Genomic DNA, 55,140 nt, shown 5'->3' with positions numbered 1-55,140 from the left:
CTGAAGGCGGGTGTTGTTGTCCTTGATTGACTTGTTTAGATTGTTTTTAGTTAGTTCGTCGGATGTCTTTCTGGCTGATTTTGCGATGATCGAGTAGGCAGCTGCGATAACCATAAAACAAGACAGATTAACAGATATGATGAAAAGGGAGAAGTTCCGTTGAGGATCATCCGGTTTCACAAAGTACTTAAATAAACACACTGCGTCATTACCATAGAAAGTGAGAGTCTTATGTCTGATACCACCATAGTCCTTGGAAAACATATTTCTCACCAGGAGTCTAATCTTTGACCAGTTCAACATTTCATTCGACATTCTACCATAGTATTGTTCGAGAATGGCCATGTGTCCCTTCTTGTCTAGGCTACCCAAAAACAAGGTATTCGAATTTTCGTAAATGAAGCCATTTACAAATGAGTCCTCCAAAATATGTAAGGTGGGAAGAATCGAAATAAGCAAGGATGCGCCTACTATACAAAAGGTTATACAAGTCATCCATATGATACTTTTTCTATTCGATTCTTTTGGAATTGACAAGCCATTTTTGATGCCAAAGACCCTTATCAGACTCAATGCTGTCATCGAAAATAATGAAATATGACAGCCCAATGTACTCATAATCCCTAGATACTGACAAGTGTTGCTTGTGAGCCATTCTAATTGCACTTTACAGTACAGTGATTTGTAGAAGCTGTCAAAGAATGAGAGTAAGGTCAGGTAAATGCCAATTTGGAAATCACCAAAACTGACCAGAAAGATTAAAGAGGTTGTAAAATATGCGGCTTCAGTTTTACAGGTTCGAAGGGCCAGTCCTTCTTTGATTAGAGATTTACAGTTCAGAATGACTGCACAAATTCCAATCATCCAAGCGGAGGTTTTAAGGAAGAGGTTATCAACAATTTGGCTGCCACAAGTTGCATTACATTCGTCTGACATATCTGAACAGTTGATGTCCTTGTCACATACCTGGGACACTCGAAGGTACTCTTTTGATTGTTCACATTGGAAATGATTACTGCACACCATTTCATCGGACTCATCTCCGCAATCATCCACTAAATTGCATACTTTATCATAGGTCAAGCACTTGTTGTTTGGACACACAAACAGCTCATTGCCGAATAATCCTGTCTTTTCATTTTTAACCAAAAAAGTAATGTGCCCGTAAGTGTCAACGGTAACAACTCTGCTTTTTGCAAATTGTTCTGGACAAGAATCAAACTTTAACTGTTCTGCTACGATTAAAGGACAGGTTGAGTTAAAACAGAACTCGAGACAGCTAGTGAATACATACAGTTCTCCGAATAGATGGCTGCAATCAGTTTTAGCGTCTGGTAGCTGGATTGATGTAGAAGAGTTCTTTCCAAATATGTTCCTCATTCTTGGCAGAATGAATTCATACCGGCGACAAAAATGACCAGTAAGATGTCCAATATCCCGAAGTCCCTTCAAACAATATGATGTTACCATACTATCTTCACTGTCTCTGAGAGCGTTTGAAAAGGTTGATGTTTGGGTTCGAGATACACTGCACATTCTATTCTCATTCTCGCATGAGTCGACTCGATCACAAAGTCTGGAGAATTCGACAAACTTATTTTCAGCTTCATGGCACAGGAATACTTCCGAGCAGGATTCGTTTTGTCTCTTGAAGCGAAAAGTTCGTCCTGATCCACAGTTTGGCCAGCCCTCAGTCTCGTCCTCACCATTCAAGCAATCTTGCACCCCATCATTAATCCACTTCATTGGAAATGACATGACTTGTCCAAAAGTTTCAGACACATATCTTCGTTTACATTTTAGGACTGTCATTTGTTGACATAATTCGCCCAGATCGTCTATTCTGTCCCTACAATGAGTCTCTCCGTCACAGAGCTGGTGTTTGTGCACCAGACAAGACATTCCAACCTTGACACAAGCCTTATCCAAACCATTATCACACAATTGAGGGATGACGAAGCTGATCCCAAATTCAATGTCCTGGAGACAAATGAACTGTTTAGCGACAGTAGACATGTAACCGTTTATTGGACAATGGAGGGCCACTCGTGAGTAGTCCGAACAGTTTGTTTGATCAAAAAAGTCTAAACAAAAATCATCAACGTAGTGAATGGAGGTAAATATGAGATTTCCCGTTGATTTTCTGACTCGAGCGCCGCTGCAACGTGTTCCATTTCGAAGAGGAATTATAGTCCCATCATTTATCATGCAGGACGCAATTGTGTTATTGATATTCACTTCACAGTCCTTCTCATCTGACTTGTCATCTGGACAGTCCACATGTGTGTCGCATATATACTGCGGCTGTACATACTTGCCACCATCACACCACATGCCATAACTAAAGCCATTGCAGATGCTTTCGTCTTCACAAGGGAAGTCTTCAATACAAATCATATCGCATAACGTGCTGTTCTGACTATCACAAAATATTTCATCGAAATCTGTATTAGCCCAGTCATTACGACCGTCACATTGCTCTCCAAAACTCGATAGTTTTCCTCTCACGAGGTAATATTCATAGTCAAACTGGCGCATTGTGGTCTCGCAAAAATATCCGCATGGGTATTCACCTGAGATAGAAAACTATTTCTTTTATCCGGAATTAGAATCCGCATGTTCCGTCGCCATCCCCTCTCCCCTCCCCCTCTCCCCTCCCCTTGTTTCTTGAATTGGTCTAAGGAGCGCAACTGTCCGGCTTTGGCAGAAAGACGGGCATTTTGATTAGGAGCAATTTGACGGAATTTTCATACAGACGATTGCAATAATAAATCAAAATTTTAATCATTCAATATCACTACCGTACCCGACAAAAGCAGATCCGGCGAAGGGCCTAACCCAAGGTTCAATCCAGAAGAACAGGCCTGGTAGAAGTACGGATCATCTTTACAAGTCTCGTTCACAGCTACAAACTGGAACCTGTAAAGTTTAAATAAGTTAATGTTGTTTATATATGCTGAGAAGTAGATAACATATATATTAATAAGTTCGAATGATTAGATAAATGGGCAATAAAACGATGATGGAAGTCTGGAAAAGTAGTTATTCGTCTGGTAAGAAACATAATTCCATAAAACTAACCTTCCGGCTAAAAGTAGGTCAACTTTGTAAAACTGGTTCGAATTGATACATTTGAAGGTTTTAGAATTCCAACGATCTTGAGTTTCTTCACCATGGTGTGTGCAGACATTTTTGAGGAATCCGTCGACATCCTCTATCTCACAACTCACTAATAAATGAAAACTTGCTATCAATCCAGCATATCGCCAATAACGGTGTAGGCAAGTACGACCGGAGTAAAAAATATTTACACTCACCTTAAATATAAAATGCTATCAATTTTGCACCATATTCAGACTTCATGTGCCTAAATTTAAAAAACGTTTAAAGATTGAGTAAAAATTAAATATCTGAGAATTTGCTTATTGAATGACCGTTTGAAAATATGACAACGAAAATGAAATCGGTCGTTATAGCTTACTTATCGAAAAATTATTAAAAGCTCAATGATTTTTGAGGAACGTTACCGTGTGATTTTTCAAGACCGCACTGAGCTGGAGTACCGTCAGGTTCACATCTCCACTTCTTTTCTTCTTCCTCTGTAAATATTACAGTTACATCTTTCGGTGAGAGCTGAATATTTTACCGATACCAAATCCCAAAATTGAGTGTCTCAATCTTTCAACAAACGACCTATCACATTTCGCGGAGAACGGCATTCAATTTTCTGCTGTACGCAGAACGTACAGCAGAACTTACTGTTTTGCAAAAAGAAAAAATAGCTTCTCATTTCATTAGCGGAATTACAGGGTGGCCAAGATGTAACTGCCTAGTGAACATTGCAGAACATGGTCGATTTCGATAACAATTAAAATGTGTTTATCGCTTAATTTGCGAGCTGCAGTTGTTGGTTGAAATAATCTTTCAATGGAAAATCAAATATTACCTAGCGATAAGAGAACTGTTCGGCAGTAAACAGTGGTATCTGCGGCACTATCAGTCCAGATGGTTTTTCTATTTGCTGACATTGAGCTCCATGGTTCTGCAGAGAGGTTGTAGCTAGGGTAGTTGTAGTAAGATGCTGCATTCCAGTTTTCTCCTTCGACAAAGTCCTCCTTCTCCCACCCATCATCAGCTGTATTTGAGCAACTCCAAGAGTCGTCAGTCACTAGAACATCGTCTCCTCTCGTATCCTCGACGGCAGCCATGATCCCATAATGCCCTCCTATGTTTACACATTTAATCCCTAGCACCTGAGTGATCGAAGGAATGTTAAGAGAAGACACCTGGTCGTAGACCCCTTGCCCATCTACGTCTGTCTGAACTCCATCAACCCACAGTGTCATCTCATCGTCACAAACCATCTTCATTGTGTAATCTGAAATTAAATTCAGGGATAAGATTAGCTGGTTATTGGTTAGTATTGAGATTCGATTACATTTACGAGCAAATGTTTATTGCTCAATGTGCGAGCAATTGCTAGGAAAGTTGATTGTTTAATATTTAGCCGAGTTACGACCATTTTAAAATCTGGCGGATACGTGATCTCGGCACTTAATCAGTGATCTCGTCACTCAATCAATGGCCTTTTTGGCTCACATGCATAATTATAATCAATGAAATTTTACGAAATTTTCAGAAAAATCTAAGATTGGCCGCTCATAGTCATATCTATGATCTATATTTTCAGAATTTGTGCGCAATTCTGACACGAATTACGTGAGTTAATAAAGGGTTGCCCGATTTCGTGTGGGCAGTTACGTCTAGGCCACCCTATATATTAATTTATTAAGAAAAATGCGATCATTATAAAACATTTACTAGCATACCAGTTAGTAAGGTTTTGATAAAAAGGAGGAAGGCAAAGGACCATAAACAACCATATGCAGCTGATTTCATAACGTGCGTTGTGGCAGGAGTCGACTCTTCAAGAAAGCCAACAAATCGTCAATGATAAAGTAGAAGATTGATTTCTTTTGTACTAAAATGTCTTGCGTCACAGTTCAACTTCAATTGTAATGATAGAACCAAAAGCTTCACACCTATTGCTTACAAAATATCATAAACAATAAACATGTCTCTGTTGAACTCAAAGTCAAACTTGAACTTTTCTCCAACGTAGTGGGTTCGTGTTGATCTACTTTCTCTTCGACTGTCGAACGCAAAGTTAATACAATTGCGTTTGCAATTTGATTCCATTGCATCCATTCTCAATTTGATGAAAAAAGCTTTTTGTACAGATTTTCATGCACCCCTCCGCCAGTCCAAGCAACACTCGACAAAAAGCATTCATGTTAATGAATCTTTTTGCGCGTACTTCGCAATAGTACCAAAGAAGTTAAAAAGTATATGGCTATAAAATAACTTTAAGAAAAGCTGGTGAGATCTCAACTGACAATTATTCCGATTTAGGTCATTCATTCATCCACAGTTTCACTTCACTCAATCAGTCAATTGGTTTTGCATCTGTTTCTATATAATATTCTAAGTTGTCCAAATTTCTGATCTTATTAATATTTTATCACGTCATATCAAATCTTTTGTTGTCCTGGCTGCTACCGTTTAGGACGGTAACTGCAAGATGTAAGGATATTGTTGAGCATTAATCAGAAATCACACACAGTCGTTAGGGGGGGGGGGGGGGGGGGTTCACCCTGATTTTTTGTGACACTTGGTTCCGAGATAAAAGTTGACCAACAAACTAGGACCGGTGACCGAATTTTTTAGGGGGTCCTGGACCCCAACCGCTCAACTGTGCCTGCGGGGCAGCCACGCCCATATTTGGTCCAAATTAGGCCCAATTTAACCAAATACCCTGAACATGCCCAAAACCCAGATTTTAGGTGCTCTACTTGTAGCTAGTGATCCCCTGAACTCGTATATGAAATTTCATCAAGATTGGACAAAAATGACTGAGTTATGAGCCAAAAACCATATGACCATATTTGGGCATACGCACCTAATTTGATCGATTTTGGCCCATAAATTGGTCAAATATCAATATTTTTGAATGAAACTTTATATGAAAGGTAAGCCTAAACTACACATTCTCTATGATTTTCAGCTGAATATCTACCTAAGTGTGGATTCTGTGTTCAAATAATCGCAAAAAATGAACAAAATCGCCCATATCTTAGTTCGCGATATTTGCGAAACTGACTTCGCTCAAAACAATAAAACTCAATAATAGGGTTTCAATATTTTTTCATGAAATTTTCAGAATCAACGTAGAATTGTCTCACGACCTTAATTTTTGGGACAGAATTTTGAGTTGGGCCTTTAAAAAAATTTGGCGGCCAAATTCTGAAATTTGTATAAACAGGATTAAACACTAACAGGATTAAACATAAATTCGTTGATGGGAGCACTAACACTCACGTCTTGACTACTTATCGGACATTCACATAAATATTATATCACGGACATTACTTTCACGCTGAAGCTGAAGACCTTAGCGTGAATAATGAATAATCATGTCCGTGAAAGTAAATATGTCTGTGGCATTAAGGTTCGTGAATAATAAAGTCCGGTAATTATTTCCATTAATTTTTGTGCGTGTGTGTCCCTACATATGTGTATTCAGTATTGTGTAGATATATGTGACATTGCCGATTACTATATCACAGTGCTGGCAAGCACGACCGTTGCCTTTATTGTGGGTATACTATGTAGCCCCTTTACTATTATACCCCTTTTACTATTATACCCCCTATACTATATTACTATTATACCCCCTTTGGCTTTACTATTATACCCCCTTAGGTACACGTAACATTTTCACCTTAGATAAATATTGTTTCAGCATTCCGAAAATCTACCGGAAAGTTTCCTTACCTTGCTCCTTCATAAAGATATTTGCCATTGAAGTTAGTGCTTTTTTGAAGAATTATTTTATGAAAACGTCAATTTTGCGATTTAGTATTCTCTGGTGTTGGGCTATCCCTTGGGGTGTGAAGCTCAGTTCTGCTTCCTATAAGTATAAATTGTGCATTAGGCTAGTTTTAAAGTTAAAAATCAAAAAGTTGCACACGTGGGGACACGCCCAAGTTAATTAAAAATTGCTAAAATCACTGAAAATTGCTGTTTTTACCATTTTCTGTAAACTTTGGTGTGCCGTTGTGAAACTTTGCATGCTCATCAAACTATATATAAAACACCAATATGCAAAAATTTACGGCGATTCAATATTGGATGCGCACGCAACGTCCGCTCATAGTTTGCACGTGCGAAAGGTGATCATTTTGCTCATTCGTGATTTCGAACAAATTCTGCTTTACCACGACAGTTCAATGTCATTATATATGAATTTAATGCCAACTTGAATGAGTATAAAGTGGCAAATTCAGTCAGTGATCGACCGATATGCTTACCAAAACACAAGGAAATGTTTTCAAAGGAAAAATTTCGAAATCGTTGAAACTTCCTCCTTATTAATGAAGATATCAGTTTATATTTCGTACTTTATACATTATAAAGACATTATAATCAAAAAGAGATGATATTTGACCAAAACCCATAATCATGGGTAGAGTGGACCGCTGCGATCTCTCTTTCCCAAACAAAAGGAAATGGTAGGTATTAATTTGATTGACCGTTTTCAAATGCAAAATGATACCGAGAATGAAATCGGTCGCTCGCTTTTCTCATTCATTCACGGCTTACGAATTGTAATAGGTTTCGATAAATTACATCGATCACATGCTGTAATAATCTCTTTGGGTTGCGTTTGGGTCGATACCTAGTATTTCGGGATAAGGGTGGTAGTTAGTGAATTACCTGAAGTTTATTGAATCTTTATTGCCGAGTACAGCTGTCTTCGGGTATGGTAGTTCTTCTTAATCTATTAGTATATTTGGACAAATATGATCAAGCTCCTCAGTCACATTCTAAAGTTCAGACAAAGAGTAATAAACTAATTAAAAAATTACCAAAAATGTTCACAGCTTTGAAAATTTTTGGGCGGTCAAGAGCGTAAATAATTATGTTCGTGAAAAATTTGGGCCGTGAAAAACTTTTCCGCGACAATCATGTCCATTTGTCCAATATGAATAAAGTATACATCAATAAAGAAATAAATAAAAACAATCCGTGCAAGTTTGTAAATTTTATCGTGCACCTCCCGGCTGAGCGTGCTTGGTGCTAAATCACTTTTGTATCACATCATGACCCCTATTGCACATTGTCACATTTCATTTCACTCGTACTCTGATTCCCTAGTATCGTGGTGAAAGTCACGAAACAGCCGGGCCGCGCACTCGTGCGCGGCGGGCCTACAACGTGAAGCAAAATTACTTTACATGCGACAGTCAACCTTCAAAATGTTTTTGAATTACTAAAAGAGTCCCGACAGTTGAAACTTGTCATACGTTGTATGACCCGCCGCGCACGAAGTGCGCGGCTCCCCCTGTAGCGTCGAAGACGCTATAGTGAAGCGACCGTGGGGGTCACCGCGTGATACAAGTTGAAACCAAATCGAATCCGGAATCGATGTATTTTCAAACGCCGATTCCGAATCACCCCCATGACTTGTTCTATAACCAGAGCCCTCTCGCTTGCAGTAGCGCGCGACCGAAAGTATATATTCTACTTGTGAAACAAGCGCGTCAAGCAGTATGCGTATACACATGGCTTTGTGAACCCCATGACATTAACGGGTGATATAGCTAGATACTCGTAAAATATTTGTTTCAAAAATTACTTGTCATATATTATACGTTGTATGACCCGCCGCGCATGAGTGCGCGCCTCCCATGTATCGTATAGAAACTTTATAGTGAAACAACCGTGGGGGTCACGACGTGATACAAAATATTACCGAGTCCAATTGGGCGTGCGTCTTGGTAGGTTATAAACCTACAAACATAACATAGGGTTAGGCCGTGTCGTGCGCCATCGACCGTAGGACGGGCGCGCTGACCATTTAATGATTTTTTAGCTCGTATTTCGCCAGCACACTATTTTTTACCTGGGGACCTCAAGCTATCATGTTCATAAACATAAAATAGAGATTAGGCGGAATGACAGGCTGAGCGCGGCCCAGTAAATTATTTCGGAAACAATTAAAAAGGTTGACGGATGTTACTCGTTTAAATTTCTTCGAAGTAGCGCGCGCCGCTTTCTTCTCGAAATATGGCCCGATGGCAAGTGCTACAAAGTAGCGCGCGCCGGGCCAGGCCATTAACAATGGTCAATTAAAACGTTATAATACTTTGACCATAAAACAATTTTGTTGAAATTTGGTCAGCGTACGCAAAAACTTATGTTTTACTGAACCTATAAATTAGTTTGAGCAATTTCGATGGTCAGAATTTGAGTTATCAACGAATTTATACTTATTTTGTCATATTTAGAACTTTTATTCAAGGTAGGGGGTGCACTTGAACAAGCGCCGGCCTCTCGCTTGCAGTAGCACGCGACCGCCGAAGGCGGCAAATATTTTACCTGAGGACCCAGGCTATTATGTTCATTAACATATAATAATAAAGATTAAAGATTTGGCGGAATGACAGGCTGAGCGCGGCCCAGTAACAAATATTCTACTTGTGAAACAAGCGCGTCACGCAGTACGCGTATATTATCAATTATACACATGGCTATGTGAAGGGGTGCGCGATAAAAATAAACTTGCTCGGATAGTTTACAAAATTTGTGTACCATTGTTTTCTAAAGTTGCCATACGTTGTTTGACCCGCCGCGCACGAGTGCGCGGCTCCCGGCCCTGTATCGTCGAAACTCTACAGGTTCACTATAGTGAAGCGACCGTGGGGGTCACCACGTGATACAATTCTAAAGACTGTGAGAACTTTCACAGTACCAAATTTGTTATACCTTTTTTGGAATAGTCAGGATACAAGGATACAAGGATACAAAAATACAAAAGTGATAATTATTTTATTGAATTCACAATAGTTATAATTCTGAAATAATTTAAGGTTACACAATTCTAGTTATTTACAAATGTGTAGGGATAAAATAGAAATGTTTTATAATACTATTTTTGAGGTCCTATAGCATTATGCATTGGCCAGTATTTGAGTGGAAATCTGGGCTCTTATAGTAGGCTGTAAAATTTTCGTTCACAGAGTCAGTGAGTTTCATTTAGGTGCCATATTTGATGGTGCGCGGCTTTTGGAGCAAAGGTAGCTGTAAAAGTCGCGTAATTTGACAAAATTTGTTGATTTTTGTCGTATTATTGTGTCATATCTTCGGTTCCTTGAATGAGATCATGCTGAACACGTTGTATAGATAAACAAATCCTAGGAAGGGAATTCTTTGAAAAAGAGCTTACAAAGCCGTTGTCTAACAAGAACGGCCTTCTTACCGTCCACAACCTGTACAAATACACATGTCTATTAGAACTGTTCTAAATTGTCAGATTAGAATCTCCAATCTCACTCCTATCTTTACTCCACAGATCACCATCACAAAGACGTTCAGACCAGTTCATCACCCCGAACCCATCCTCCTCTTTCATTTGTCAATCAACAAAAATGTGGAATGACCATTTGATAAGCTTTACTAAGTCATCGAACTTAGTTAAAGTAACACTGAAAAGTGAGCTACTCAAGATACAGTCCAGGTACGAAGAATTACAATGGACAGAATTAAACTTCGATAAGAGTCCTTTGACTTTATTATTTTGAAATTGAAGAATCGTTTGGCCATAACTCATTTCGTTCGCATTATAGATTCACATTCACTTTCATTTTCACTATCACGCACAGTACAGGGTCATACCTCGCTCAATACCATTAGAAAGCCATGCGTGCACTTTATGGCATGAAAAGCTCAGTAAACAAATCCAAATTATCATTCCGTTCTCTAACAACACTCTTTGACGCTCTTATTAAACCTATCGTTCTTTACGGAGCGCCTATTTACACACCTAATATGGCTATCATAAAACACATAACAAAACAAGTCGATCTCAATATGGATCCCGACACAAAAACAAAATTTCAAACTAGTATCCTCAAGAAAATTAGTCTTCTGAACAGCGAAAAAGTTCACCTTCACTTTCTTAAATGGTCACTGGGTGTAAATCGTAAAACCAGCAACGCAGGCGTCTGGGGTGAGTCAGGCCGCTACCCATTAATCTATGAATGTATTAACCTCACTCTCAAATATACCCAACGCTTGAAAAATCTCAAAGATAACTCCCTTGTATCCTTAGCTTTCAAAGAACAGATGAACATGAAATTGGACTGGTACAGGGGTTTGGAGCCTGTCCTCGCGCTAGACCCATGTTTCTCTACCGATCATGTCACAGCCTACCGCACACTCAAAAACAATCACTCCAAGTCAATTTTCGAAAGAAACCCGAGTATCGCAAAACCACCAAAAGAGGACTTTCTTATTCACAACGGTTTCAAGAAACGAATTCCTCCGCAATCAACACAACCCATCGGGAGTAAAATATTCACACCACACGTCATTACTAAAACTTTGAAAAGTAGCTTTAGAGAATATTGGGGGTCCTGTATCAACACTTCTCGGAAATTAGAATTCTATCGTGACCTAAAATCCAAATTTAACAAAGAGTATTACCTAGACAGTGTCATTAAATATGCAGACCGTGCTAATATCACAAGACTGCGGATCAGTGCACATCGACTCGAAATTGAACTTGGCCGATACAATCAAACTCCTCGCGATGAGCGAATATGCTCCTGGTGCAATATAGTCTTAGGTTCTGGTATTATTGAGAATGAAGATCACTTCCTTAACCATTGTGATCTTAACGCTGCATCAAGGCGAAAAGTCCTAGACAAGATCCAATCAATCATATCAAATTCAATCAAGCCATCTGCGTCATCTTGTTCTGTTTACACTGTCATCCCTGGAGCAAACGTCCTCAAATTCATCAGCAGCAACAGTGAAATCATTGAATTAATCACGAATGAAAGTCAAGTCCACCTCACGAGAGTCGTTGCTAGATTTGCCACTACTTGTTTTAACAACCGCAAGAAATTCGTCGACTCTCTGGCCAGTACATGAACACTGAAAATCACTGTACCAGCGCTTTTTTTCTTTTCGCGCAACAAAGAGTGCAAAGTGGCCTGGCTCAAGCATTAGAGCATTACCAAGGCGATTGTAAACAAAATATTTTTTGTCAAAATATTTATGTTTCACTTTAGTCTAAGTTATATTAATATAATAAATTCAAATCTTATGATATTGTTATTATCTTAACAGTTACTATTGTAGCTTAAGATTTTAAATTTGTATTCCTTGTATTCCTGTATTCCTTGTATACCAAATTATTATAGGGCACAAGAACAAATTTGTTTACAATTATCAAAATTTGTTGAGCCCAGCAGCTTACTTCCTTTCCTCTCTTCCCCCGTCGTCTGGAGTGTGTGATTTTTGTTGATATCCAAGAAAACAACAAATTTTTTTCAAGAAAACAACAAATTTTTATTTAAATCAATTATAGCAACAATTTGAAAAACTTTAAAGCTCTTCTATTACCATGGAATATACTACGGGTATGGTGACTTGGGCTATTGAGTTGTTAAGTAGATTAAGATTAGTAAACCTGCACTTGCATTGTATATTTTATAAAAACTAGAAATTAGGCTTCACGGTAAAATGGAGAAGCAGGCTGATCTTGGAGAGAGCAGACCGTAAAGTTTACGCACCCACCAGGGCTACCTACCTACCCCAGTTGTTCTTTATGGTTTATCAGCTTGTATTGTTATATTTATGGACCCCAAGTCACCACACTAAGAAGGAGTATGTAAAAAAAAATAATAATAATAAATTAAGTTAATATCATCATATCTGTTTAAAACAGTAAAAGTCAAGTTGAGGATTGACTTTCCTAGTTAATTTGAAGGTTCAAACGTTTGGGAATATAATAATGTTGGTATTTGTATCTGCTGCAGCAATAATATCGAAATATCATTTGTCTAGAAAATTTTCGCCACTTCAATAGATATTGGGTCGGCAATTTGGTGAGTGAGTGATGAGATGGTTTGGTCTGTGATTGAGTGAGGGGCGATGTGAAAGTTGTGGTAAGTCCAGGTGTTATTATTGTTGATGGATTGAGATCCCAGGATGATACTTTTACAGCATAATTTAACCAAAGATACAGAAGTAGTGAGGATTTCCCCATTCTCATTTAGAATCCGTTTATGTATGCTATTCCACAATTTGGAGGCTATATAAATAAAAGTGTTGGTTTTTCTTGGGAGGATTATGACATTGCTTGTATCACGTTTTGATGAGTCTATAGAACAATACAACGAGTATGGAGTGCGAAATTTCATAATTCGAAATATCTCAGATATACAGTGGTATTTGTACAAGTTTTGAACAGTAAGCAATTTTAGTCGATTAAAAATGGGCTTGGTGTGCTCTTTTTCGAAAAAAGCAGCTCCTAACCTCTGTTTTGTATAAGGTCTGGCTCGTGCACAAGTGGCATGTTTGTCGAGGTTTGCATTTAGGTCTCCAAAAAGGATTCTTATACAACGTTTCTGAGTTATGAACAGCTTATCGTTTGGTTGGTCTTTGAGAGCTGAGCCCCAAACACTTATTCCGTGAAAGCAAGATGTGATTCCAATAATGCAGAGTATATTTTTTGGTAGTGTTCCCCTGGAACTGAATGTTTAATCCTGTTAAGTGCTCCTGTAGTGGATCTAATTTTTTTTCTTAGATATTCTATATGTGGGCCCCAGCTAAGTTTTTCATCAATTACTACACCAAGAAATTTGGTGTTGCTAACCTTGACAATTTTGTGTCCATTTATAAATATTCCTTGTGATTTGTCATGTTCATTGGCATACGGCCTAACCCTGGCGCAGGTTTCATCAGATTCGTATGCAGGTAGAAAATGTATGTAGCAGCATTTAGACATATTTATATGTAAGAGATTACTTCTCATGAATTTGCATACGAAATCAAGAACTTTATTGGCCTTCAAGTATGTTGCTTCTTTGGACGGTCCAGTGATAAATATATTTGTGTCATCAGCATAGAGCACAAATTTGCATTCATCGCCTTTGTAACAGTTTATTATGTCGTTCATATATAATAAGAAAAGTAGAGGGCCTAGTATGGAACCTTGGGGAACTCCATATTTTACATTCATAGTCTCTGATGTAGTGTTGAGAAATGAAACATACTGTGATCTATCGGATAAATAGCTTTTTAGAAGTCCTAGAGCTAGACCTCTTACCCCATAATTTTCCAGTTTCCTCAGGAGAATGCCATGGTCAAGAGTATCAAAAGCTTTGCTTAGGTCAATAAAGATTCCTAGAACATGATTACCACTGGATGTTGATGTTGTGATTGAATGAACTGATTTGTGGAGTGCATGTGAGGTTGAGTGGCCTTTTCGAAAACCAAATTGTTCATTACTGAGAATGTCATTAGCAGTGAAAAAGGTATAAAGCCGTTTGTATATTATTTTTTCAAATATTTTACCAAAGATTGGCAATATTGACACAGGTCTATAATTTTCAATATTTTCTTTATTATCTTTTTTATGGATAGGAGTTACTTTGCCTATTTTGAATATGGATGGGAACGTGCCTTTTTGAATACATGTATTATACAAATTTGCTAATATGTTGGATAAGAGATGAGCCGGTTTCTTGATAACTGCTATTGGTATATCACTGGCTTTTCCGTTAACGAATTCTTGAATTATTTCAAGAATCTCCTCAGGATGAGTTTCTTCTAGATGTATTGAACTGTTGACTGATTTCGACATAAACTCAACAAATGATTGCATTGGTTGGATAGACAGTTGGTTCTCGGACAAAACCTTCTCATTTAAATTACTAGCTAAAGATGTAAAGTAACTATTGAATTTGTTTGCAATAGTCCGCCTACAAATTACTCTAGTTCCATCTATAATGAAGTCATCTTTTAGCTGATTCTTCTTTTTGCCACGAAGCTCGTTAATTATTTGCCAGGTTTTTTTGGAGTTATGGCTATTTTTCTCAAACTTTTCAGCATAATACCTGGTTTTGGCAGTTTTTATGGCAATTTTAAGATATTTTGAGTAGTCCTTGTAAACATTATGTCTTTCCAGATCCCCATCTGGAATTAACAATGTTTTTGTTTTTTTTCCATTCAAAATAAAGTCTGGCTTTTTTCTCCACAGAGTTGATAAGGCCGTTTGTGATCCATGGATTTGTTATATTATTTCGTTTGGTGGTTTTTGGTGAAGCCAATTTGCAAGATATATCTATCTTTTCTTGAAACAGATCCATGAAGGATTCAAAAGAGTCACATCTGTGGTAAAATGTATCTATGTCGTTTTCAATTTCTTCACAGAGCTTATCAAGGTTTGCATTACTATAGTTATAATAAATGCTTGTTTTTTCAGGTGATTTATTCTGTTCCGAACTAGTATCAGAATTCATTACTTGAAGGCAGAAAATGGGCTGGTGATGTGAAGCACTATCCTGAATTACTCCAGATTATAGTTGATGAGTGAATGTCATTAGTGTGTATGTTATCAATGCACGTTTTTGAGCAGTGGGGCATTTGGTGTGTGGGAATGGATATTGTGGGCGTGAACCCGTGACTATAAATAACTTCTTCGAATATATCTTCATCTGGGCCTGATAAATTGGTTATGTTAACATTGAAGTCCCCTAATATGTATGCTTTATGTCCTTTCAGTGCAGTAAGAACTTCTTTATACTGTGCATTGAAGTTAGCAAGTGGATTGCTTGGTGAGCGGTATACAACTCCAACTGTTACTGGTTCTGGAGCATTACTTATTGTTATGAATAGGGACTCAAATTGCTCTGTACAAACAGATAACTTTTCAATCACACTAAAGTTAAAGGAGTTGTGAATGTAGAGAGAAACTCCACTTCCTTTACTTTTTACCTGTTGTGTCTTATTAGAAACGAAGCGTTTTTGGTAACATGAAGTATAGTCTTTAATTTGGTACAGCTGACTATTACAGGGATCAATGTTTGTTTCTGCTAAACCTATCACAGAAAATTTGTGGTCTATGCAGGCTAATTCTAAGGCCAATTTGTCAAAGTTAGTACCATTTCCATCAATATTTCGAAAGTAGTGTGAGAATATGCGCTTTGATGTTGTTTGAGGAATCTGCTTTATGAGGTTGTTGAAGTTTTTAGTAGAATATGATTGACAGTTCTCAAGAGTTTTTGAGATTGTACTTATTGAGTCTATATAGTCGTGAGGTTCATTGTCAAGTAGTTCGTTGTTTGAAAAGTGAGGTGCTTGATAGAATGGATTATAACGAATTATATCATGATTTTGAATACAATTTGAGCAGTAAGTTTTTTCTCTAAAAGTGGCAATGTTTTCCTGTGTTTTACATCTCTTGTGAATGATGCAATCACACTTATTGCAATTTATAAATGGGTGTCCAGCACGAATAGGTTTGCTGCAGCAGATACAGTTCTCACATATATTTGTTCTATTCATGGTTTCGGAGCTCTTTGAACACGTGAATTGAACATCCCAACTTTACTCCTAGCAATATCACTAAATTGGCGCCCATCTATTGGATTGCGCTGTATTTTATCCACTATTAGCCTAGACAACTTAAAGATACCAGTAGACCCAAGATGGATGGCATCACTTTTATCCTTGAAACGACCGAACTGGTCAGCTAGTTTACCATCTTCACCAACAAATTCATTAAAATCTAGAGTTCCCACCCTTGGGTTCATGTCAACATATTGAAATATAAGTTTGTTAAAATATAATGCTTTCTCGTTCAACCAGCCAAACTTAGTGGGTAGTACTGGCGAAACGGTAACCTTGGAGTATGGACATTTACGACATATATCATCAAGTTTTACCTTGAGATCACTGGCACACTGCTCGATATTTGAGCTCCGTTTCTTAATATCATTTACTCCACAATGAATAAAAATATTTCTGTAACCTTCACACAAACTTGGGTTAATCATATCAATAGTAAAACATTCTACCTTTTCCCTGGCATTCTATGACCAAAACGTCCTTTCCCACTACCGAATTTCAAGAATCTAGTGTTGGAGTCTCCTATTATTATTGTTGCATTTTCGTTGTTAGATGTAACATAACGAAATGTAACACTATATCTTTTCTCACGTGTGGTTGGAGATTGATCTATTTGATGTTGCCAAACAGACTGAGATTGCTTACTCATAACATATAGACTTTTTCCAGTAGCTGATACAGTTTTGGTTTCAGATCCTTCGATTTTACTGAATAGAACATCACAGGTACTGCCTAGTGATATAGTGAAGATGTTACTATCAAACATTAGTGAGGCTTCGTTGTCCGAATGCTTCGGCAGCTCTGATTTCTCGTCAAGGTAGCGATTCACTAAACACTGATTAATGACACTTTCAGGGAATTTGGCCTGGATGAGCGAAACAAGTTCAGTTAGGGGTTCAGGGATGTTTTTGGATATAGGTTTTGCAGCTTTGGCTCCTGGATAGTTGTATGCATCCCCAAAGCTTATGACACCATGTCCTCTTTCTGAGTTTGCATCAAACTGTTCACTGAATGTGTCAAGGTATTCAGTGAGTTTATCCGAAAGTTCTTGGGCAACAAAATCTGGTGTGAATGACTCAATGTGACCAATGGAGGTGTCTATAGGATTTTGCACTGTATGTAAGTCAATCTTAGGATCTGGTTTTTCGATATTGATATTAGGAAGGCCTATTGGGAAAGAAGGAAATGCAGTGTTACGTGGTACATCTGGAGTTGACATATCTGATGGTTTCATGTACTGATCAATGGAGAGAGTCAGGGTGTTAAGCTGGCCACTGATTGATTTGAGAGTGTCATTGTGCACCTTATCTCTCTTAAGAATGCTATTTTGAATAGCCTGAAGGGATTCATGGAGGGTAGCATTTCCAGAAATGGAGTCAGCAGCTACGGAAGAAGCAACTGCTGCTTCATCGATGGGGTTGTCACCGATAGACAACCTTTTACCCCCTATTACTGCACATACTTTCTCTGACAGAGAAAGTAGGGACAGAAGGCCGTCTGCCAGGGTATATTTGTTAAGTGTTGAACAGTTTTTGATGATTGTAGGGGTCAACGTTGCAAATTGGTCTACTTCTACTTTCAAAGTACTACAAAAGTTCAGTTTGATATTGTCTACTTCAGATCGTAGGTTTTTTGAATGGGCCAAAAGAATTGTATCAAAAGGTGTTGAAGCATTGGTACAAAATGAAACAAAACTGCTTACGTCTGCTTCACAGTCCTCAGGGGTTCTGTTCTCTGCAACAGCTTCTGAGGATTCAGGTGCAGCAGGGGCAGCTGATGTCTGATTGTCTTTAATCTGGGACCCCAAATCATGCCTTTCATTGTCATTTCCTTTGTTATCTTCCTGAAAGACATAATTTGAGGTACCCAGCCCCACTGCACTGGCTGTTGATCGGTTTGACCGGATTCCACCATTCTCAAAGTGAGATGGGGTTGAGCAAGTTCGAGATAGAGACTGCTCAGCGGTTTCGGGTCCTCAAATTATTTGTTATATAGTAGTGTTGAAAGTATATATCCGAGCTCTTATTTTTATCTTTTGGTTAACTTTCTGTGATTGGACTCGGTATTTTCGTTCCGACCGAGTGGGACGATGCTTGCTCGCCAGTTAAGCTATACTGTAGATCATAACATTAATTTCTACAAACCACAGAATATTAAATATAAAATGTGTCCAGTATGGCGCGAATGCATAATTTGATAATTTCTTGACGCCGTCATCGGGGTGAGAGTTATCTGAACCAACTGCATGCCCCTACGATTGCGTCACCACTGGTGAGCAAGCATTTGGTATATTGTCCATAATCTACGTTCTGCTTTCATAGTTTAAACAATAGTGAGTTCTAAATATACAGCTTTAAACCGATTAAGTATGAATGAATGAAATATCTGACAATCCGCACTCTTATAATCCAAAAGCATGAGTAACTCCTAGTGATGTATGATTTCTAGAAACTTTAAATTTGGTGCTTTAAGGTCCTCGTGATCATGTGATCGCCGCATGAGGTTCTGTAAATGCGCAGGGCACCTTCAAGCTTAAATTATTCGCCTTACTGGGGGGATACAACGGTCATTAATGTCACTATTATAGAATTTTGCTGAAATATACATATACATTAATGCCCATTTATGCCCATTAATGCCCATTAATGCACATTAATGCCCATATTTGATAGAAAAGTGGGCAAAAATGGGAAAAAAAGTATGGGCATTAATGGCAGTATTATAGAATTTTGCTGAAATGTACATATACATTAATGCACATTAATGCCCATTTATGCCGATTTATACCCATTAATGCACATTAATGACCGTTGTATCCCCCCGCCTTACTGAGGCAGTCAACCAACACGCGGCTTTATTTTATGATATGATATGTTTTGATTGTTATTAATAAATACCAAAATTTAAAAAATATCAAAATCAAAATATAATGACACAAACATCATCACACATCATCAAAAATATATCTACTAAAGTTTAAAAATTATCTTTAATATATTGGCCTAAACAACCAAGTTAAAATGAATCTAATTTACATACTTTCCACTACTATTATATAAGTTGATAAAGCGTTTTTTAGCAACATGAGGATTACACACAAGATATTCATTGTGCTTCTCTTTATTAGTAGCATAATTTAATCCCTCGATCTTTCCTAATACTTCGTCCGAAACATACCAAAAATGACTATCATTTACAGATCCGTTTAAAATAGTCTCTTTTTTGAAAGCCTCTAATCTTATTTTAAAACTTAACACAGTCCCACAATTCTTGACATCCGACATTTAAATTTTTTTTCCTAAAATTTTTTTTCCTATGCAAGATTTAGACTCAAATTTGTTTATATAATTCAAATCGTATGTTATTGCCCACGTTAAGGGGCCTGTTAATAATTAATTAAATTATTAACTATTTTAGATTTAATAATAATGTTATGCAAGAACTTTTGGGCCATTCTGTGTAATTTGAAAAGTAATTATGCTTGGATTTTATCTAACTGGTTTATGTCAATAGGGAATATTCGAAGAAGATGCAGGTTTGATGAATCATGAAGGATATTTCTCAAATTTTTCGACTAGTCGTAACAACACTCCTTCTGATAGTGCCACCTATTCTATTGATAGGTAATATAAGTTAAATTGTATCATAATCTTGATTTATCTGTGCAATAAAACCACTGCAATCCATTTCTGACTGCTGCTACGATTTGAATCTACATGATACGTATTTTAAATTTCTATCCATAACGAATTTATCTCACTTCAGTCTATGGTAAGAAGTATGCTACCCTTACTTGGGACAGTGTCATTACACATGGAATATTTATGCTTTTTGGATTTTGCTCCTTTTTGGGAACTGCTGTTTCATCATTCAAGTAAGCTTTTTACAGTTTTAGCATAAATTATAAATAGCTCTGTATATAATTTAGATATAATAATACAACACACTACTATTAGCCAAAAGTAGGTAAATTTAGCATCTCTACTTTAACTGACCCTAAGGTTCATCTTTGTTGCAGTAAAATCATCCTATGAAAGGTGAATGAAACTGTGAATTAAGCCATGGTATGTTGCTCACATGATTGAGCTTGTGTTTAAATAATATCACTGTTTGGCAATGATTTTGCTGAGGTTGACATTTATGGGCATTGATTTTTCTGGTGATGAAAACTGAATTTTTTTGTATACACTGTCCTGTATGTATTAGGATTCTTGATTCACTAATCATTGAATTAAAGTGATCAGTTTATTGGTATTTGCATTCACCCTTAATCATTTACTATTGAACTCAACACAGCTTATGCAACTGTACCATCTCACAGTAGATTGATAAGTTTCCATAAGTTAGCATACTCTCTATTGCAGGAATTTACCCATCAAGTCTCGAATGACTAGAAAGTTGATACACGTCCTTCTTCACACCTGCTGCCTGGTCTTTATGTTTATTGGCTGGGCACAAATCCACAAGATTACTGAGAAGAGCCATGGTGGTCATGGTGGTCATGGCGATGATAGCCATGATCATGGATCTGAAGACCATTACCTAAGGTATGACACTGATACAATTCTTTAATAGCAATAAGTTACCAAACACTAGACAAATATCTTCTCTCAACAATTGATTATGTTTGGTTGTTTTGGTATTGTATACTTCATAATTACAATAAAAAGTATCAGCTAGAGCTCAAGCTAAATAAATATTCATGATTAGCAATTCCCCCCAGTGTTCACAGTTGGTTGGGAGTGTTGACAATGACTGTCTTCTGTCTTACGTACCTGTTTAGTGCAGTCCTTTTCAACCCCTATCTGAAGTTCATCAAGCCATCTATTCGCATGGCAGCCAAGCCTTTTCACATATCGTAAGTAAATACTGAAATTTAGTAGCACTAGTCGAGATTGCAGTATTTTGAGACATAATAAGAATAATTACGTTTTTATGTCAATCACACACAAGCAGCTCAGGTATTATGACCAAGCTTCAATATTTAAATTTATCTTGTTACATTGCTATCAATAAATCAATTGGATCCTTTTGTATTTTTCATAGCATATAACGGCCATTATATGTCAGCATATCTCTTTATTCTGAAACTATCCTCAGTTCAGGCATAGGAGTGACAGTTCTGGCTGCAGCTGCAACAACTACAGGTCTTTATAACTACATAGAAAAGTATGTTCCTAACGTATTTAAATCAAGTCAAACTCCTGCCCTACGATTGATTCTCAGTGCTGCTCTCTTTGTCGGAATTGCCTTCTTTGTCCTAATGTTTTCCCTTGGAGTTATCCACCCAAATCAAACGGGTAAACCAAAGGTTAATCAAACGCAGCTTAAAGAAGTGATGGTGAATGAAACAGTTGTCAATTCTTGAGCTATCACTAAACCTATCATAGTTGGTGTTATTTTCAGAGCTGTAACATCGACCAGAACTCTGCACTTTGTAGTGATAGATTAGTTTTAAACAATAATTTTAGTAGAATTTATTATTTAAAGTATTAGTATAAGATACAAAGTTGTACAAATTATGCATTGTAAATTTAAAGATATTATTGTAAACTAATTTAGATTTCCTTTTGTAAAACAGATAAATTAAATAATCGATATGTTCAGCTCTTTGAACTCTCTCTATTGCTTACTTTTTATGTATTTTCTATGTGACCCATTAATGTGTTTGTGTATGAGACAGTGGGTAACTCCCGAAAGAATTAAAAAAAAACCTAAAATTCATTTTTGAAAATTCTGAGGCCCACTTCTTATACACTGATACATACATACATACATACAAATATTTTGTTCGTTTTTTAATTTCAGATATAGAATTGTAAACGAATTTTTATTAACCTTTGTAACTCAGATAAATGAATTCATTATTGGATTCTATTTCAGGATTTTGATGCTAAGTAGACTGTATATAAATTCTGTTAGTTGTAGATTATATCTATATAAATTTCTCATCATGCGTAATCCTAGTTCCAAAAGTAAAGGTTAAATGAATGATGAAATTAAAATTAATGACAAAGGATGATGGCACATCAATGCTATCACATAACAATTGATTATTTCAGACCATTGCATTTAAATATAATAATCTGTGAAAGATGCAGATCGTCTCCACCACAATATGTTTTTTAAAAATCGTGTCTAAAGAGAGCTATTTAAAAATTAAAGTTCCTTGAAGACAAATTTGGAATGATAAGACGAATAGGAATTATATGTGGTCCACTCGTGTGTCTTTCTTTAGTTTTAGATCCTATGTTCTTCAGGTTCTGACATGGTTTTAATATTTCTATATTGAAATGTTCAACTTTGGTTAAACAAGTCAGATTTGAGCTGTTATAATACACTGACACTTCAGACAGTGATCGATATGTTGTATCGACTTTAAAGAATTTAACTTTCAAATTGTGCGTATATTCGAATTGTTTGATTTATACATGTGATCATGTAAACAATATCACAATGATTCTAAGGTTAGAATGCAAATATCACGTCTGCCAGAGGAGTTGTTAGAGTACATTTTCTCTTATCTGCCAGCTTCCTGGGAACTACAAACAGCATCCCAAGTATGTCAACTATGGAGGAAAATATGTTTGCCTATCTGTAAGCACAGACACAGTCTATTTTTAGAGGAGGCTCAGAAAGGAAACCTGGTATGGCAATGTGCAGCTTCAATTGATCAATCACTTGCCCCGGAATTCAGGATATCAGCGGATGATTCAATGCTCTCTAAGTCTACTTGTGATTCTCAAAATCTTTGGACTTTGGGTGACAAAAAAATCCATCAAGCTCAATTTTATGGGCAGAATATTTATATTTGTGGCTGGTCTTACTGCAGTTCAAATTCAGGAGATGACAGTTATCAACTTTACCAAGATATCTTCAGTTACAATGTTATAGATCGAAAGTGGGAGACATCTTTGGATTGTGAGTTGCAGGGAGGGAGTCAACTAGCACAATTTGGAGAAAATCTCAGATTGGCAGGATATAACATGACAAGATTCGAAGATAATCTCATTCTCATCGGTGGGTATGACACTAGAACAAAACTAGAAAACATGAAAGTGCGCTTTTACAATATTAGCCTAGGTCTATGGTACAGTGTTGGCAATTATCTTCATCTGCAGAACTACAATGCAGTACCTGTTTGGGTGATTCTGGATTTTTAAAACTGATACTTATCAACGGGAGTCCTCAGAACTACTTGCTGGTGCCACATCTCTCAGTTAAAGTTCTTTTAATGCAAAAAAGAGATTATACATACGTGTTGGCTGATTCGAAGTCCTGGACAATAGAAACTATTTATCTAAGGCAATGGCATGCACAAACTAAGATTGACGAACAGACTATATTGATATATGGTGGCTTCGCCTCTCAAGAATTTGAATACTCCTCAGTAAGAAATGATGCGGGATTAATCACATTTAACGAATCTTTTACTGACGTACAATTCACAAACGTTACTGTTAAAGATGTTGGTATATACGGAGGTTTGTATCCTGCATTTGTTGATAATCCCGTGAGGGTTGGAAATTCACTGATTTTCATTCAAAAAGCAATTTACCTTTTCGAAACTAGTGATCCAATATTAAGGGGATGGGATTTTCATCCTCAATTTGATGATAGCAATAGAGTTCAAACTCACAAAAATGAATGTTACACTTTTATCTTAAATTTTGATCATGTTCAAGAAAAAGGTGAAATTAGCTGGAAACCTGTCACTAAAAATCCAGTTCTGAGAACTTCTTTTCAGCCCATTATTCAAGTTTCAATTTTGGCTGGGGATGCTATTTACCTCTTCAATGGTTCGTCATACAGATGCTCCAGCAACCCAATACAGTTTAGTGTAACTGAAGAATCTGTATAATAGTTATTAGTAGTAGTAGTATTACATGGCATCTGTGATAAAACAATTTTTCGTCACCATTTGCCCAAAAAGCTAAAGTAAATATTTGATTATTGTAACCAGTTTCTTTTATATTAAACTGGGTGGTTGCAATATTTATAACTATGAGTCGTTAGGGTTTTTAAGGTTTTCAAAATTATTGTACAAAGTCAAATGCCGTTTTAGGTTCTGTTGATATATTATTATTCTTTTGTGTTTATAAATATGTGTTTGTAAATATTTTGTGTGTTTGTTAATATTTTGTGTTTATAAATATTACTTATTTGTATATCATTGATTTCTTCAATGATACACAATTTTGTGCTAACCTCTTTGACAATCATAAACGAGGGTGAAGGTGGGAGGGCCAAGTTTGTTTTAACAAATTACTAAGTGAATGGCATGAGTATTATACCTATAATTGTAATGTATTTATTGATAAACGTGATCATGTAAATAATATCACCATGATTCTAATATAAGGTAATAATGGAAATATCACGTCTGCCTGATGAGTTATTGGACTACATTTTCTCTAACCTATCAGTTGTATCAGAACTACAAACAGCATCACAAGTATGTCAACTATGGAGAAAGATATGTATTTCCATATATCGCCACAAAAATAGTCTATTTTCAGAGGAGGCTCAGGAATAGGAACCGACCGGATTGGGGTTTTGGCTGCCGGACCGGATTCAGCCGGATTTTGCCGGACCGGAACCGGTGGTTTCAGAATGAAATAAAAGGCAGCCGGATTTTGCCGGTTTTTGCCGGATGTTGCCGGAAAATTTCCTTCCTTTCCATGCCTAATCTTCATCGAGCACTTCTTGCAGCTTGCATAAGGGATCCCATTTTCTTCTGAGTAGAACAACCAGACGGACGATGTTTTAGATTTACTACTACTCGACTCGACTTAGGGCGGCTTCAACGTCCGAACAGATATAGTTTTTTTACAAATCTTCCTATCTACTACTAGACATTGCTTAAACAAGCAGTACGTAGCAGACACAATGTAACACGAGTAGACACGAGTCACGACACTAGACGAGTAATAATCAGAAATGATATCTAATTGGCATATGCTGCCAGACCCCTGATTGAGCGCGTTTGTGCGAATTCCCTTTTTTTCATGCAAGTCTGAGTATCATTGGGTCACGTGACTTACAACCAGAGGTGCTTAATAAGGTTGTTCGTAAGCAGGCACTAGATAGTACAGTACTAATCACCGTCTGGCGTCTAGAGCTGAGTCACGTGATTGCAGTAATGAGCTAATTAAGTAGCTACCCAGACCCTGAACACGTGACCTTCATATTTCGTATTTCATAATCAGAAGATTAAATACTGCCAATTTTGCGATTATAGCCGGGGGCTAGCCCAGGGAGGTGGCCCAAAATATTTTCCGGTTTTTTCTAAGTCCGCACCTACCCCTCGATACCCCTCGATACACTATTTTGTATTCTGGACCCCGGTAATGCGATCTCGGAAGGCAGGCCTCCCCTTTGCAACACGAGCTCGGAAGCGGGAGCTCTCGATACAGGAGGTACGTCTCGAGAACGACTCGGACCGAAAACTTCTAAGTTAAAATTTTTCGAAGTTTTTCTGAAAACCACTTTTTTCCACGATTCAGGCTACCCTGTTCATTATTAGCCGAAAATATTTTTTCGGTTTTTCGAAGTCCCCACCTACCCCTCGATACACAATTCTGGACTCGATGTTTCCCCTGGTAATGTGATCACGGAAGGCAGGCCTCCCCTTTGCAACACGAGCTCGGAAGCGGGAGCTCTCGATACAGGAGCTGTACGTCTCGAGAACGACTCGGACCGAAAACTTTTAAGTTAAAATTTTTCGAAGTTTTTCTGAAAACCACTTTTTTCCACGATTCAGGCTACCCTGTTCATTATTAGCCGAAAATATTTTTTCGGTTTTTCGAAGTCCCCACCTACCCCTCGATACACAATTCTGGACTCGAGGTTTCCCCTGGTAATGTGATCTCGAAAGGCAGGCCTCCCCTTTGCAATACGAGCTCGGAAGCGGGAGCTCTCGATACAGGAGGTACGTCTCGAGAACGACTCGGACCGAAAAACTTCTAAGTCAAAATTTTTCAAAGTTTTTCTGAAAACCACTTTTTTCCACGATTCAGGCTACTCTGTTCATTATTAGCCGAAAATATTTTTTCGGTTTTTCGAAGTCCGCACCTACCCATCGATACACAATTCTGGACTCGACGTTTCCCCCGGTAATGTGATCTTGGAAGGCAGGCCTCCCCTTTGCAACACGAGCTCGGAAGCGGGAGCTCTCGATACAGGAGGTACGTCTCGAGAACGACTCGGACCGAAAAACTTCTAAGTCAAAATTTTTCAAAGTTTTTCTGAAAACCACTTTTTTCCACGATTCAGGCTACTCTGTTCATTATTAGCCGAAAATATTTTTTCGGTTTTTCGAAGTCCGCACCTACCCATCGATACACAATTCTGGACTCGACGTTTCCCCCGGTAATGTGATCTTGGAAGGCAGGCCTCCCCTTTGCAACACGAGCTCGGAAGCGGGAGCTCTCGAGCTGTACGTCTCGAGAACGACTCGGACCGAAAACTTTTAAGTTACAATTTTTCGAAGTTTTTCTGAAAACCACTTTTTTCCACGATTCAGGCTACCCTGTTCATTATTAGCCGAAAATATTTTTTTGATTTTTTTTCGGTAAAAAAAACTGAAATCCGGCAAAAATCCGGCAAATTTTTTTCCAGCCGGAGCCGGAACCGGAACCGGATTTTGAAGCCGGATATCCGGCCGGAACCGGATTCAGCCGGATTTCCGGTCGGTTCCTACTCAGAAAGGAAACTTTGTATGGCAATGTGCACTTTCCACTGGATCACCTACAGTTGTTCCAGATTCAAGAAAAAATATACATGATTCAGTGCTGTCGACTAGAACTTGTGTTTCCCAAAGGCTTTGGAAAATTGGTTACAAACGAATCCATCAAGCTCAATTTTATGGCCAGAAGATTTATGTTTACGGTTGGTCCTATTGCAGTTCAATTTCAGAAGCCAATCACCCATTGCCAAATCGAAATACGTATAGCTATGATGTTCTTAACAAAACGTTGGAGATATTATTGTGTGAAACGCAACCTAAATTGTCTGGCTTCAGTCTGGCAAGGTTCAAAGACAATTTAATTATATCGAATGGATATCATAATGAGATATTGAAGGAAAATCGTGAAGTGCACTTTTTCAATATTAGCAAAGGTGTATGGTACAAAGCTGGCTCAACACATTACAGCCAACCTCACAGCAACTCAGTCTGTTTGGGTAAATCTGAATGTCTGAAACTTATACACATCTCTTTCGTAAACTATGATATTTCTTTTGGAATCCATCTTTCAATCGAAGCTAATTTCATGGAAAAGATAAATCATAGATATGTAGTAGCTCGATCAAAGCACTGGAGGTTACCAGATACGTATCTTAGGCAGTTGTATGCCCAAACTAAGGTCGATGACCATACCATTTTGATTTATGGGGGTTTCATAGATGGAGACTATGAATTTTCTTGCATAAGAAACGATGCAGGGTTAATCACATTTAACGAATCTTTTACTGACGTACAATTCACAAACGTTACTGTTAAAGATGTTGGTATATATACGGAGGTTTGTATCCTGCATTTGTTGATAATCCCGTGATGGTTGGAAATTCACTGATTTTTATTCAAAAAGCAATAACAATTAAAGAATCTGGTGTTACTCCAACGTTACTTGAACAAGACCACGATGGGTATCTAGCCCAACTGCTATCCTTAGATTATGGTTGTACTTACGCTTTTATTCTCAATTTCGATATTGTTAAAGAAAAAGGTGAAATTTGTTGGAAACCTGTCGCCAAAAATCCCGTTATTAGAACACCGTTTTGGCCTATTATTCAAACCTCAGTTCTGGCTGGAAATACTATTTACCTCTTTAATGGTGTGTCATACAGCAGCTCAAGCAACCCAATAAAGTTTTTTGTGAAATAATAGTCGACTTAGAATTTGGGTGATAATGCAAAAACAATTTGATATCTTGTTTAACTTCAACTACAATTATTGTCCCTTAAATTATTCAGGGGATTCTCACGTGATCAGACACGTTGGTAAAAGTGGGGAAATAGATTAATTTTTCTGAAAAATCCTCTATTTTCTGTCATGTGTAAATGAGCGTATTTGACATTTTTTGCGTTATATTCATTATTAAATATTGTGATTTTTTGTAACCAGTAAATTTAATAACACATTGGTTCCAAGGTGATGGAAGTATCATGTCTTCCAGAGGAGTTACTTGAACACATCCTGTCCTATCTCTCAGTTGTATGTGAACTACAGACAGCATCTCAAGTATGCCTACAATGGAGGAAAATATGTGTTTCTATTTATCGGCACAAACACAGCCTATTTTTAGATCAAGCCCAGAAAGGTAACTTTGTTTGGAGACAGTGTGGTGAGGTTAGCCGGGCGAGATCCCTTCATTTCGTTCCAAAACATGTCAAACCCAGGAATTCAGCCCAGCAACTGGGAATGCCTGCCCCGCGATCTTTTCACCATGCTGCGTTCCACGGACAGTGTATATACGTGTACGGTGGAGAGAGCGGTGGGACAGCGCTAGCCAGCTCCTCCTATTTCAATGACATGTTCAGATACAACGTGTTGCTACAAAGCTGGGAGAAGGTCAGCACGTCCGGCACCCCACCCACACCCAGATCTAAAGTTAGTGTAACACGAGTCAAGGACACTCTTATTGTGACGGGGGTTGTGTTTCTACCAGACTCAGAACGTCTATCAGGCCCGCTGAGATTGTTCATGATGATGTTCATTTCTTTGACATTGGGAGGAGTTTGTGGTACAAATCTCCGGGATCGTTACTAAACATACGGTGTTACCACGAGTCCACATGTCTGGGTGACTCCACTAAACTTGTGCTATCTGGGGGGTTCAGTTCAGTGGTCGACATGTGTGATGCTATTGAGGTTTGTGACTTGAAAAGAGATCTTAACAGTGGACTTTTCACCGTGTCAGAGTCGAGAAGGTTTCAGTTTCAGCATCTTCGAATATTTCACTCCCAAGTTAAGATAGATGAACAGACACTGTTGATATATGGGGGTATGACGCAAGCTCCAGATTTAACAAGTCAGCATTTGATACGAACAGACGCTTGCTTGATCAAGTTTAATGATAATTTTTCAGATTTCCAACTAACCAGCATTGTTGTTAATAATTGGGATGTTTACAATGGTCTTTATCCGGCGTTTGTCAACGACTTTGCTAGGGTGCAAAATTCTTTGATTTATTTTCAACGATCAGGCTACATCAAAAAGGTTCCAGACCATGGTCAAAACTTGAATTTTTACGAGGCAGATACGATCAGAAAACCTACGGGAGATGAAATATACAGACAAGATTACTACCATACCTTCATACTTAACTTTGATGGTATTCTTGAAAACAATTCAGTATCCTGGATGCCAGTAACTAAAAACCCCCCACTTTTAGCCCCGAGGTATTCCATATTTCACAGAACTATTTTAGTGGGGGACGGTATTTACGTGTTCGGGGGCACAGTGCTAGATCAGAGAAGTAAGCAACCCAGCAGCTCTAACAATCTTTACAAGATAACCGTAATGAAGGGCCCTGTCCAGTGATTATTGCTGTTGTGATTCCTTTTTTTTGAGATGGTATTTTGTTTTGAATTGTTTAGGATGTTAACTGTAACAAATTAAAATTTGAGTAGAATTTTTTGTAGTTATGATATTTTTGCACATTTTTGGGATTTAAAAGATTCCCTATGATTGTAGAAATATTTGAGGATTTTATATATTATCGCATCAGTTTAGGCATTGTGTTACCTTTATTTATCTACTCAATTTCTTTATTCGAATTTCACGACAATCTAGTTGTAAGTACATGATTTTGTATTCGAATTGTTCGGATAAAATATGTAAAACCATTATAATATACTATGCTGGTTTGCATACCAAGATTAAAATTCTCAATTTACCAGTAGCTAATGGTTATGAAGGAAGAAGAAACCGAGATGGAGGTTCATGTATAATGAAGAGGAAGAGAACATGATTCTGAGGTTCGAAGCTGTCCATGACTTCGCGCCCCTTACCACAGGCGAAATTGAGCTGCGACAAGTGAGTTTCAATGATATTTACATTATCTACTCTGCTTTATTTTATTAGAGACTAGAAAACCCGTGGTCACAGGGAAGTGTGCTAATAGTAATACTAATAGTATTTTTGTTAGTAAGTTTAAATCGCGTAAAAAAATATCCTACACAACCGAAGATACAGCCGATTAAAATGTTGCTCGCACTAAACACAACTTAATATCAACAAAACCGATAAAAAATGACGTTAAAACAATCATTGCACGTGCACGTGCGTGTAGCAATCCTTGTTACCATGGTTACTACGCAACTTCCTATTTCTCGTCTGATTTGCACGTGGGCGGTCGTACATACAACAAAAATAATTCTCTGAATTATAGTAGAGACTAGAAAGCCCGTGGTCACAGGGATGAAGCTAGTAGGTTTCTATTTTTTGTTATTAAGTTTAAATCGCGTAAAAAGATATCCGTCATAATCGAGTATACAGCCGATTAAAATGTTGCTCGCACTAATCACAACGTAATATCAACAAAACCGATAAAAAATGACGTAAAAACAATCATTGCACGTGCATGTGCGCGTTTCAACACCATTACCATGGTTACTATGCAAATTCCTATTTTTCATCTAATTTGCACGTGGGCGGTCGTACATACAAACACAATTCTTTGAATTATAGTAGAGATTGATCATTGTAACTTAACCTCAAAATTCAGTAATTTGGCTGATTTTTTAACCACTTTTATGGTTATAGCTACGGTCAGTTTTTATACGCCACAACTGGTGCATTTTAATTAATTGAGAGCCCTAACGGATTACAGCGGAATTCGCGAGGGAAAATAAAACTATTAATGTAGTTAGAGAGTTAGGGTTGCATTGTTCAAACTCTAGTTTTGACTTTCGATTTTATAAATTCATCGTTCCAAAACCATATCCTAATGCTCCAGATTGTGCTCCAAGTTTGTTCTCGAATGTTTTTTGTGTCCGTTATAGAAATTTCCTGTAACTTAAAATCCCGGTCTCTGCTTAGTACAAGTCCCGGCCAAAACATGCAGACCAAGTCCTGACCAAGTAGTGTAATTTGACAATAATGGGGGTAATCCAGGGAGATGTGGTAGTAATGAAGCAGACACCGCCTGATAAGAACGAATGGTGGAACGGTACCAACACCCGCTCCCAACAAGTGGGCTACTTTCCCGGTAACTACGTGCGGGAAGTTGCTCCAAGTCCAGGTAAACACACGTGACCTGTTTTCTATTTCCCTTCTTGAGTTCTTTTATTTCTGCTCTTTATTCCTGCTTACTACTCTAAAATTAGTTGAAAACTAGCACGGCATACAATTACTCCACCCACTCACATGACAACCCCACCCACTCACATGAAAACCCCACCCACTCACACGACAACCCCACCCACTCACACGACAACCCCACCCACTCACACGACAACCCCACCCACTCACACGACAACCCCACCCACTCACACGACAACCCCACCCACTCAAACGACAACCCCACCCACTCACACGACAACCACTCAGGAGCGCCCAGTATACCGCCGCGCCCACCCCGCCCTGACAGTATGGGTAGTGTTACAGACTCCAACAGTAATGTGTCCGTCAACGCTTACTCTCCTCTACCTCCTACTCCTCCTACTACTACCTCTCCTGGTGCGGAGAGAGGTTTTTAAATGCCATCAATTAGTTTATATTTTAATAGCCATTACGGGTATCGGCCTTACAAAATGACACGAAAAAGGAGATGGCTCTGAAATGCACAAAAATGAGTTTTGTTCATGTTTTATAATCCAGATAGGTAGTTCAACAGGTATATTTTTCTTCCTGGGGGTTGATTTGATTGAAAAACCGTAAATTTTGCGATAAAAATTGTCATCTTTGAAATCTTCCAAAAAAACATGCCTTACAAAATGACAATTTCGTCACGGCTGTCATTTTTTAACAGCAGCCTATAGAAATTTGATTTCACCTAGGACAGTTAGATAAATATATTAGATTGAAGATTAGAATAGCTTTTACAGGAAAAAGGATGATTAAAAAAAGTTGGGCAATTTCGCGTGAGATAGTGCCTTACAAAATGACAACCCAAAACGGCATCACTTCAAATCCGATTTGGGAAAAAGTTTCATTATTCTTTCACGTGTCTTACTGTTAGATATATATGTTGTTTATATTATACCAGTTCTGTTTTTACCAAAATATATTTAAAAAGGAACATTTTTTTTACTTTGAAAAAATTTAAAAAATGTCATTTTGTGAGGCGTAAAAATCATTTTTTGTTTTCATACTTGAACACAGTATTTGGTTATATTTGATATTTTCTATGGCTGGATAGATCACTTTTCAGTGTTTAGTTAATAATAATAATAAATTGAAGTTTAAGAACACCACTATTAAGATAAACTTATACTCAGCAGTGTTTAATCTAGTCATCCCAGAAACTATCATGATAAAAGTTAGGACTGCTATCAAATACTTGAAAATATATCGTTCATATGAGTGAAACTTAAAACTAAAGAACTAACACTAAATATAGGCCAAAATCAGTCATTGATATAGTTTTTCAAGTTCATGCTGAGACAGTTTAAATAAGAAAGTTTTTAGAAATGCTTTAAAAGATTCCAGGGATTCAGCTGATGTGATGGTAGTAGACAGACGGTTGTAGATCTTTGGAGCCACGACTGAGAAGCTTCGCTCGCCAAACTTAGAGTTGAACGATGGAACCATAAGTTTCAATGTGTGACCATGATGAGTGTACCGAAACATGTCTTGAATATACGTTGGAGCGAGCCCTAATAATGATTTGTGAGACAACAGTAATATTTTGAACACAATCCTTTTCTTTACATCCAGCCAGTGAAGATTAGTCAGGTCGTCTTCCAGGTGGTCATGCTTATATTTACCAGTAACGGCTTTTGCAGCAGCATTTTGTAGTAACTGAAGCTGATGTAAAAGCTTCTCGCCAATACCAAAATATAAACCGTTACAATAATCTAGACATGATACCACTATACTGTTGACGATGACTTTAATCTGTTTGAGATTCAAAAGGAAGCGGATTTTCCTGATATTGCGCAAGGTATGAAAGCATTTCTTCTTGAGATTTATAATTTGTTTATCAAAAACTAGTTGATTGTCCATAACCAACCCTAGATTCTTAACGGTGGGGACAAACATAACTAATGTGTTAGGAGCAATTTCAACCCCATGAAGTTCAATCTCATTTAGTACCTTTCTAGGTCCAAAGACTATAAGCTGAGTTTTAGAGTCATTTAATTGCAGATAATATTGAGACATCCAATTCTTTATCCTCAAGAAACAATTTCTCAGTTGGTTTGTTAAGGTTTTCACCTGATCTGAGGGTTTGAAAGATTTCATAATTTGATGATCGTCTGCATAACCAATAATAGAAAACCCAGATTCTTTTACACAGCTGTACAATGATCTAATATAGATGTTGAAAAGTACAGGGCCTAGCACAGAGCCCTGAGGTACTCCAAAACGTAAAATTATGGTTTCAGAGACTGATTTACCAAGTCTGATACGCTGACAACGTCCTGTTAGGAAGCTGGTGAACCAACTCAGAGCTGACCCCCTTATTCCTATTTCTTGCCTCAAGATCTTCAGAAGTAAATTATGATCCACAGTATCAAAGGCTGCACTGAGGTCCAACAGCATAACAACAGTAGCTGTTTTTTCATCTGCAGCAATAAGGACATCATTAACGATTTTTATCAAGAGAGTTTCTGTGCTGTGGTGTTTCTTGTAGGCAAATTGTTCCTGACAATTCAGATTATTCCGACTAAGGTGCTCGTTAAGTCTTCTCAAAACTACTCTCTCAATTAATTTTCCCAGGAATGTAAGGTTGGAGACAGGTCTGTAGTTTTTCAGTATATTCGGATCCTGAGACTCATCTTTCACTAGGGGAATAACGTCAGCCAGTTTAACACCATCCATACTGCCGGTGGACAGCGATTGGTTAACAAGATCAACCCAAACATGCAATAGGGAAGTGATATTATCCTTAACAAGATCTTGTGGTAAACAGTCATTAGGTGAACAATTGATTCCACTTTCCTTGATTATATCTTCAAGTTCTGAGATACAGGTTGGTTCAAATTCGAAGAGGGGTGTTACAGTAGTATCAGTGCAATCTGGTATAGAGGTAACAGGTATGTTATCACGAATCTTTTCAACCTTTTCAGAGAAGAACTTGTTGAAGTCAGATGCAAGTAGTTCAATATTATCAGTGTAGTCAGGTAGAATTCTACTTTGTTTACGATCCATTACCTTATTGACAACTTGATAGAGAGTTCGAGTTTTATTCTCTGACTTATTGATAACAGTTTCCAAGAAATCTTTCTTTTTAGTCAAAGCTAGTGTAGTAGCCTCATGACAGAGTTCTTTGTAGTGCAGAAAGTGTCCCTCAGATCTATTTTTCTTTTTCTCGGCTCGACGACGAAGTTTTCTCAGATCTCTATATTCCTTATCAAACCATGGAGCTTTATCCACTACTGACACTCTTTTGCTAATTAATGGAGCATAAACATCAAGAAGGTTCACTATAGAGGCATCAAGACTCACTACAGAAGTCTCAAATGATTCTGAAACATCAAACTGATCAAGAACATCATTAAGGTCACGTGAAAAGGTATCCTTGTCTACAGCTTTAATATCTCTGAATTCAATTGATTTGAAATATTTCTTTCCTAAAGTGTTGCTTATGTTACAGATTATAGGAAAGTGATCTGAGCCTAGTGTATCGCTATTGTCAATAAACACATTATTGCAATGAAGATGGTTGTTCAGCGAGAAAGTAAATAACTGATCTAGACATGCACCACCAATGTGTGTTGGACGATCATACAGAGCATGAAGACCATATGATCTGAGTATCTTTAGAGTATCAGATGCAACCCTGTTGTTACCATCAAAGTGTATGTTGAGATCTCCGGCCAGGACAATATTATCACAGCGAGTAGAAATATCAGAGAGAAGAAGGTCAAGTTCCTGTGTAAAAGCAGAGGTTAAAGGGCGAGTCCTGTACATTACAACAAGAAGAATCTTATTAGAGCTGGTCTTAACTTTTCCCATTGTGAGTTCGAAATGTTTGAATACTATCCTACTCTTTTCCATAGAGCACGTTAAATTTGACCGAAATATGAGTGCAGTGCCACCACCCCTCTCGTTAAGCCTATAATTATGGTGGAGTGAGTAACCTCGTTCCTTAATAATAGCAGTGGTTACTGATGAGTTGCTAGTCAGCCACGTCTCACAAACAGCAGCAATATCAATATTTTTGTCCTCCAAAAGGCTCACAAAAAGATCAGCTTTGTTGTTGATTGATCTAGGATTAAAGAGAAGGAGGTTGAAATCTGACGATTCATTGGATCTGATCATTTGCTTTGATAAAAAGGAATTGTCTTCTTTATTCTTTCCTGATGTTCCACAAATACAGAACATCTGGGATCTCCAGTGTGATGATTAGTATCATTGTTTTTTGCTCTGACACAGTGACAACACTTGAAAACATGATCATCAGTCTTTTTTAAGCAATCTCGTGATTCATGATTTTCAGAGCAAAACCCACAAACTGGATCAGCTTTATTTTTACATTCTTTGCTGTAATGACCATACTCCTGGCAATTGAAACATCTAAGAACAAAGATACTGTCATAGACTTTACACATAGACTGGTATCCAATAAACACCTTGTTCCCTTGCTGAGCAATTATGGATCTAATAACATTGCTGACTTTTACAATAGCCTTAAAGATGTCTTTAGTTAACGTTTGACATGTTTTAGGAGTTGTTATTACTCTCTGCTTTCACAAAATAGAAGCTTTATTTCGTTGAGTTTTGAAATCAGAGTTTGAAATCAAAGAGTTGGAAATCAAAGTTTTGATATCAGAACTGCACTTTTTTAATGCTACTCGATTGTTAACTGTCAGATTATGATTATTTTTAACTCCTTCTTGTATTGACTGTCTCTGATCCATTTTAGATGATGAAAATAATTCAATCTGAAACATTTTCATTTTGTGAGGCTTTTCGGTGTCATTTTGTGAGGCATTTTGATCAAAATTGATGATCAAACAAACAAATTTAGGCTCATCATGAGCTTACTGGGTTTAAGAATACCAATAATTAGGCAAGGGGCATCCAATATAAATATGCCATCTTTGTATCATAAAATAAAATTGTCATTTTGTGAGGCATAACACTGTCATTTTGTGAGGCTAGGTCATTTTTTTGTCATTTCTTCTACCAAAGTCACTAAATCAGTTTTTTTATTTGACCAGAGTAGTCTTTGATTGACATAAGTCATGGTAGTACCTGGTTTTCTGGGGTTAAATTCAAAACTTTGGTCTCCATTCTGGGTAACAGTTAGGCGGGGCAATGACTGAACAGCAAAAACGTCCATATTTATGTAAGAAATATAGATTCTATGTCATTATCATTCCTTGGGAAGTGTTAATTAATGCTTTTTCTTTCATACAGTAAAAGGAATAGGGTTCAATGTATAGGGAACCTAAGCTACAGCATGGTCTATGTGGGCTGTCATTTTGTGAGGCCTGTCATTTTGTAAGGCCGATACCCGTAAGAGCTTTTAAATCATTATAATATCAAAATTAGAAAGACTTTAATTTTGTAAAACAGCAATTTGCGATTAGAGGTAGAATCTTTATTGGGCGTGTGGCCTGCTTTATAGTACTAAGGTGTTGATTAATGCCTTCTTACCACGGGGGGGATGCAACGTCAATTAATGTCAGTATTCCATAAAAACCCCAAACTGACATTGACATTAATTGACATTAATTGACATTAATTGACATTAATTGACATTAATGTGTCTTGAAATTTGAGATTATCATTATTCGATAAATATTCAAGATTTTCACGTCTATGTAAGTTAGACCGGTTCAAAAAAAGAAAATGTCCTTGAATTATTATGAGTATGTTCTTATCTGTTGATCCTTAGGTTCAAAGACCACCAAAAAAATTTCAGCTTCCAACTCTTCCATCTTTGGTTTCCCATCGGCCACGCCCATATTTTATTGGTTTCTTATACAGGTAAAATATCTAGAATCGGCTTTTTTAGTATGAAGGAGTAATGTTAGCTGTTTAAGATTCGTTATTCAAATATAAATGTCATGAAGGCATTTCGTTTAATGTGGGTTTTAAGTTCTGATTATGTTGAGAACCACGCCCTTGGATAGCCACGCCCATTTAAGAAAAATAAATTTCGGAAAACCGTATTATTTTAGTTTTATTGTTTAATGATCTGAATTTTTTTCACATTTCACATTTCCATATGTGATAGTAGTGAATAAATTGATGATATAAACGTTCTAAAGTGCTAAAAATATGGTAGAACTACATAATCTCTGGTCGAAAAATATCGTGTCAATTAATGTCAGTATTCCAAAATTTTGCAAAACTGACATTGACATTAATTGACATTAATTGACATTAATTGACATTAATTGACGTTGCATCCCCCCCCCCCCCCCCCCTTACCACTAACATACTCTTTTCTTCTGAAAATATACCCTGAGATACTCCAAATATTTACGGACTGTACAACTGTTACATAACATTATAATGATACACTTTAACATTTACTTGAGTATGTTAGGACGGAAATCCTTGTTTCTCTCCGTGTATAGCAGTACTAGTAGTATTTAGTAATCCTGTAACTGTACATGTAACTGTGTAGATCACGTGACTAGTAACAGTACATAGTATATGTGAGTAGTGCGCACTGGTAATTCTCGACGAGAGAGAGAGTATAGTTCACTGTTATCTGATACCACCTGTACACATGTGGATTGTGGAATGTACTGAAGTCATAAAAAGAGAGTGGGAAGAGAGAGAGAGAGTGTGTGTGGATGGTGTGAGCCGCGCGCACGCAGAACACTGTATATCACAGCGAATCTAACACCTGTCAAGTTTATTGGGCCCTTTATTAGCGCCGGAGTTTTGCTGATTGTGCGGATAAGGGCCTTGTCTGTGTGTTTTGTGTGTAGGTACGTGATTTTATGTTTTATGTACGTGGTTTGCTGGGTTGTCATATTGTTGTGTGGTGTTTGAGAGCTCTAGAAATATTACGCCCTGTTTTGTAGAATAGTGTACTGGATTAAGTAAAGCTACTCAAACTAGTACAATACAGTTAAACTGAATACGTTAAGCCAATAGCATAGAGCTATCTTGTTAAGTTAAAAAGTTGATATTTATGAACCTCAGTACAGTATAAAGTATTATATAATACAGTACATAATGTATAAACATCAAATGTATAAAAACTACGTTAAACTATAGTAGAGAAGCTAATATTGAATATATTTTGCAGGGAGTGAGGAGCTTACGGATCAGATCTGGTATTGGGGCCAGTGTTCCAGGTAACTTTATTCAACATTATTATTACTTTGTAATGAGTAAGTTTATTCAACATTATTTAATTATCATTACTTTTTGTAATGAGTAAGTTTATTCAACATTATTATTACTTTGTAATGAGTAACTTTATTCAACATTATTATTACTTTGTAATGAGTAACTTTATTCAACATTATTATTACTTTGTAATGAGTAAGTTTATAATTCAACATTATTTAATTATTATTACTTTGTAATGAGTAAGTTTATTCAACATTATTTAATTATTATTACTTTTTAATGAGTAAGTTTTATATTATCTTCATCATTATTTAATTATCATTTATTGCAACTTTAGAATAGGTAAGGTTTATATCTTCAGATAATCGTTTAATTGTTATTACTTTAAATATAATGTTACAACTTGAGCACATCACTACACATTCTACTATAACAGTCTCAAAACCTAGGATGTACTTTGTGAATAATTTTGTATTTATATTTTGTCTAAACTTCATTCTGTAAAACGTCATTAGTAGTTCTAAAGTTTAATGACGACTTCTGAATTTTGTGCGTTGCCATGGCCACCATAGCAACCACAATTAGTCTCCTATCCACAGAGGTAAATTTGGGTAATTTTGTCTCTAATCGACCAAATGAAAAACCAGTATCGCCAAGAAAGAATGTTTTCTCTGAGAAAATGTAAATACGATAATATTAGCAAAAAGGTGTCTTAATAGCTCATAACGTGCTCCACATATCCCCCTTTCCTAACATACAGTTGTTAAATCCGTCAAGAATATACCTCACCTCCCCCCCAGAATCCACATCTATTATTATAACATACAGTAACATTTTTATATACCTGATCACAGTGGGTTAACCACAGTAGAGATGGTTTCACTGATTCGACCAAATTCGCGGCAATCCGATCTTAGTTAAAACTAAGTTGTTGGTAGCAAAACATACCTTAACATTGGCTTCTAGCTGCATTATAACCTGAAAGTGTTAGTTAAGTAGTAATATTGAGAGATTCAAGTCCTCAATACGTCATACTTCACTTAACAAGCATCACATTTGTCCGTATCATTCAGATACTGAAAATTTCGCCACATTCTTTGCTGTGCTTGTTTGAATGACGTAATGAGCAAAACACCGCAAATGCAGTACTGATGTGAACAAGTGTTCATTTCACTTCCACTTCTAAACATGAAGGTAACATTGTTGTTCTATAGTTAACATTTGGGCTTAAATTAAAAATAGGGTTAACTGTAAGTGTAACAGTCAGATTTGTTAAAGTGGAAAAGTAGAGTACAGTAAGTAAGGCACAGTACATAATCGTCTCGTAGGGAAAATATGGTGAACTTACAAGTGTAAGCATGTATCTTAAATGTTTTTAAATAGAGGTTCCAAAAAATATTTCATCATAAAATCAAAAAGTGTTGTGGAAGTCTGTTAATTCTTGGTCCTTTCGATCTGGTTATTTACTCCTTGAGGGTAATCCCTGGTGATATGGCATATTTGTTCGGGTTGTTGCTATTTCTGGACGTTCTTGTTTAAGGATCTGTCTAAGTGTACATTATCATATTATAGTAGAATATAGAGTTTTAATGTATGGCAGAAGGTTCCATCCCACACCAACGTGAATACTCAAACCATTTGCATTCGACAAACAGGGGGCTGTCGCTGCAGTTAAGCAAAGAATCTGAATCGCAAAATGAGATGAAGTACGAAGTGTTGTACGGAGAGCATTGCTCAGACATATCATGTAAATCTATGGAGTTACAGGTCACGGTTGTACTGTGCAGTGTACAGGGTACAGGTCACAGTTGCACTGTGCAGGGTACAGGTTGCAGAGTACCACTTAAACTCTATCTCACGTCCATTTAATCATATCAGACAGTTCAAGTCTTCCCAGATAAACAGCCCACTCTCCTCTCGTAACACCCTCTGGTAAAGCCTCCTAGACCAGGAGTAAGTCCCTGACAGGTCAGACACAAGTTGAACTGTCAGCCTAAATCCAATAATTATGGGTAATTACTCGTAATGTGAACTAAAAGTGACAGTGGAATAAAGTACACACTGGACGAGAGCCGGAGTCTACATTTCCACTTAGAGAACTTTAATTTTACTGTTAGACGACATGCAGTATACACTGTAGATATTAGTGTTTAATAGCTATTTAGAATTTAGATGTGTATTTGTCTGCATGTAAGGAGAATGAATTGAAGGTGACTTAAAATAAAATACAACATAAATTTGTTTTATAACCAAGACATGATACAAGCTTACAAGTTTTACAAGTTTTACATGACTGCTTGATCTTATGATGCTACTATCTAATAGATGTTGAAATATATAATATTGTTGTGAGAATACAATTATTATGAGAAAGGTAACAGTCTGACGAATATGTCTTTTTATACTAAATCAATTCTTCGTCCTTTGTATTCTAATTAGATCATTAACTTGAGTAGGATAAATTTGTTAAATAACCTGATAGAAACGCAGAAAGAAAGCTATTATTTCATCGGTAAAAACAATGACTTCCATATTACATCCCCTAAATAACAAAACACTCGCTCATTTCACTTTTTATATTCTTCACCGGACCAATAGTTTTATCGCACTGGCGGCAAATATATGTTTATTATGTAAAGCAGCATTTAATCTTTAAAACGAAACTTACCTCTGTTATCTTATTATCATTGATCGTTCACCTATAATAAATATATTCTGCTTATGTGTACTTCCTTAACAAGTGGCATACATCAAAAGAACGCTCAGCATTATACCTTTATAAGCATTTAAGCACCCTTTAAAGTATAAACGTATTGTTCTCTACGCAAAATATGTAGCTTTTTGTTAGCATTTATACTCAAATAATTTCAGAGAGGAAGTAAATGAAACCATGAGAGATAAGGAAGACGGTACGTTTTTAGTAAGAGATGCCATGAACGCTAAAGGACACTATACGCTCACTTTAAGGTAACTTATCAATGCTACCATTTTACTAATTGTTTTTTTGTTGTTGTCTGAATTCCTATGTTTCCTTTCTTGAATCATACCATGAGTTGTTAGATTTCTATTCTTCGTATGATTAAAAGTTAGTATGAATTTAAGTGGCAGGGTTGCATCACACTTTAAATTTTGTTAAGTGACGTGCCTCATCAGCCAGCGCCATATAACAATGTCTTTCTGTTTAAAAATTCCTTGTGGGAAGCTTCAAGCACAATATAATGTATCCGGGTTTAAAAACTGTAAAATCTTCTGACCACCCACGAGCAGGCTGAACCGGACGAATAATAATTTGCTATTGCTAGTTTAGGAGTGTTTGTTCTATCCAAAAAAGAAATTAGCGCACGTAAGTTACCTCACATCCATTGTGTAGATTACACGATTGCAGCGCGCGCATGCGTGCAAAGCTCTGCATAACACAGGAACCCTCGACCAAACATTCCTTGTCTAATACTGTAATTTAAAGTTTACAGGGAGTTTGTGTTCATCCATTGATGGCAATTATAGACACGGTCTAACATTGTGTTCCTTTTATACTGATATAGGAATTGGTAGAATTTCCCAGAATTTCCTTGAACCTCCTAGAATGTTAAACAAAAACCTTAATCCTCACCTTTTCAGGAAAGCCGGTGTCAACAAACTGATAAGAGTTTTACACCACGATGGAAAGTATGGTTTCAGTCACCCCTTAGAGTACAGTTCGGTCACCCTGCTGATCCAGCACTTCAAATCTAGCTCACTTAGCCATTACAACAGTGGTCTTGACATTTGTTTAACGCAGCCTCTACCACGACCACTGGTAAGACCACATGTCCTTCTGTCTGTCAGTTTTATTTTATCTAACACTTATTTTACTTCGGAAATTTCAACAACCACATTGTTACAGAAGTTTAACCGGCCAATCACAGGAAGCCGAAGGATTCAATTATACATTAGGCCAGTGACGGTTAAGGCAGTGTGTACCATACTTTCTTTTCCTGAGTAGGGCATAAATTTTAGGTAGGGGCGCTCACAGTGGCCTAACGTTGCCTGTTGTTCTAAAAAGTGTGTATCTAGATCATAACGCCACTTGGCGCTCACCACATGGCTGGTGCCTGGTAGCTCAGCTGGGAATCGAACCTGGTACCTCGCGATTAACAAGCAGGAAGATTTAACAACTGAGCCACCCAGCCATAACCGATACGGCGATATTGGGCCTTTTTTTATTCCACAACAATTGTTCGCCAGTCTGAATCTATTAGGTTCTACGGTGGCAGACTTAAAACATGAGATATGCCGTATTTACTTATTTATTCCTGTAAGGAGGTCTTCGGATGCAATGCAAAAGAACCGCAATTGGCACATTTATTTTTGACTTACGAAGTCAAATATGCCTTTAAGTGCTAACTTTTTCAATTATTGCCGAAAACTGATTTTCGGTTCCAGAAATTATGGAAAAATATGAGTATCTGGTAAATTGGGCTATGAAGGTCCTAGAGATTTTAAAACTAGTGCAAACAGCGCAGAATGGCCATGTTTATATACAACTTATGAAACATTAGGTACCTTAAAATGCTTATTTTTCGAGTTATCAACATATAAAGGGAGGCAAAAATGACTAATTTAACCAATTTTGATATATTTTGTGCGAATTTTCTCCGGTTTTTCCCTCGACAACTTGGCTTCGTTTAAGCCAATTTTGAAGTCTCTACGACCATCAGGAGCAAACGGTCAGTTGCATCATTGGGCCAATATGGGCGTGGCCCTCCTGGGGTTTCCCCACGGTAAAAAATGTCTTCCCTCGGAAATCGTTCATTCATACCTTTTGGGAGGCAAAGTTTCGTGAGTATCAAGAAATTTGCAGGTACCAAACCAAAAATGTCCATAAATGACTGGACTATCATGTCATCATCACATATGTCTAAAAAATATTATCGCACTATGATCTGGAATATTTAACGCGACTGTTAAATTATATCCAGATCACGAGGATAAATTATGTGGCTCATGTCCACGTCACTATAATTAACAGAAACAAAACCTGAAACAGTCCTTTGAGCAGCATGATATTAGCCACAGATCTGTATCCTACATTGGGGAGGAACATGTGATTTGGTTGCTACTCAAAATAGCATCTTCAGACAACTGTAGAACTGAAATCGTATAATCTGTATTTGTCGGCATAATTTAAAATCTGTCTAAGATTACCTGTTTTTTGTTTGTTAACGAGTCTGTAGTCAATCGTGTGTCGCTTAAATGGTTACATTTTCCTTTGTCCTGGATGAGGCTCCGTCCTGTAGCTTCTCTTTTTACAACCTCAATGATAAGGTTTGTACACCAATATTGTCGTTATATGCTTCATAGTTACAGTTAAGGGGGCCGGGGGGGGTCTTCATCAAAATTCTCTCGAAATTGACTTTGTAGTTGTTTCTGATGGAGGGGAGTGATATCTATCAGCTGTTTTTGGTCCCATGGAAAAATATTTTTCCTAACCGAAAATATTGCCGGTCAAAGGTCAGCGCTTATGTGTAATTGTATTGCGCGAGCGATTTTCAATCGCGCGCCCTGAAAATCGAGTCTAAAAATCTATCTTCTCCTACATTTTTTGAGCAATCACCCTGAAACTTTCAGGATATGTTCTAAGGACCATTTAGAAGAGATTGTCGGGCCAGAATTTTGAGATAGGCCTTAGAAAATTTTTTATTCGATTTTGAAAATCTTGGACCTCGTATTTTGACGATTTTTTCAGGTCCAAGATTTTCAAAATCGAATAAAAAATTTTCTAAGGCCTATCTCAAAATTCTGGCCCGACAATCTCTTCTAAATGGTCCTTAGAACATATCCTGAAAGTTTCAGGGTGATTGCTCAAAAAATGTAGGAGGAGATAGATTTTTAGACTCGATTTTCAGGGCGCGCGATTGAAAATCGCTCACGCAATACAATTACACATAAGCGCTGACCTTTGACCGGCAATATTTTCGGTTAGGAAAAATATTTTTCCATGGGACCAAAAACAGCTGATAGATATCACTCCCCTCCATCAGAAACAACTACAAAGTCAATTTCGAGAGAATTTTGATGAAGACCCCCCCCGGCCCCCTTAAGCACGCACTATATTATCTCCAGAGAAAGCACATCCAATTTGATACGTATGAAATAGTTCTTCAGCTTGCTTGATTGTGCATTAAGTTGACGTTTATCGATAAACCAAAATTGAACGTAGTTGTTTTACAAGTGTGCCAAGAGCACACGTGCACCATGCAGAGCACACTCTTATCAATATGACAGTAGGTAACACCACAGATACACTTATTGTCTTTAGCGACTACAAACTAGGTTACCCATAAATAACAGGCTTGCTAAAATAATTTCAAAGAAAATTATTAACGGAATATAAAGGTATTTTTTGATGAAAGTAAATTTTGATAACTCTCACTACAATAAACAAATATTTTTTCTCCTTTGCAGGCTCGAGGTCGTGATGAAGCAGGGGATCTAGAGAATCAGTACAACACCATAAGCGACATGCTTGAGGAGCTCACCAAAAATTTCGAGGTAAGATTTTCAAGTTTTCTCAACGATGAGAAATTCGGGGGTTTTGCTCTGTTACGAGTTGAAGCGTTTGAACATCGATTTTTTAAAATATTTTGGAACCTCCCCTGGCATCTTGAGTATTCGGTAATATGTGTGGCTGGTGCTTGGCTGGTGATCTTACTTAATAAGAGCCAGGTATGTCACACCAATCTTTTTGCAGGGGCAGGCAAATAAGAAGCAGGAATATGTAGAAAAGATCGAGACAATAAACAGAATACAAACCGCCCAGCAAGATATTATCAACTGGTTGTCAGCTCAATCCGTGCTTTTCGAGGAACGATACAAGATGTCGTGAGTAAACCGTCAATATTGGTCAAAGTCCGCAAGATTTACTATGATATTTGTCTTTTGGACAACTTAGTTTGATTTAGATTTTATAAATTTATATCTATCTAAATGCTTGAAAAGTAAGGTAATGCCTAAATTCCAGGTCGCAAAGTGCATTGACTCTTATGAACGAACAATCAAATGCGTTAAAAAGTCAACGGAGGACAGAAGAGCGTGTGCTCGACGATTTAGAGTTAAAGCACAGTATGGTAAGTGTGATTTAGAGTTAAAGCACAGTATGGTAAGTTGTGATTTAGAGTTAAAGCACAGTATGGTAAGTGCGGTTTGTTGGTATTGAAAACAGATATTTTTTAGATACCGGTACTCTGGTAAATCAGATCATATCTTTTGAAGTTATATTTCCATCTTTATTCGTTCGTTTCTTATTCATTTATGCATTTATTCATTACTTTATTGTTAATCATTGAGATATTCTTTTATCTAATACGATCTTGATTAGTTACTGCATAGTTCATCATGTTAATCTTTTGATATTTTCAGACTCAGAGTTGCTTGCGAAAAATTGATAACGCATTAAAAGCTATAAAATTGGAAATAAAAGAAAACTCTAGAAAATTACATGAGTTGGACAGGTAAATTTTCTTGGTGATTATCATGGTCAATATACTCGAATAGTGAACAGTCGAAAATGATTTCGTGAAATGATTTCTGTTTAATTTTAAAACCATGACTTTAATGAAAAACCAGACATATCCCCTACACCAGACAGCTACGAATCAGGAATATAGATCCGGACGCAATGAGAGCGTCCTACTTGGACAAGAAGGATTATGCTGATGTGGACAACTACCCTGGGTACGAGGAGCCACAGAACCTGCAGCCGCCGCCTCCCCCGGTGTAAGAGCTCTATATTATACTAATTAATTAATTAATTAATTAATTAATTAATTAATTCATTGATTGATTGATTATTAAATTAGATAATTAAGGAGGGTCAGCGTCCATTTTCCCTGCTTTGTCGAAAGAGTTGTCCTCCGGTCACGGTGTATAATTGTAGAAATCGTCAATAGTATTCTTGTACATTATACAAACTGTGTAGGATACCAGTTAAAAGTTGAAACGACTAGTTTAAGAAGCGTATATTATTCTTCAGTTTACTTGACACGGTCAATAAAATTACACTCTACAACTTAGCTTAGCCTGTAAATACCTGGACAGTTCAATGATGTTTAACAGTCTTTGTTTTAAAAATAAATTCTTACAAACAATTAGTCCTCCCCAGTCTACATTCATTTCACTTCTTTTTCTATTTTACGTTTTGTCCACTGGGTCATGAGATTATTTTTTTTGCCAATACCAAGTCCTCTATAACAGCATCACTAAACTGTCACTCCCTTTTTTTTAAACTGCTACCCCAAGATCGGTCAGAAAGGATAAAGTGCCCCCCTTCTAGCCTCCCATTATGAGGCTGAGCAACTAGCCATACTCTGCTGGTGTTCTAATAACCCTGCTCTATCAGTGTATCTAGCAAGAGATATTTACATATTCAGATTCTACCAGGCCCAGGTGGAAGTGCCCCCCTTCTAGCCTCCCATTATGTGATTATGAGGCTGAGCAACTAGCCATACTCTGCTGGTGTTCTAATAACCCTGCTCTAATAACCCTGCTCTATCAGTGTATCTAGCAAGAGATATTTACATATTCAGATTCTACCAGGTGCAGTGGGCATATTTTGTTGCAATATGTAGTTACTGGGACTATTACAACAACGCAACTGAACACTCAAATTACAACCTACAGAATAGGACGTTTCTTAAATTCCTGTTACTGAATCTTCTGACTTCCGAGTGAAACTTGATTCCTTACTGTGCCACCGATTTTACTATTCCACATCCAAATTAAGAGTAAAGACATGAAGGTATCAATGAATTAAATGATGATTTTACCAGCGGTTAAAACCATCAGGCCAATTTTATTAGTCCCGATTAAGCTCCTTAAATAAGAAGTTGTACAGTACAGTACACCCCTATGTAATTATTTACCCCTTTTTCGGGAATTTTCCTAACATTCCTTGCCTACGCGTTACACGTTGAAATCTAAATCAATCTGTGTGACTGCAGTTTGGCTGAATAATCCTGGAAATGTAACTACCATTGTCTAGCCTGGTTTGCCTTTGTGAGCTCGGCTTTGTTCTGGATATTACTGTGTCGCATTATTGATTATGTACTTGGTCGCTATTTGTGGGCGTGGTGCTCTACCAGACCATAATACTGAGTTTCTTTCTTCTGTGCCGGTTGTTTTACCTACACGTGGAGTGGTATATCCCAGGTTATATCACTGTAATGTCCCGTGACGGTCCAAGTAGTATATAGTAGTATATAGTAGGACGTAGTATATAGTAGGACGTAGTATATATAGTAGGACGTAGTATATAGTAGGACGTAGTATATAGTAGGACGTAGTATATAGTAGGACGTAGTATATAGTAGGACGTGGTATATAGTAGGACGTAGTATATAGTAGGACGTAGTATATAGTAGGACGTAGTATATAGTCGGACGTAGTATATAGTAGGACGTAGTATATAGTAGGACGTAGTATATAGTAGGACGTAGTATATAGTAGGACGTAGTATATAGTAGGACGTAGTATATAGTAGGACGTAGTATATAGTAGGACGTGGTTGGTTTATCAAGGTCACGTGATCTCTGAGTTTTCATATTGTGAATGGTGCTGGGTAGTGGGTAGTGGGTAGTTCTACCCTGTGCTGTGGGGGCATGATCTCTTTCTGGTTTACAGCAGGTTCACAGCGAACTGCGAAGTGCTGGGTTTACAGTCATCAGATATTGTAACTTAGCCTTTATAGCCCTATTTAAATTTGATTGCGCTTCAGTGCCGCGAAAACTTAGAATGTAAGAATTTTAGAACACAAAAAATACGTCGAGATAGTTATACATATCTTTCTCATCCATTTCTCAACAGAACCATTGACAAGTGCAACTAACGTGTATTGCCATGCTTATTATTTCCAATATATGTCTGATGATAATAGTGTTTCCTTTTAGACATCGAGTGTAGCTGTTTCACTTCAGCTAATATTTTTTGATGGCGCTGTTATTGTTAAGTTCATGTTCATGGGCGGCTTTATAATCAATCATCGATATCATTGTAATCATGCATAGTCGACTTTGTAATCAAACATACAAAATAAATTTACAATACCATTTCCAGGATGTCAGACCAGGAGTTCCAGATGGAGACATACCTGAAGCAGGGTCTGTCAAGAGAACAATACCGACAAATCCTGCTCAATAAACCCGATGGCACATTCCTCATCCGACCCTCTATTCATAAACCCGGCCAGTTTACTCTGGATATTGTGTGAGTTGACTTCTTCTTCTTCTTCTTCTTTTTCTTCTTTTTCTTCTTCTTCTTCTTCTTCTTCTTCTTCTTCTTCTTCTTCTTCTTCTTTTTCTTCCTCTTCTTTTCTCAAGAGGTAAATGCTCCCAAAAACAAAATCTTTAAAAGATCTGAACTAGTGTAACAAAACTAAAATAATCTCTGATTTCAGCGTTCAAGACGAAATAAAGAAAGTATCGATATTACACGAACATAGTAAATATGGTTTGGTCTCTCCAACTACTTTCTCCACGATCACCCAGGTATTAACCAAGTCAGTAGGTAGTGGAGTAAGAATTTGTTAGCCACATTCTGTCCCTGAATTGCAATTTTTAATGAGCAGTCTGAAAATTCAAATTATTCTGCTCCGCAAGAAACACAACAATGATTATAACATTTTATAAAAGGTTTTAAATAATTATGTACTTAAAATGATATTATCAATTTATCATTGTAGTAGTTATTTACCACATCATATAAAATTTTATATTAATTATATTAATTGTTAATTGTACTAATTAATATGAATTATATTCCAGTTGGTGGAACACTACCGAACCAGGTCTCTGAGGGAACACAATCGTCAACTTGACACTCAGCTGCTCTACCCGGCCTTCGATCCCAGGTTCAACAACTACAGATAATTAGCCGCAATTAGAGTTAAATTATACGCTAATTAGGACTCTAATAAGTACACTAATTAGAAGTTCTTAGTGTGGATTTGAATAATACCGGCAGGAGGAATCCTGTGTTATATATGTAGAGTGTAGCGTGTGTAACAGCACGTTCAGATTATGGTTGTTATTTTCTACATGAATTTTGTGATTTGTTATCTGTGATGAGCGTTCAAAATGTTAAGTTTAGTTGTAGATCTGCTATTTATTTTGTTGATTGATCCCACTACCGCACTACGGTAGTGTTTGTTATGGAGCAGGGTTATATTTAAAAGCAAACTAGTTTAAATTCAAAGTGTTAACTTGAGTTACAGCCCACAGAGACATATTATCGTGGCTACTGGCGTTTTTATAAGCGATGTTATGTAAGATTTGTGGGTTGATTTTCTTGAAGATTACATCTTGACAGTTTGCTCCCTGCCCATACCAGAGAACTGAGAAGTTACCGTGGAATTTCTCATCGAAATTTGTGCGCCACAACTTCATTAGTGTTGCGCGAATTCTTGAAATGTTGACAATATGTGATCGGGTAGAATCTGAATGCATTTTATATGCAGTTGATATTGTTCTGGGTTTGCTTGTGAAGTTGCAACCACGATTTTAAACCTGCGATCACATTAAGCTACATGAAAAATGCTTTCAAATACTACGAATCTATTACCAATATTCAAAGAATTCGCTGGCCACTAATTAAGTGGTGGCGCGCGAATTTATATGTAAGATGACCACGGTTACAAGGTAGATGAAAGTTACTAGCCGGATTTATTTTTGTAAACTTGTTCGCTTGATGTGTCCACCCTGTTTTATAGAATTTTATATTTTAAGTTCCTGACCACTGATTTTTAAATGCCGCAATTTCAATTTTTAGAACTTCACCTTCATAATCATTGTCTACTTCTTTTATCTGTAAAAGTTTAAAGATCAACGTTTTTAGTCTTGACGGGTTACTGGTATAACGATTTTCCATAATTTTTGAATTTAAATAATATTATCTAAAGATCCCTATGAACACTAAAAACAATTTCACCTGGCAGACCCTGTTGTAGGACAATGATTTCATACCGTGAAATTCTGGCTAGCATGATTTTTTTTGTCAAAAGCTGATTCCGAAGTATTGTGAACCAGTCTTGTTCTATACATAGTGTTATTTCGGAATTGCCTATTAAAATACAATCTGGAGACATGTTGAGGTCCTACGAACCACTTAATTTTGGATGGGTTTATAATATGACCTTTTTTGCCAATGTGCGATCGGAATCGACCGTCTTTGACTGTGCTGCAGGTTCGACTTTGGTTATGCCATTAATCATCTTTAACCTTTAAATATGACTGAATTGATTTTCTCTAAGTTGATTAAATTGCTTTGTTATTGTGTGATTTAAATCTGATTTAACATACCCAGTTTTGAAGAAGTGTTTTACTTTTCTCGAGAATTGTTTGGGGAAAGTAATATGGAATTATATAATAGTACGATTTGTAAGTTGTATATGCAACCCGTAAACAGACATGTTAGAATAAGCAGCCAGCGTTATGATTTGAATCTAAATCGATCACATGAAGCATGTACTTGTTTATTATATAACTTTATTCAAATCAAAAATAGAACATAAATGAACATCTTAAAGATCTGATAAGTAGCCAGAAAAAAAGAAATACTGATACACAAACTATAACAACTTCTTCCATCCCGCTCTATCAGAGGCTAAAAGTCTTAAATTGTACAAATCGTCTGTATTTACAAATGGAATGTTCCTACTACCTAAATCAAATTTAATAGTCCTAAGCAAGTTCGACTGGTGTCTGCCTACTCTACCCTTTTTAGTACTCTGACTCTCTACTGCAGTCAGAGTACTTGTACTTGTAGGCTCTAATATTTTTGCTCGCTAAACATGACTTAGGTTTTTATGTTCTGCAGTCGAAAAAACTATTTTACAAAAACCTTGATTATTAACCCAATTACCCAGGGGTGTAGGAATGATTTTCTTCATGGGGGGTTCGACTGGTGTCTGCCTACTCTACCCTTTTTAGTACTCTGACTCTCTACTGCAGTCAGAGTACTTGTAGGCTCTAATATTTTTGCTCGCTAAACATGACTTAGGTTTTTATGTTTTGCAGTCGAAAAAACTATTTTACAAAAACCTTGATTATTAACCCTATTACCCAGGGTGTAGGAATGATTTTCTTCATGGGGGGCCAAATTCTAATTTTTTTTGGCGCTTCGCGCCACAGCCTAAATTTTTTGGCGCTTCGCGCCAAAGCCTGAATTTCGAGGGTAAGGTCGGATCATGAAACATGAACAAAAGTAGTTTCCGGAAAAACTTTGAACAATTTTGACTTAACAAATTTTCGGTCCGAGTCATTCTCGATACGTACCTGGCCTCTGAAAGCAGAGTTCCCGCTTCCGAGCTCATAGTCATACTGCGAAGGTGAGGCCTGCCTTCCGAGATCGCATTACAAGGGGAACCCTCGAGTCCAAAATCGTATATCGAAATTCGAAAACCGAAAAAAATATTTTTGGCTCATAATGATCAGGGTAGCATGAAACATGAACAAAAGTAGTTTCCAGAAAAATTTTGACTTAGAAAATTTTCGGTCCGAGTCATTCTCGATACGTACCTCTGAAAGCAGAGCTCCCGCTTCCGAGCTCATATTGCGAAGGGGAGGCCTGCCTTCCGAGATCGCATCACAAAGGGGAACCCTCGAGTCCAAAATCTTATATCGAACTTCGAAAACCGAAAAAAATATTTTCGGCTCAGAATGATCAGGGTAGCATGAAACATGAACAAAAGTAATTTCCAGAATAACTTTGAAAAATTTTGACTTAGAAATTTTTGACTTACAAAATTGTTCGGGAAAAATTTTTTTAGAAACCTAAATTAAAAAGTTGGCCCTTTTTGGCCCCTTGCCCAGATTTCATGGGGGGGCGATGCCCCCCCCCCCCCCCCCCCCCCCCCGCTTCCTACACCCCTGCTATTACCAATACCATAACCTGGAAACTACCCCAACCCTTATAGTTATAGTTATGCCTTAACAATCGAATTCAGGGAAGCATGTTTAGTTTACCTTACCACTTACGTCATCGGGTATCGGAATCAGTATTCAAAATACATCGAGTATAAAGTAACCTTCATTATCATGTCTTCATAAAATGTAAGTGTAACCGACCCCCAATTTCAAGAAGTGCACATCGCCAAAATCAACTGTCTTTTGACTCTGACTCTCCAATCATACCATATTCGCATGCTAATTTAGATAGGTCGTGTAAATAATGCAGTATAACTGGCCCCAAGCAGCCCGGAATATTAACGATCTGAGGCCCCTGGAAACAATATAATCGATTAAATATACATGTTTAAACATGAGCAGAAAGCTGCTTCTCTTTGAGGCAGCAACTTCGGCAAGTCATTCGGTCTCCACTCCACAAGCTTTGGGATTAAAACAATACAACCACAACACACAAGTATAAACCGTTTTAGGCACATTCTCACTTTTTAGAGGGCCAACGCTACTGTGTTTCTACAGCGGTTTCATTTCGATTACAAATTCTTCGATTACGTTATGCCATTGCCGAGTGAAATCATAATTTTGATATCGCTACTTTTCTCGGCCATTACATCGATTGAACCAATAGCCTTATTTACGGACGCAACTTCAGCTTCAGGTAATTTCATTTAACTTTAAGTCTAACGTACCAGAGCCCTTGCGCTTGCAGTAGCGCGAAAGCACTAATTACTGGGCGGCGCTCAGCCTGTCTGCTGTCATTCCGCCGAATCTTTATTATGTTTATAAACATAATACATAATAGCCTGGGGTCCCCAGGTAAGAAAGCACATGGTTAGGTGAAGTAATTTCATTTACAATTTACAAACAACAAAGTAATTTTAACATAGAAGGATTTTTAAAAGGTTTTTGCCAGGATTACCTCGACAGCTGAAGGGTTGCAAATGCAGACAAGATCATAGCCTGCGGTTTTGACACCACGTCCTTGTAGCTGTTTATAACTTACCAGTACCAGGACGCGCGACGAGTTGGACAAATATTTTACGAGTATCACCCGTTAACCTTACTTAACTGGGCCGCGCTCAGCTAGCCTGTCATTCCGCCGAATTTTACGGGTGATACTCGTAAAATATTTGTTCCAACTCGGCGCGCGTCCTGGTTTACCTGGGGACCCCAGGCTATTATGTTTATAAACATTAAACAATAAAGATTCGGCGGAATGACAGGCTGAGCGCCGCCCAGTAAGTCCTGGTAGGTTGTAAACCTACAACGCCGAATCTCTATTCGGCTTTATGATTGTAGCGCGATGCGTTACTGTGCCGCGCCGCGCACTCAATGAGGCTTCTCACAGCGACGATCTCTAGATCGGCGAAATGCGCTACTGTGCCGCGCCGAGCTGAGATGAATTGACATCGTCAATTAAGCTTTATGATTATGACATATGAACATAAATATAATAGCCTGAGCGTCCCCATGCCCCAGGTATTTTTTTAACCGTTAACCACGTCCTCAAACACCGGAGCTTGAACAACGGGAGTTGTACTTTATCGAACCATATTTGACCGGACATTAAATGAAGTGGAGGACTTCGCCGCTTCGACGCGCCGCACAAACTAGCATTCTTGCTTCGCAGAGCAACAATCTCGGTGGGTTGACATTTGACATTGTCAATCAATAAATGAACGGACATAATTATGAACGGACTTTAAAATAAAGGCTCGAAGGCATTCAAAACTATCAACAATCCAAATTGTTTCATTAAAAAACTTTGACGTTTTTAAAATTTTAACAGATAATTTGTAAATTAAGTTTTATACAATGAGCAAAAACAACAGTCGTTAAGCAGTAAAAAATTTGTAAATATTTGTAAATCAGTATTAAGCATTAAGTGTCAATGATTATGAAAGTTGTGTAAAAACAACAAATACGAAATATGACTGCAGATTTGTTACTGGGCCGCGCTCAGCCTGTCATTCCGCCTAATTTCTATTGTTTATGAACATGATAGCCTGAGTGCTGAGGTCCCCAGGTAACAGATTTGATGATCATATTGTGCACAGGTCATCTTCCTCAAATGGGTTATCGTGCATTAAATATTCCATGCTTAAACATTAAAGCATCATATCAGTAATACCTGCTTTTTGAAAACGGGGCGCGGTGGTGCTCAGCATGTCATAAGTTATTCCGCCTAATCTCTTTTCTATGATTATAAATATTTAACATAAATATAATAGCCTGAGGTATTGACCATTGTTAATGATCTGGCCCGGCGCGCGCTACTTCGTAGCACTTGCCA

The 55,140-nt window shown here is 37.4% G+C and overlaps 2 protein-coding genes across 3 annotated transcripts; both read left to right on the top strand.

The window, feature by feature from the left end:
• Positions 1–19,993: 19,993 nt before the first annotated feature.
• Positions 19,994–22,433, top strand: LOC134817590 (lysosomal membrane ascorbate-dependent ferrireductase CYB561A3-like). Its single transcript, XM_063826795.1, has 5 exons — positions 19,994–20,105; positions 20,248–20,356; positions 20,847–21,029; positions 21,206–21,340; positions 21,583–22,433. Exons 1-5 carry the CDS (start codon positions 20,030–20,032, stop codon positions 21,848–21,850), a joined length of 771 nt encoding a protein of 256 aa, XP_063682865.1. The 5' UTR covers positions 19,994–20,029; the 3' UTR covers positions 21,851–22,433.
• A 7,951-nt stretch (positions 22,434–30,384) lies between these two features.
• LOC134817589 (phosphatidylinositol 3-kinase regulatory subunit gamma-like) lies at positions 30,385–51,256 on the top strand. Of its 2 annotated transcripts, none has more exons than XM_063826794.1 (14): positions 30,385–30,522; positions 31,603–31,729; positions 32,038–32,166; positions 38,867–38,915; positions 41,785–41,880; positions 42,532–42,709; positions 45,358–45,444; positions 45,644–45,774; positions 45,914–46,019; positions 46,312–46,403; positions 46,537–46,668; positions 49,003–49,152; positions 49,343–49,433; positions 49,710–51,256. In XM_063826794.1, exons 1-14 carry the CDS (start codon positions 30,430–30,432, stop codon positions 49,812–49,814), a joined length of 1,566 nt encoding a protein of 521 aa, XP_063682864.1. In that variant the 5' UTR covers positions 30,385–30,429; the 3' UTR covers positions 49,815–51,256. The 2 variants fall into 2 exon arrangements, with proteins under 2 accessions (XP_063682864.1, XP_063682863.1); XM_063826793.1 differs by having other exon boundaries at positions 32,038–32,178.
• The last annotated feature ends 3,884 nt before the right edge of the window (positions 51,257–55,140 follow it).

Source organism: Bolinopsis microptera, chromosome 6 (assembly GCF_026151205.1).
Source record: "Bolinopsis microptera isolate Bmic1 chromosome 6, MBARI_Bmic_1.0, whole genome shotgun sequence".
Lineage (NCBI taxonomy): Eukaryota > Metazoa > Ctenophora > Tentaculata > Lobata > Bolinopsidae > Bolinopsis > Bolinopsis microptera.
Note: the sequence above shows the minus strand (reverse complement) of the source record. Positions and strands in the feature narration are given on the sequence as shown.

Excerpts from the sequence above, each read along its gene's own strand:
- LOC134817589 (XM_063826793.1), top strand. The coding sequence starts at position 30,430 with ATGTATAATGAAGAGGAAGAGAACATGATTCTGAGGTTCGAAGCTGTC. Across the intron at positions 30,523-31,602 it reads GCGAAATTGAGCTGCGACAA|GGAGATGTGGTAGTAATGAA; the intron begins GTGAGTTTCAAT and ends GGGGTAATCCAG. Across the intron at positions 38,916-41,784 it reads TATTGGGGCCAGTGTTCCAG|AGAGGAAGTAAATGAAACCA; the intron begins GTAACTTTATTC and ends AAATAATTTCAG.
- LOC134817590 (XM_063826795.1), top strand. The coding sequence starts at position 20,030 with ATGAAGGATATTTCTCAAATTTTTCGACTAGTCGTAACAACACTCCTT. Across the intron at positions 20,106-20,247 it reads GCCACCTATTCTATTGATAG|TCTATGGTAAGAAGTATGCT; the intron begins GTAATATAAGTT and ends ATCTCACTTCAG. Across the intron at positions 21,030-21,205 it reads TCTGAAGACCATTACCTAAG|TGTTCACAGTTGGTTGGGAG; the intron begins GTATGACACTGA and ends AATTCCCCCCAG.